We start from the raw sequence: 72,089 nt of genomic DNA on the forward strand, positions 1-72,089 counted from the left end.
CTCCATGAAGCAATGTCTCCTAGCACCCTTCCATCTGTGTTAACTGCCTTTCACACTCCCCCAACACACACACACACACACACACACACACACACACACACACACACACACACACACACACACACACACACACACACACACACACACACACACACACACACTTGTGCATGCACACAATTTCCAATGAATGCTGACAGAATTCTGTAATGCTCCAGAGGTTTCTCTCTGGTTATGGTAGTACTGCTAACACCCCGAGGAAAGTCAAGTGCTTCCAGTTACCTGTCTTCTCCTATTTCACCAATAAATATTTCATTCTCTGGTAGTCAGCTGAAGCAGTCTTAAAGATGTGTGCCCTACACTTTGTTACCTCACATTGTAGATAATAACTAGCCTCTTCTCAGTTAAACAGCAGTGCATAAATACACTTGTAATGAAAAAATACTAGCCCATGAGTTTAAAGTCAAATACGTGTTAATTGTGCAAATGCAGAATAAAATATTTTAGTACACAAGGCATATTAAAAGAAAATGAAGAAAACATAGACAGAATGCATACAGAAAAATCTAACATCAGATGTGTACATCCTCTCTGACTACCTTACAACAGGAAGAAAGCATCTTAACATAAAGAAAAAGTTTTCACAATTAAGATAATTCAACAGGTAAATCAGTAGCTACATTTCTTTTCTAGCAATAGTGCAGTAAAATACAATTATGTAGCAAAAGTCCTTTGCCAGTTTCCGTTCCAGTGTCTTCTGACCTCATCATTGCTGTAGAGACAGGTCATAAACCAGCTTCCCCAAAGCAACACAGCAGTCATTATAGTTTGCAAAAACACCTCTGTATCTGTTTCTTCTTGATCTAAATCCCAGTCATGTCTCAAAAAAGTTCCAATAACCATTACATTCCAGTACTGTTTTATCCTTGCTTTCTATATTAGAAGAAAATGCAATTCTGTCCTGAGAACCAACCAATCTCCCTATACTTTGCCTTCTGGACAAACAAAAGTGTCTCCCTTTTTGCCATGAAAACACATAAACATGAGAACAACAGTTAAAACACATTAAAAGGAATGCATTTTGCTTTATTCAGCCTGTCTTCAGCTCATTTCATAGACATTCATGTTAGTCTGACATTACCCCTTGCTTCACAGATTCCCCAGAAAATTTCATGCTGAAATATTCCTTTAAAATTACAAAGGCTTATAAAGGCATGAAGTAAAATAGGCCGTTTGGTAAATGAAATAATTTCTTCCATTCTGGATTGGCCATGAGACTTAGAAATAATGAACCTTAATTTTCCCTGTTATGCAATAAAAATGACGATATGTGTTGTTGTTGTTGTTGTTGTGTCTTTTGGCTTTTCCCGGTTAGGGGTTGCCACAGTGGAACTCCGGTCCGCTAATGATTGGCAGTAGACTTTTATGTGCCGAATTGCCAGCTCTGATGCACAACCTTCAACAAAGGTATGCCTATTCATGCATGTCTCCACACAGAAGATGCTTTAGCTGAGAATCGAACAGGACAACGTCTTACTGTGAGGTGACAATGCTACCGTAGCACCACCATGATATGTGTGCTGATAGAAAATGGGATCAAAATCATGTCACATAATGTTGTGCTGGCTGAATGAATCTTTTCTATGTTTTTGAATCTAACTTTAAGTAGCACATAGTGTTCATCTAACTTTTACACTTTCAAAAGAAAACTAAAAAAAGCATGACCAGCAATAATTTAGTTAAAATAGGTGGAGAAACTCATTTCTATTAAAATGTACCATAAAACATACAATCATAAAACTTGAACTACAAAGCAATAAATTCAACCTGGAAAATCAGACAACCAGTTTGTAAGTGCAGTAAGGTACATGATGGTGTACATTTGTAGACCTATTACCACACGTTGAAGCATTTTAATGTACTCACCCTTCGTGCCCACTGAGTGGCGCAGAGCTACAGTTATCCCATTCCACAAGGGGGGATGCACCTTGGATCCCAGAAACTACCATCCCATCAGTCTGATGAGCCTTATCTGCAAGGCCATGGAGCGTATTATCATGGAACTTATAAACAAAGACATTGGCAACCTTCAAACACTGGACCCAACCCAGTTTGGGTCCATGAAGGGCCGATCTTGTCTCCTGAACCTGATTGACTTCTTTGAATCAGTCTCCAGAGCCATGGACAAGGGTAAGGTGGTCGACACAGCCTATCTAGACCTTGCCAAGGCCTTTGACACCATCCCCCACTCTGGAATCATAGATAAATTTACTAAGCTGGGCATTAATCCCTACGTCACCCAATTGGTTGCTCACTGGCTTACTGATAGAACCCACACTGTAAAAGTAGCTGACTCCAAATCCAGCTCCAGACGAGTGACAAGTGGAGTACCTCAGGGTTCAGTCCTGGGACCGCTCTTGTTTGGCATCTACATCTCTGAAGTACAGGTCAATACTAAGGGACTCTGGCTAACAAAGTTCGCAGATGACTGCAAACTGGGAGCCATTATTGAATCCACAAATGATGTTGATACTCTTCAAAAGGGCCTTACAGAAACAAATGCTTGGTGCCAGAGCCATGGGCTCAAGCTCAATGCCAAGATATGTATAGTTATCCCCTTTAGGAAAAAACATGTACCCGTGAATTACCATATAGGTGGCAGTACACTAAACACCGAAAGTGTGATAAGAGACTTAGGTACACAGGTGGACAGTGGCCTCACCTTCGATAACCACATCGCCACAACAGTCAGGAAATCCTTCTATGTGGCACACCTCATCACTAAGGGCTTTTCATCCAGAAAAAAGGAGGTAATTGTCCCAATGTACTCATCCCTCATTAGACCCATTATAGAATACAATGCCCCATTTGGTATGTACCTCTCAAGACATCTGCAACAACTGGAAAGGCCGCAGAAATACCTCACTAAAAGAATCACAGGCCTAAAGCAGATGCTCTACGCTGACTGTCTTAAAAATCTCCAGCTATAATCTGTCACATACCGTTTACTCAGAGGCGATCTCTGCTTAACATAAAAGGTCATGTCAAACCCAGTGCTTTTGGACATGCTACACTTAAAGAAATCCCAATCCCTCAGAGCCACACGCTCCAGGGATCTAAACCTTGTCATCACAATAAACAAAACATGCTGGAGGGATAGGTTCCTGACCCAGAGAATCCCCAGACTCTGGAATAGATTGCCCATACATGTCAAGCAGAGTGCCTCTTTGGTCCTCTTCAAAAGGAACCTTGATGATTGGATGGGAGAAAGGAAATTCACCCCGGGGATCACGACAGTCACCTTGCTAAACAGGGGTCCAGGGAAGGAAATAGTGTGGGAAGAAATAGCCAGGGAATTGTTATGGCTAGGCTTGTATAGGCCCTAGGGCTGATAGCCTAGTACCAACTTATGAACCTATGAACCTATGGCTTGTGCCTCACAGCACCTAGTTGTGTGACAATATCTGAACAATGCACATATCCCTTTGTCCTTTTGTCTTATTGCTCACATAAGCCCACCCAGTAAGAAATTCCATCTCAGATCTAGAAAACTAAAATTAATTTAAATGATTCTACTCAGTTTCTGCAGCACACATAACAAATGGATAATTCTCTAAGCTTGGCTGCCCCAAGAAATTCAGATATACTGACTCGCAGTTGAAAGACAGTTTGTATATTACAGTATTTATGCATTCATTCTAATAACTGGCTTCATTTTACTGGTAAACAGGACAGGATAGGCTATTGTTTTTCTAGTAAAACAAATCCCTGACATTAACTGGTTAATTGTAGGGTAAAAATGTCTATACATGAGCTTATTTTAATATATAAAATTATGTAAATAAGCTCATGTATAGATGTTTTTACCCTGCAATTGCAAATGTACATCATGTCATTTGTAACTTAAATGTGAAGATTTTCTCCTCAGGCCTCCATTGAAAATGGGTTTTGCCCAGTTGGACTTTTCCCGGTCAACAAAGACAAATAATAATAATAGCATGAAATGAATACTCAGAAATGATTCTATTCATGAGGATACCACAGACTAGTTTATCAGTAAAGTAACAGTAGGAACCCACACCAATTTTCCTTAAGGTCAGTGTATTTACCTCACCCATCCACAGCAAGCCTGTTTTATTATATCATGCTAGAGATTGCTTGTCACATTGTGTGATGTGGTGGGATGCACACTGTGGGGCAGATAAAGAAATCATGACATCAGAGCAGAAGCCATAGTAGCTCCAGTTGGAGAGAAGGTCAAAGAGAGCAGATTACATTGATTCAGATATATTTGCAGGAAAACAGAAGTCACATGCCTCTCAACCTCTTGGTACAAAAAATCTGGACAAATCCAAAAATAATGGGGGGAGGGGACAAAGACCCAAAAATACGGACAGCTTTTAATTATTGCTCTTACAGACTTAAAAAGTTGCAAGAATCACAGGTTTTCCATTAGCATGCCTTTTCTGAAAGATATGAAGTCTGAAATTAAAATATTTGTCATCATTAAATGACTTCAATTCTCTGTGATTTGCCAGAAAGCCACAGATTTTATGATGGACAGACTAAAAATATGATGCAGAAATCTGGAAATCCTGTGAAAATCCTGACAGTTGAGAGGTATCACAGAAGTTAATCTGGTGAAGATGATTTGGTAGAGTCAGGAAGAAAGTGTCCAGCAAAGTGATGATGGATTTTGTGAGACAAGGCCTGCGACAGTCAGACATGACAATCAAAGAAGGTAAGAGAGTGGCACTGAACTAAGAGACATGATGATGTGACACCCTGACCCCACACAGTAAATCAAGAAAAGGGAGCTATTGATGAAGATGATGATGGTGATGATGATGGAGATTACTTCTCATTGCTGCTCTAAGAAAGCTATAATCCTAGCTGATTATGACCATAGAGTTTTTGACTGGCAATGTAAACATTTTCTTTTTTTTTAAATTCTTTTTATTGATTTTTAACAAATCATATCCAACAACAAGACAAAAAGATATGTACAAACAGAAATTCCTGTACATACACTAACTATATACAAAGCCCATCTAAGCAGAGCCCCCAAGCAGGAGGTTTGAATGCTGTGTGATTATGTTAGTATAAATTCATACACCATTTTCCATGCATCCCTCTGTGACGGATTTAGCCTCATGGAATACCACAAATATTTGTGAGCAGAAAAATGCTTCCCAGCTATCTGTTTGAGTCCTTCCCAAGAAAGAGCCAATCTATCTTTCCAATTTAGGGTGATATAGTATTTTATCAGCATAAAAGACGTTATTAGAAAATGAATATTCTTAATGTCTATGCCTACCGGGGTATGAAGGAGTGCCATGAAAGCGTAGATTTTTCATAACCCATTTTTTCTAATTTGACTCTGAGGGCACACCGAAGCCTATATGAGCATTTGCAACTCCAAAAGATGTGAATGATATCTGATTCCATCATAGGGCAAAATTGGCAAAAGGGTGAGACTTCATTGTACATCTTGTTTAGTAAAGCAGGGGTGTAGTATGCGTTATTTACTATCATAAGTTGGGTATACCTGAACTTTAGCAGAGGAATAGCTTTAGAAAATTTTTGAGTGGCTTGGGCAATGGACTTAGAGGAAATCGAGGGGTCTTGTTTTGTCCAAAAATCAGAATGGATAGCTTCTTTCGAGCATCTAATTGCTGAGATTAATTTATAGGAGTGAGAGACCATTTTTTTTTACGAGTCAGTAGATTTCATAATACCTTACACATCTCTATTTGGGGTTCAAGAATATCAGTATCCCTCCAGAATTTGTTGCAAATGTCATTTAGTTGTCTAATCATGATGGTGTACTTGATCGGAAGCTTAAACTTGTTTCTGATGGAAGAAATATGCTCCATCCTGCATGAGAAGAAGTCCAGAACCGTTTTATTTTTGATCAGTGGGAATGTATTCAAATTAACCAAATTCTCGTTTAGTTTAATGTTAGGATTAAGGTGTAAAGGTTGGAGAAGGTGAAAAGCAATATGTAGATCTAGAGATTTAAACAAGTTTTGTGTACATTTAATTTGGGACCATAAATCATTTTGAATTTTGTACTTTCTTTTGGCAGATATGTCTAAGAATGGTAGGGCCATGGGATTAATGGAAAGAGTTTTGATATAATTGTGATAGAGTTTGACCCAAGATGGACACCAGGCATTTAATTCCTCTCTGAAAGTTGCAACATTAATTATTCTACTGCTTCTATTTATTTCATACATTAGTCTAAAATCTGGAAGGCCTAGACCCCCCTTATCTTTAGGGTAAACAAGTTTTTTATAGCTTATCCTGATGGGTCTTGGGTACCATATAAACTTCGAGAGAGATGAGTGTATATTATTAAAGACTTTATTATGAATCAGGGTGTTGGTAGCATTTAGAACATACCGTAGTCTTGGTAGAATATTCATTTTAATAATGGCTACTCTCGAGAGAACCGGGAGTTTTAGTTGAGTCCATCTTTCCATATCCTTTTGTATCAAGCCCCAACATCTAGATAAGTCCCCTTGGTGTTGTATATTTCTATCTGTTTGGAAGGATACTCCTAGGTATTGGAGATGGTCATTAACTTTTATGCTAGGTAAAGATGTTTCACTAGGTAATTGCGAGTAAATGTTAATTGGGAAGATCGTTGTCTTATCTATATTCACCTTATAATTCGAGAATTTGGAGAAAGTTTGTAAAGCATTATTAATTTTGTTAATATCAGAGTTGGGAAGGGAGTAGTAAATATTCAAATCATCTGCATAAGCTGATAGGGGTATTTTGGTATTAAATAATCTTGGAATATGATGAAATGTTCTCTGTTTAATTAGTAAAAGTAAAGGTTCGATATAAAGGTTAAATAAAAGTGGTGATAAAGGGCATCCCTGCCTGATACCATTATTAATCATTATCCTTTTGGAGCTATGCTTGTTTATTTGTAAAGTAGTATAAGCATTTTTATAAAGGGTATTAAGAATGCGTATAAACTGTGCAGGGAAATTAAATTTTTGTAGAACCGAGATCAAGAATTCTTTGTTTATTCTGTCAAATGCTTTGGATGCGTCAATTGCAAGGGCGTAGATAGGGGTATGTTTGATCAATGATAAAGAGGTCATAGCATTTAGGGTAAGAGTCTGGTCGAAGGTTTGTCTCTGGTTTATAAACCCTGAGTGTTCAGGAGAGATGATTTTATTAATCACAGATTTCAATCTACATGCTAAAATTGCTGCCAACATTTTAATGTCTATATTAATGATAGAGATGGGTCTATAATTATTAGGATTGGTACTGTCTTTATTTGGTTTGGGGATTAGAATAGTTCGGGATGCATTTAGGTGAAGGTCGCAGACATCCTTCTGAATAATGAAGTAAATAGGTGACATAGAATGGTTGTTAGTTTATGACTAAAGGCTTTATAAAATTCCGCAGTGAACCCATCTGGTCCTGGCGCTTTATTATTTTTAAGGTTATTGATCGCAGATATAGTATCTCTTTGAGTGATATCGGCTGCTAATAAAGATTGATGATGTTCATCTATATTTGGTGTTGTTAGATTGTCAAGGAATATGTTTAGTTCATGCATGTCTATAGTACTAGAGATAGGATTGTATACTTCTTCATATATTTCTTCAAATATCTTTATTATGTCTTGTGTGTTACATATATAATTTTGATGGACCTTAATTCTTGAAATAGGGGGAGTATTACTATGTTGATTAATTAATCTCGCCAGAAACCTAGAGGGGAGTTGATCCCAGTGTGAATAATTAGCCAAGGTTTTTATCTCATAGAATGATAGGTTATCAGCCTGTAGTGAAGTTAATTTTAACTGTAGTTGGTTAATCTCTTTTTCTAAATCTGATGAGTAGTTTTGTTGAATACGTTTTTCCAGGGATTTTAATTCTTCCTGTATACTCCTCTCTTTAGAGATATACTCATTCCTATAATAGGCGGCTTTATTGATTAATAACCCTCTGATCAAAACCTTAGTGGTAGCCCATGATATATCAAAAGGGGTATTGGAATCTTTAATGGCAAGTATACATTGGTCCAATAAGGTATTAATTTCTTTCTTAATATCGGACTTTCCTAGTAAACTAGGGTTAAGTTTCCAGCCTCTCAACATATTATTTGGAGGTCTATAGTTAATGTAATCTTTGAGTGATCAGAAATTGATCTCGGTTCGGTGCAGATAGTAGTTGAAAAAAGTCCAGCCTGGACCAGGACTTATGACACTGAGAGAAAAAGGTATAACCTCTGTTCTTCAGGTTGTCAGAATTAATACAATAGGGGTCGAATAGATTAAAGTCACTTTTAAGATCTGAAATAGCGGAGGAGGCCTGTGAATTAATTGCGGACAACTTATTAGACCTGTCTACAATTGGATCCTGGATAGAATTCCAATCTCCCCCTACTATAAAGTAGTGACCTGGGAATTTGTGAAGGATGTTATACAAGTTCATTATGAAATTGTGTTGGAGGCATATATGTTTAAAATCAGAATAGGTTTATCCAAGTTGTCTATTTTAGCTACAAAGTAACACCATCTACCCTCAGAGTCAAAGTCTTGTTTTACGATAGTGTGATTAAAGGAGTTTTTAATAATGATAGCTACCCCCACTTTATTAGTTCTATTCCCCGCTGCTATAATTTCCTTAATCCGTCTTTTATTATTTATGGAGCTCCATTGTTTTTTTAATAAGTGTGTTTCTTGTAACAAGATGCAGTCTAGATTGGTTTTGAACAACAGATGAAGGATACGTTTTCTTTTGCTTTCAGATTGTAAGCCTTTGACATTCCATGAGGCTATCTTCCACATAACAATCCTAACATTTGTAGGTAACAAAAAAGGTTAATCCTTTCTAGGGTATAAAAGTTTAAAACAGAGGGCCTAAAAAAGTACAATACATCATAAAGCCATAGATGGGCGACTCCTCCAGCATACCTCCAGTGCATAACCACTTACTCCTTTAGCCTGGAAGAGGCTGGAATACATATATTATTTGAACACGTTGCAAACAATTGAAACACAGTATTTTCTACCTACTAAGCTAAAACACAAGTACAGACTAAGAAAAATGTATCCCAGATTACAGACCTCAATTATACAACAGCTAGAGAGCTACGCTGTCTCAAAATACAACACTGCCTAACTCAATCAGAGCAGAACTTAAGTGTAAAAAAAAACACAATACAGATACATATTTATAATGGTTAGTAAGACTTCATAGTTATATTTAGCATGACCAGAAATCTGTTAGTAATAATTTAAGTTCTATTTCCCCTAGGGGAAGGTGTTTTTGAACACACCAATCTTGTCAACATAGGTCTATGTAAAGTGTATTTCACTGTAGACCTCTATTCTAGTTCATAGGTTCATAGGTTTATACTAGGCTATCTGCCCTAAGGCATTTATAAGCCTAGCCCAAAGTTATGTGGCTTACGCCACCCCTTATTTAGATCTTAGTTTAAATCCCCTAGTTTAAATCTTCATTCCTTTTAGTGTGTATTCGACATATAATATTCATATAACTCCATTCCATTCCAGATATGATATATGTAATGGGAATCTTGCACACAACTGGTGTTACATTCTGTGTCAATATGTTATTAAAGGGAACACATGTTTTCCAGAACCCAGAAGCATAGTGGGCTTTAAGAAAACACTCATAGCCCTCTTCATTAACTTTTTCATTTAACATGCAATGGGTTAGCTCTACTAAGTTATGTTCAGTTTTACTATTTTACATAAAAATCTCACATAATAACCAATAAAAACTGTACCAGGGTTACACAACATAAATATTATAGATAGTCTGTATCCTAGAGCTTCCAATAAATGATCCTCTTCAGTTGATTACAGACTGCTTACTTCAAAAGAACAGTTTTTTTTTTTTTTTTTTTTTTTTACCCACATTACATACCACGTTCTCTTACAGTAACAGAAAGATAGTAAATGAAAGGAAAATACTAAATTATTCTGTCATGTTAGCAGTCATATTGTAAATATCACACTGCATCTTTTCACTGCTGCAATGCTGACTGTAATATGATATTGTAAAATTGCTCACCTTCTGTATCATTTAGGTATTATGCTGACTAGAAACAGCCTATTTCCAACAGAACAATCAATGTATCACTTAAACTATATGATCCCAAAGTTTACATGAAGTATCCTTTCTTTTAAGAATGATGTATTAAGTGCAGTAATCAGTTAAGGTAATCAAGTGCCACTCATCTGCAATGATCTGGGCATCGTATCAGGTTATCTGTTGCCTTGCCACTATCTTGATAGTACAAGTGTTTTCTAAGTGTACATTTTCTAAAAATCATTACTGCAATTAACCCAACACAAGCTGTGACAGATCCTACTAGGCCACATTCTAATAACAACCTAAACTCCCTGCTATATGCAGTCATTACCAGCTTCCACCATAAATGTTAAAAGGTCATCATGCTGCAGTACTTAAACTAATGTATAGATTACTGCATTTCATGCTAAATGCATCAGTAAGAGTTTCTTACTTCCAGTAAAGGCAAGTTACCAACTAGGTCTTGCAGGTGAAAGACCTTACACTGAAAATTCTCAAATATGATAATGTAGTAGTTAAAAATACAATGTAATAAGACGATGCACTTCTAAAGAAGTAAGTTGTTTTAGCTGATCCAGAATGCTTTGCAGGCATATATAAATCATTGCCTTAAACTTACCGTGACATAATTTTTTGGTGTGGTTACAGAAGAAAAACTGAGTAAACAGTGAAATTGAAAAATGAAGCAGCACACTATAATCTTCATTCTTTGCAAAATCACTTACAACTTAAACATGATGATAACTAGGAATAAAATAAGTTATAAAACAAGTAGAAATTATGAAAACCTAGTATCTGTCCTTTCCTTGATTTATCAAAGGCCTTTGACATGGTCTTTCACTCTGTTCTTCTACACAAACTTTATAAGCTAGAACTCGGCACCACTACTGTATCATGGTTTTGTAACTACCTCCAAAATAAAGCTTGATCTATCACGTGGCAAAAAGACATCTCATACTTCCTCCCCATCCTAGTGGGTGTAGCATAAGGATCAATCTCGCAACCCATTCTCTCTAACATCTTCATCAATGACCTACATAAAGCCTGTAAAACTGCATCCCTAGTGCGGTATGCAGATTTTGCCATCGTTATCTGTATGCAAAAAACATCAGCAAACTACAAGAACTTAACCCAGGAGTCCTTTGCCTCTATTGAAACCTGGCTGACATCTGCTCAGCTATTCCTAATCCCAAGTAAACTCAGACTAATCCTATTAACTCCCAAACAACCATTAATCAACACCTAATTCTCAGTTGCCTCATCTAGCAAAACAAAAATTGAACCTGTCACACATAGTAACATTGCTAGGCATCTGTGCAGATGAGAACCTAAAATTTGGCACACACACATCCAAACAACAGTGAACAAAATGTCACTAAAAATGACATTCTCTCTATACAGCCAAACCCTTCATCTCAGTAATATAAAACACATTGCCTTTTCTCTCATTTTACATGCTCATAAGTATTCTGCAGCCATCCTTAACAACATCCACGTTGAGCAATGTTACTGCAAAATAGCATGAATCGCTGCCAAGTTTCCATATAGAACCCACCACTGTGCTGCCCTAAGGGAATTATAGTGGCTTGGATTCCCACATTATTTAACCTACTCACAGTATTCACAAATCCATAACATTGTGTGTAAACCTAAGAACTGTCTACCTATTTCTAACCTTATACAAATATATAACCCCTCCAGGCTACTACATTCATCAGACAAATATCTATTACATGTATCCAAACACAAAAATTCTGCTGGCAAATCACTACTCTCCCACCACCTCAATGAATCCTGGAGCTCCATGCCACTAGCAATACTACAAGGACTCTCCCTAAAATCATTTAAAATTCAACTAAAGTTCTACTTCTCAGTTGCCAGCTCTGTACACGTGATGTTCCTGAATAACCTCCAAACCCTTACCACTGTCACCACTCTTTTATGCAACTGGCCATTATGCAGTGACCTCTTCACAATCTCTAACTATTGGACTATCATTAACCCTTCTCCACTACTCTCTCTCTATCTCCCCATTAACTGAACCTCCTAATACTCCTTCAAAATTTGTAACCATCTTCATCCTATAATTACTTCACTGACTCCTACTCAATATCCATTTACAGCTTATTCCATATGAAATTAACTAGACTCTTATAAACTTGATAATAGCTAATATTTTACTGTATTCTTATTTTAACTGTGTTGTCTTCATTAATTGTCATATTTATGTGTGTTCATTTGCTATTCTACATTTGAACCTTTACTACTCTATGTATGCACATGCATTATTTATTTGATTAACTGTCATATCATCGCTAATTTATGTGTATGTATGCCATTTATTATGTAAATCTTATATAACTGCCTTCTACTCATTCTGTAAAACAGAACATTTCTCCACTGGGCCTTCACTGAAAATGGGACTTGTGCCCAGTCAGACTTTCCCTGTAAATAAAACCAATACATAAATAAACTAAATAAATAAAGTAAGTAACTAACTAAATAAATAAAATGAATAAAGATGCTTCAGAACATGACTAGACTGTAAATTGCAATATCTCAGTGGCAACAAGTGCCCTGGGCTCAGTTCAGAACTAAGCTACTGAAAATGGTCTAAGCCCATAAATTATGGTAACCATAGCCCCCAGATCCTCAAAAATATGGCCAATACACAGGGATGAAAGGACTAGCTATGGCAGCCATAAACTGTGTTAAATCAGCTTTCCAGGTAACATCCTCAAATACTCTTGGAAATCCATTAAATACATGGTTGAACCACAAATTCCTAAGAATCATTCACCGGATTCACCCAATAGCCCTTTCCTAAATGAAACAAAATACGATATCATAGAAACAGGAAATCAAGCCATTAAGTCACGTAATCTTATGTTTCAAACTCCAATCTTCCAATCTTATAATAAGAGGCTTAATTTATCCTTTCACTTCAGACCTCTGCAAAACAGACAAAAGCTTAAAGAAACTAGAAGAAAAAACAATAAAGAGAGTAACCCTAGGACTGCTTCTGTACAAACGTATTTCCTTAAAAATGACAGTACCAATCATTGCCTGATATATAACAAATACCTTACATATGGATAAGATTGTGCATTGTTGCTCTGTCCTTTAAACACCCATGTATTTATCACTCTTCCAAAAGTAGTCTCAACTAATTCAACTAAGGATTTCAGACCAATAGACAACCTCTGTCTAGCAACTAAAATTTTTGAATGAATTGTCTGCAATTGTGTTTTTGGATCAGATTAATAAGTGCAGCACACTTTCATCAGTGTGGAATGTATTTTGGAATGGAGTTAATGCTTAAAAATGTGGTATTTTTAACAAATGTAATACTAAGCTATGTGGATGAGGGCATTCTAACAGGAGCCATATTTTCTAACATGGGAAGGGCCTTCAAAGCAACCAATCAGCAAATGCTTTTAAGTAAAATAATGCAACTCAGTTTTCAGAAAGGTCCCATTTCATGGCTTCTAAACTATTAGAGCCTTTCTTACAATGTCTGGTAATTTTTTTGCAGGCGTAGCGAACCAGTTGTGTTATCTCACAAGCTTCTGAATTCAGACTCATTCTGTTTTCAGTTTTAATAAATGATCTGCTATCATACCTACTTGATGCCAGATTCACTGTGTACAGTGATGGCATTCTGCTTCTTAAAGTAGGCAGATGTACCCCTGGATTCTCAAAAGCTTGTACAGAGTGCAAGATTGGTGCAGGAACTCAAGCAGGCAATATGTCTGCCGTGCAATCCAGGAACAGCCTGCAGGGGCGTACATGAGCACTCCTGCACTAATCCTGCACGAACTAAGCCCTGGTATGCAAATCACCCCATGAAATCCATGCAAATGAGGTGATAGTGGAATCCAGGAAGCTTGCAACAGTCTGTGCAAGACTAGTGCTATCCGCAGAAATGTACTTGGTTAGTAACCGAGCACATTTCTGCAAAATCCAAAACAGAGCTATGACAGCTCCAAATAAAGGCTGCATATCATGTAGTAAGCATGCCAATGGCCAAGTATAAGGCCATTAGCATTGCAAACATAAAAAAAAATACAAAAATCAACTTTTTTTAGCCAATCTTGGCTGTCTATGCATGGGGCAGTGGCGAGCAAATGGGATTGGGGGGGGGGGCATAATAAAATAAATCCAAAATAAGCAGTCTAACAAAAATCAATATCCTGCCATGCAAGTCAATGGTAGGCAGAAGACAACTTGGCCAGTGAGTAGTGGTTGCTAAGGGGGGAGGCTCAGTGTGAGACATGTGACTATGCATTAACAGGCAATTCTATGCAAATGAGGAGAAAGATAGTGAATCCCAGTTTTCCCCAACATGTGAGTCAGGTCCAAACAGTGTAAGAGTAGGAATAGCTTGGTGCAAGCCTAGAAGTTAGGTGACATCATGGGTGTGTGTGTCAGGTATACTGTAAGTGGATTGGAGCCCTGTGGCTCGGGTTTGCTCCTAGCTTAGCACAGCTAAGCTAGAAGTGTGTGTCTAAACTTGCTTAGCACACTTTACAAAGCCTAAGCAGGTGTGCGCACTGTGCACCGGATTTTACAGGAAGAAAACAGAGCTTAAACCAGGAAATAGCAGCAGTGTGCACATTTGAGCTCTCTGTTTGCGTGGTGTGCACAAAGGCTTCAACACGAAGGCAATGGGAAGGGTAAACAGCAGTATGAAGGTAACCAAGGAGAACTAGCTTGCTGGCAGGTGAAATGTATCAGAATCAGCCAATTACACAGGCAGCAGACCAGCCCTGCCCAGAACACTACTATAAACTAGGCAAACACCTTCCCCTATGGTTTTTCCCACACTCTACACCACCGATGTAAACAAGCGGGGAACATTTTAACACTCACAACAGCAAAATGATAGGGGCTGCAATAGCTATCATACAACTTGTGGAAGAGGCTGATGGAGGTGAGGATGTGAATGCTGTCAATCAACCCACAGTGAGGAGATGGAGAAGAGTGTAAAGACCCAGGGTAACCTACCAGGGGCTACATGAGCTGGAGATAGTGGAGCACTATAGGGTGGACAGGGACCTCCTACAGCAAGTTGTTGAGCTGTGCCGGCCATGCCTGACACACAAAACTAACAGAGGGGAACCCATCCCAGTGGATACCAAGGTATGTGTAGGCCTAAAAATACTAGTTACATATACCTTCCAAAGGCCAACTGGGGATATAATGGGGATTTCACAGGCATCAGCATCCAGGCTACTCCACCAGTTCCTGGATGCCATGTCAGCACATGTCAGTGAACACGTATATTTTCCCAACACCCATGAGGCATTGGCCAGCAATATGCAACTGTTCCACCAAATAGAAGAATACCCTGAGGTAGTGGGTGCTATAGACTGCATGCAAATACACATCAAACCACCATCCGGTGACCAGGGTAGGGTCTACATCAACCGCAAGGGTTTCCCCTCCATCAACTGCGAGGTTGTGTGCGATGCCCAGGGCATAATAATGAATGTGTGTGCTGGTTGCCCTAGAAGATATCACGATTCCCGCATCTGGCATCTGATGCAGCTGTACCAGAGATTTGCCAATGGGGACATCCCTCACGGTCATCTAGTGGGGGATGCTGGATATGCACTGGAGCTGTGGCTGATGACACCCATCAGAAATGCGCACACACCCAAACAAGAACTCCATAATGAGGCACATGCACAGATCAGAATTATAGTAGAACGTTTGTTTGGGATGCTCAAATCATGGTTCCGGTGCCTGGACACATCCGGTGGAGTCTTGCAGTACTCACCAGCTACATGTACCCAAATTGTCGTTGCATGTGCCATGCCACACAATATGATTCTGTGGAAACAGCTGCAGCAGGAACAGCACTGGGCAGGGCCACACAGTCCCCCACCATTGCCCAGGCCTGCACAGGTACAGAGTGACTCAGAGGAGGAACAACCTGAGTCTGCCCCAGTAGGAAGAAGGAGGTGTGCCCAGCATGCCCTGGCCTTGGCAAAGAGGCAATGCATAGCACATACACTGACACAGGAGACACCCAGGGAATAACACCTTTCTCCGACTCTCACATACAGTAAAAGGGATGTCAAATGGTACACTACCTGTGCCTAACCATGTGTAGGGAGTGTAGTATGTGCATCCGACATAGGCAGCCCTGCAGCACCACCCTCATTACTTGGACACCCACAAGGTAAGTGACTCACACATGCCAGTCAGGGAGATCACATACCCAACAACTGTCACAGCCAGCAGGACAAGTGTAGACAAAAAAAACAAAATCTGTGCTATGGCCTCTGAATGAGGCCTATGGGTACCCCCCCCAGGCCTACACAGACAGACTACAACAGGTTAAGCAGTGGGATGTCAGTTCTGAAGGGTAGGAAGTCAGAAACCAATATGTAGATAATTAAAAGCTAAGATCTGTAGTACACTGGTATGCCTCTAGCCAGCATGATAGGTAAGACTACAGACTGAAATGGCGTACCCGACATACTAGTACAGTCCTAGCAAATGTGTACAAGTGTCAGCTGTGCCTCCCCCATCCGACACAGAAATGTAGTCACAGTCAGGTGTGACCCCCCCAATCCTGTGTAGAAATGTAGAAATAGTCAGGTGTGCCCCCCCATCCTACATAGAAATATAGTAACAGTCAGGTGTACCCCCCACAATCCTGTGTAGAAATGTAGAAATAGTCAGGTGTGCCCCCCATCCTATGCAGAAATGTAGTAACAGTTCACGCCAAATGATCAATGGATACCCTGCAGAGACAGCATGCTACCTGTAGGTGTACAACACAAAGGTCAGCACTGCAGTACAAACTACCTTGACTCGATCCACACATTCAAGACAGTCGGCCATACTGGGCATGCCCATGAAGGCCTTGTCTGCAAACACCAGTGGACCAGTCATATGTGGTAGCTGCAGATGTTAGTGCAGACACTCCTCAGTATGCACTGCACATGCTTTGCACACACAGTGGATAGGAATACAGGCATATATGTAAGGACAACACACTGTAATAAGCCAAAGGTAGACATACATAGATGTGTGGAAGAGGGTGACTGTGGCAAGGAGTCATTCAGGTCTCTCCCACCCAGCACACAGCCAAAGGGCCACAACCACATGAGGGTCTGATGTCACACACTGTAGATACTAGCCACTGATATCTGTCAGCATTACAGAGTATGTGGTGCACGTGCCCACTGTGCAACATGACTGTTCAAGGAAGTAGTCATCTAGCAGCTGTATACACATACCTGTGGGATATGACCCAGGTTGTGCCCACATGTGGCGTGTCAACCCCTAGATGAATGGGTTATGGCCCATGCACACACACTGCCCTCCCCATAGACCAAGTATGACAAGCCTGCTGAAGTCATCTACTGTGAAATACACCTTTGGGAGAACTGTATCCCAGGAATGTCTGTGGTGCATCCCATAATTGTGCACTGCTGTAGTGTGTTAAACTAGCTAGGTAGGAGTTTAATTCCCAGGCATGGCAACTGTGTGTCTGCCTGTGTGGAGGGCAATGCTTTTTAGGGTAGTCACACTCCCTACAATTCAAATGTTTATCTTTGGCAAGGCTGCTGATGTCATCCACCTAGAAATATACCTCTGGGTAGCTGTAGCCCAGTAATCTCCATCGCGTGTCCTGTAACTGTGACTTGCTGTAGTGTTATAAATTAGTTAGGTAGCTGTTCTAATCTCAGACACGGCAGGTTTGTGTGTCTGTCTGGGTAGAGAGCAATGCTTTTTAGGGTAGTCACACTCCATGCAATTCAAATGCTTATCTTTAGCAAGGCTGCTGATGTCATCCACCTAGAAATATACCTCTGGGAAGCTGGAACCCACTAATCTCCATAGTGTGTCTTGTAACTGAGTACTGCTAAAGTGTGATAAGTTAGGTCAGTAGCTGTTCTAATCCCAGACGTGGCAAGTGTTTGTGTGTGTGTCTGTCTGACTCTCTCTCTGTGTAGAGAGCAATGCTTTTTAGGGTAGTCACACTCCATACAATTCAAATGCTCATCTTTAGCAAGGCTGCTGATGTCATCCACCTAGAAATACATCTCTGGGAAACAGTAGCCAAGTAATCTCCATAGCATGTCCTGTAAGTGCATACTGCTGTAATGTGTTCATAGTTCATAAATTAGATAAGTAGCTGTTCTATTCCCTGACATGGCAAGTTGGTGTGTGTGTCTGTCTGGTTAGAGAGCAATGCTTTTTAGGGTAGTCACACTCCCTACAATTCAAATGCTCATCTTTGGCAAGGCTGCTGATGTCATCCACCTAGAATACACCTCTGGGAATCTATAGCCCAGTCATCTCCATAGCACATCCTGTAACTGCGTACTGATGTAATTTGATAGATAGCTGTTCTAATCACAGATATAGCAAGTGTTCATGTGTGTGTCTGTCTGATGCTGTCTGTTTAGAGAGCAATGCTTTTTAGGGTAGTCACACTCCCTACAATTCAAATGCTCATATTTGGCAAGGCTGCTGATGTCATCCACCTAGAAATACACCTCTGGGTAGCTGTAGCCTAGTAATCTCCATAGTGCATCTTGTAACTGTGACCTTCTGTACTGTGATAAATTAATTTGATAGTTGTTCTAATCCCAGACATGGCAGGTGTTTGTTTGCCTGACTCTTTCTGTATAGAGAGCAATGCTTTTTAGGGTAGTCACACTCCATACAATTTGTATGCTCTACTTTGGCAAGGCTGCTGATGTCAACCACCTAGAAATACACCTCTGGGAAAGATATAGTCCAGTAGTCTCTGTAGTGCATGCCATAACTGCGTCGTGTGATATAGATCTTTGTTAGGGGTTCTATACCCATGCATGTGTTTCAATGTCTGTGTAGGCAGCAATGCATTTTAGGCTAGTCACACTCAGTACATGTCCAATGGCCTACTTTGGCAGTCCTGCTGATGTTATCCAATGTGAAATACACCTTTGGGGAAAGAGGTCTTCAGTAATCTTTGTGGTGTGTCCTATAACAGATCTATGCTGTAGTGTGATATAGACCTCTGTTAGGGGTTTTATCCCCACATGTGTTGGTTGTGGATGTTTTGTGTGTGTTTCAATGTCTGTGTTGGGAGCAATACATTTTAGGCTAGTCACACTCAGTACATGTCCAATAGCCTACTTTGGCAGTCCTGCTGATGTCATCCAATGTGAAATACACCTTTGGGGAAGGCATACTCCAATAATCTCCATGGTGCGTACTATGACTGTGTAGTGCTGTAGTGTAAAAAAACAGCTAGGAAAGAGTTCAACTACCAGACATGATAGGTATGTAACTTGTATCCTGTGGGTGTGAGTGTGTGACACCTGCTCTCAATGTGTGGTGGGTTTTGCAAATGTCTTTTATGGTGGCCCTATATCACAATGTCCACTGTACAGGGATAACAGATGTGAAATAGCCGAGAGGCTGGGGTACAAATCCATACCCATACATGCGACATCACGGCCAGGCAGTCACAGATAGCAACCCCAGTATTACCCAGAGCACACTCTCAACCCATGTCACATACACATACACATATGCTAAGGCAACAGCCAATATGTGTGTAGTACACTGCATATTGGTGACTGATAGTAACTATGGAGTGATTTCAGTGACCTACAGAGGGCATGGCTCCCTGTCCATCTGTCCAATAGGCACATACATGCAGACAGTGCACCTTCCCCATGTTCCCCACTGGACACCTGCAACACCTGTGGTGCCAGCACATGTGACCCACAAAGGACATACTGTGCCTGAAAATATGCCCTGTATGGACAGATGCCTCTGATGTCAAGGAATGCCATTATGCATGCTATCAATGTAGGTGCAGGGTTAACCTGCTGTCCATTACCATTTCCTGCCACAGGTGGCCAAGACTGGCACATATGATGATAATATGTGTACACAACATGGGCCCAACACCCCAGGTACAGTTCCACATGTCACTGTACATACATGTGGGAGGTGTGCACATCCCAGACACTGTCCATGTCATGGACTAGGGAACACATACATGGCAAGTGATGCACAGCATTGGCCACACGCAATAGCCACCCAGGTGACTGGATGGTGGATACAATACCCACTTGTGTGGGCAAATGCAGAAACCACAGGCCTGAGCCACAGTGCAGACCATTGTCATGTGACCTGATGCCAAGGTATACCCATCACCTAGCCTTGAATAGCTGTCTGGCACAGTCGACCACCACATACCCGTGCAGAAATGCACCCATGCATGTCAGTACTGGCACCGTGTGTTCGTGTATATGTTGTATGCTGTGTATGATCACATCCACACTCACTATAACCCCCAGTGGCATACTGAAGCATGCTGTCTGATGTCAGATACCTACCCATACCCTTTGCCCATATAGCCTCCGTATGACCCATGTAGTGCATGTGATACCTGCACAATAATGTGTTGTGGCAATCTCACTAGGAAGGAGCTGTATCCCTGGTCCTGCCAAGTGTATCAATGTGTGTACATCCCTGTGAGAGTGTGGCTGTGTTGACACTGGCACCTGTTCATGCAGACAGGTACGTGTACATCACCTACCATATAGCTACCATATCCCTGTTGCAGATGTCACTCACCATCACATATATATTCTGCAGACTCCACAGCAAGTAACCTATGTGGCACATCCAACAACTGCATAGGACTGTGATAGCACTACATAGTCATCAGGGGTTTGATACCCTGTGCTGGTACGTGTATGACACAAACATGCTTAGGTTTTACTCTCCCACCCCTCGCTGACTTATCGATGCCTCTGTCTGCCTGTCTCACTCCCTCACTGGTGGATGTGGAGACTTATACCTACTTTTCTTAGGCAGTAGCATGTGTATTTTAGGTAATGCTCATGATCAGCTGATGGCCTCTGCACAAATTGCAGCCCTCCCCTAGCTGATTGCTTGTGGAACAGCTGTGGTAACATTCCCATAGCCAATTGCATGGAAACACACTCTAGTATCTAGGAACATCATGTTTGTGTTGGTCCTTTTCATTCACTGTGAGCAGGAACTCGTTCTGTTGCTTGGCAAACAGCATCTCAGATGGAGTGGGGATTTACCTTTGACAAAATCACTGTGGAAACAGGCCAACACACAGGAGGGGGAAGTGCCTGATCTGATTACAGACTGTAAGTGCTGCTATACTGCATTCAGAGTAATGTTGGTTTAACAGGGTGTATGCGGATATGGCTGTCCTACATGTATGAATACCTGCCATGTCAGTTGTATATTTATGAGGACTTCCCATCTGTAGGGTCATCTGCAGACTGGGCAGTATGTGGTGCCTTTGGTGTTATGTGTTACCCACAGAACATGTATCTGTGAACTGCAGAAGGTAGTGTGAGGATTGCAGTCAGTAGATGGTGAAAGCCATGACAGTTACTGACTTCATATCCCTCATAGGACATATGTTGCAACAAACCCTGTTACAACAGTAAATGTATGATGTTATCACAGCAACATTTCAATATTCCAAACCACAAAATAAATATAACTTGTGAAAACAAACCACGAACTGAAGCTGAAAGGAACGCCTTTTAATAAAATTAAATTTTAAACGTTAAATAATACACATACGTTTTTTGTTCTTTGCATTCAAAGAACTTCTTCAGAAATGACAACCATTAAAACTTCTAAGTGTCTCATTTATACTAAATAAGTTTAAAAATTGCGCCAAAATATTTAAGGAGACAGCTACTAAAAGATTATTTTTTTGATTTCATGATATTATAAAAATTAGTGATCAATAAGTACATGAATAAGTAGATAACGGATGATAAAAATGACCGCAATAATGCAATCTTAATATTCATAATAACAAACAAATCGCAGCTATACATAACTGGATATATGTATATACTTATAAAACTATATTATGCATAAAACATTACTTTGAATTCATGCATAAATATTATATGCAACAATATATACATATCTAAACTAAAAAATGTATAAAAAATTATGTATAAAAAATTCAAAAATATCAAAAATATCAAAATCTGGACATATTATATATATCTATGACATTTGTACATATTCATATGCATCAAAAATATGTAAAACATGCCTATGAATAATACCTGTGCAAGTCATTTGTATACATGTATGATCATGAGCCCATGAACCGATACCACACCTATAAGGGCATGCATGCCTACAATATGAAAACTGTCCCATACATTCAGAATGTTTAAAAATAAAATGTTTTAAAATGAATATTTTATTTAAATGTTTTCATAATCGTTCAGTAAGCACTGTACAAACTGAATATTATAAATTTACTATCTAAATTTATTACTAATTTATATTTTACTATACAAATTTCTAATAACGAATACTCGAAATAAATTTGATCTTTTAACATTTGTTATTCAAATAAATAAAATTAAAATATTTACTAAATCATGTTGATTTACATTATATTGAATCATTTAGAATTTATATATTATATTTTATTATTATTTTTCACTATTATTATTATATTATTAGATTCTTTTATCTTGTATTCCTTACTCAGTATCTTTTATCTTTCAAGGCTTTTCAATTTCAATAAGCACATAATAGAACATTTATCATTTAATCCTGGTTTTGTGAATGCATTGAGTCTTAATTGTCACATTAATTCCATCTTCTCTAATTCTAGATTCTGTGGTCCCTCTCTTCCATCTTGTAAAACTTGTTGAATCACATTGAATTTAAACCTATGCTGTGGGAACATCCCTATGTGTATTGCCAAAGCATTGTCCTCTCTTTTGTTTTTAATACTTCTGAGATGCTCTACTATTCTATCTCTTAATCTCCTCTCAGTTTTTCCTATATAAAAAGAGTGGCATGCTTGACATTTCGCCACATAAACTACTCCCCGAGTATTGCAGTTAAACCTACCCTTTATTGTTATAGGTATGTTATTTAATGTTATCTTACTACCTTCTTGAATTATGTAGCAATGTGAACATGAGCCACATTGTCTCATCCCTGGATTCCAATATGCAATTGTGTTTCTATGGTTGAACAAGTCTTTATAGCTCCTACCCTTCCTCCATATTATTGTAGGTCCAATGGGACTACTCAAATCCACACCCATTTCATCACACAATAGTGACCAATTCTTATAAATGATATCCTTTATGCCTACATGATGGGATGAGAAACTCATGATACATGCCATTTCTAGATGATTAGGCAACATTTTTGTTGTATTTTGGTTCAAATTAAGAACCACTGTATCTTCACCATTAATTGGTTTAAAACCTAAAATAGGTTTATATATACCATTTCTTCTCTTTATAGAAACCTCTTGTATTAATTCTTCTATCATCGTTGTCGGGTATGTTCTATTTAAAAACATCCCTTTTAATACTAAACATTCATCATTGAATTTTTCATCTATAGAAATCATTCTTGCTGCCCTAACTAACTGGCCTTTTAGGACCGATCGTTTTTGATGCAAAGGGTGGGCGCTTGAGAAGTGTAAAAATTTGTTAGAATAAGTAGGTTTTCTATAAAGGGAAGCTTCATATCGCCATTTTTCCACATTTTTTGTTATTAGTACATCCAGAAATACCATAAAATTTACATCAAAAGAGTAAGTTAACTGCAAAAAACTAGTTGTTTTATTCATATTGTCAACCATATCTCTTGCCATGTTGGATGATCCGTCGATGATCATAAAAATGTCATCAATAAATCTCCCATAATATTTAACAACATTTTTGAATTGGTCATCTATAAAAATATATGTACTTTCCCAATGGGATAAAACCAGATTGGCATCACAGGGTGATCCCATGGCTACTCCCTCATTTTGTTTGTAATATTGATTATTAAACAAAATAAAATTATATGACAAAATTATGTCTAACATTTCTTGTACTAATGTTATCTCTGCTGTGGATGCATGTAAGTTTCTCATTCTGGCTATTACCCATTCTATTCCTGTTTGTTGAGGAATACAAGTATATAAGTCTTTGATGTCTACGGTAACAAAATTAAATTGTTCCTCATAAGTTAAGGAATTTAATCTAGAAAGAAATGCCCATGAATCCTTCAGGATCCAATTCTCTTGCGATACATATTTCTTTAAAATAGAATCAACAAATTTTGCACATGCATAAATGGACGAATTTCTTCCATCCACTATTGGTCTTAATGGTGGATCCTGAAGGTTCTTATGTGCTTGGCGCTCCGAACATATATGGTGTTCGAGGGGCTGGTATAATTAAAAAATTATATGTGTGCAGATCAATCCTTGATTCTATAAATAACTCATTCAAGAAACTTTTTATGAAATTATTGGCCATATTATATTCATTTAAAGATGCTAAAGTATATGCCTGTCCGTTTAAAATAGTACTTATACGGTTTTCATAATCAGGCACATCCATGAAGACCAAACCTCCTCCCTTATCGGGATTCATGATTCTTATATTAACAGACAACAAAGATTCCAAATCTTCTTTTTCTTCAGGATCTAAATTCTGCATATAATTAATTGTTGTTTTACTTAATCTTCTAAGATCCAATTCACAAAACTTTTCGAACATGGCCAGAGAATTATGTAAAGGGGGATTATAACAGCTAGAAACTCTAAACTCTGTATGATGCGATGGTTGGTTCCCCAGTAAAAACTTCAAATTGAGTTTCCTAGTTTACATTTTCAAATCACATATGGTTTTAGCAATGTCCATCTTACATGCTGGTACAAAAGTTAAACCTTTCGACAAAGTGTCAGCCATATGTTGAGAAACTTGGAAGGAGGAGAAATTATAAATGGTAAAATCACCCTTCCTATTTTTAATCAATCTCAGACCGATCGTATTGTTTGGGTTAGTGTTCATCTCCTGTTGTTCTGATTTTTCTTCTTGTTGTTCCATTGGCCCCTCTGATTCCTCTTGGGTAAAATCTGATTTATGGTATTCGATCCTTCATTACTAAAGGACCCTCCATTGGATACATTATTCCTTTCTTTTATTCTCTCGCTTCTTCTCACCTGATTATTATCAGCTGTATCGTATGGATCACTTACAGAAGAAATCGAAACTGACTCATGATTGATTATCTTGTTGTGCTATTTCATATCGATTATGATTACTTTGGTAGTTACTTCCATTATTTACATCCTGCACATTCATATTTGATTGCGATCGAGGAGGTAATGGAAATGCTATACCTTCTTTATAATGCTTTCTATCCCTATCCAATTTCTTCAATTTAATTGATCTCATTTTATCGATATGTCTCTCTATGCTCTGAAAGCATCTCAAATAATCAAATGTATATCTAGAATAATCCTTATGTTGTTTAATAGTTTCATCAAGTTTTTCTATATTATCCTTCAAATCTTTGGCCAAAATAGAATAATGCTTGATCATTACTTGCATCAGCTGGAGCCCCTGTTGGTTAAAAAGCTTAACCAAATCTTTATGAAAATCAGAGTTAGCTGCTAAACCCGTAGGATAACGCCAAGTTCTCAAGCCCTTAGGTACAATTTCTGCCCCAATACATTCTTCAAAATATTCAATTTCAAGATTTAATTTTTTATACTTCAACATTTTACTGTCAAGTTCATTTAGTAATTGGGACAATTCCAGCGTATTATCATGTTCACTTGGTGTATCCGTATGTGATGGTTCAGATCTTTTTAAACCCGTGGGCATTGTTAACCAGTTTTTTAAATCTGGAATCTGATCTTGTAACCTTAACATGGAAGTCGGATCAGTGGTGGAAGGTGGCAACCCGTTAACATTATTGACATTGTTAACGTTATTCACAATGTCCCTTGCTCTGCATTCTGTGATTAAAACATCACTGTTCTGATTCGATCCTATTGTGCGAACTGTACTAGTGACACCATTAATACGAGTAAAACATTCCTGCTGCTTAGAATTAAAAGCCGAAACAGCTTGCACAGTACCTGTAAGAGCATCCTGTTCACGAACTGCCGCATCTGATTGATGCGGCTGGTGCATCATTCGATTCGGTTCCTGGGCGTTCAAAATGACTATGCGGTCTTGCGGCTTCGTTTGTGGACTCTGTCCCTGCCCTTGTCGGCGGTTATTCTCTACCTGCCGTATTTCTTGTCCAGGTTGTAAAGAAACAGTGGCTACCACATTACTCTGCAGCTGTGTCTGTGCTTCAAAAAGTAAATCCAGTCGAGTATTCATTGTCTCAACCTTTTGAGACAAAAGAGCTATAAGCTGCGTTAAATTGTGTGAACTATCATCCGTTGAATTAGTCTCCTGTAAAACTTCAGGCGTTCCGATAAACGAATCTTCAGCTATGGTAAACACCAAAACTCCAAACCACAAAATAAATATAACTTGTGAAAACAAACCACGAACTGAAGCTGAAAGGAACGCCTTTTAATAAAATAAAATTTTAAACGTTAAATAATACACATACGTTTTTCGTTCTTTGCATTCAAAGAATTTCTTCAGAAATGACAACCATTAAAACTTCTAAGTGTCTCATTTATACTAAATAAGTTTAAAAATTGCGCCAAAATATTTAAGGAGACAGCTACTAAAAGATTATTTTTGGTGTTATGTGTTACCCACAGAACATGTATCTGTGAACTGCAGAAGGTAGTGTGAGGATTGCAGTCAGTAGATGGTGAAAGCCATGACAGTTACTGACTTCATATCCCTCATAGGACATATGTTGCAACAAACCCTGTTACAACAGTAAATGTATGATGTTATCACAGCAACATTTCAATATTGTCCCTGTGTATGTGCTTCCAGCCAGAACTCAGTCAACCTTTGGACATATGTTCATAGGTTCATAGGTAGGTACTAGGCTATCTGCCCGAAGGCATTTATAAGCCTAGCCAGAGTGTGTCGGCTTTCGCCACCCCATTGATTAATTAACTGATCCTCTGTCAAGCAGAGCCAATGAAGTGATCCCAGGGGTGTATTTTCTGTTTCTCATCCACTCATCAAGGTTTCTCTTGAAGAGTGTTAGTGAGGGGCTCTGCCTGATGTAATTTGGAATTTTGTTCCAAAGCATGGGGAGTCTCTGTGACAGGAATCTATCCCTTCAGCATGTTATATTTATTGTTGTGGCGAGGTTTAGCTCACTAGAGCACGTGGCTCGCAGTGACTTGGATTTCTTTAGGTGGAGCATGTCCATCAATTCTGAGTTGGACATGGATTTGTAAGTCAGGCAGAGATCACCTCTGAGTAAGCAATATGTCATGCATTGAGGTGCATATATGCTGTACACCATAATTAGTGTCATCATATCTGATAATAAGCCAGTGAGATATCAGACTGCTACACATGTTATGTACAGTAGGGGTTGTATTTGATGACATAACCTGGACGTACTGTGGTTGTTTGTACAGTACTGAAGTCTGTGTATAACCTGGACGTACTGTGGTAGTTTGTACAGTACTGAAGTCTGTGTACTTATGGTGAATGTCGACAGTGTGTGTATTGTTAATATGTACCTTGGCCTGTGTACAGACTGTGGTAGTTGTCATTGTCCTAAGTCCTGTCCTATCTGATGTTACATGCTGCTGTACTGTATGTTACCATATTGGCTTACATGTTCGTAAGGCCATACACACACATGTCCCATACCACAGTCAGCCATCAGACCAAACTGTGTAGTGGGCCAGTATATGTTGGGTTAGTGTGTGAGTGGCACATATGAGGATGGTGTCAAACAGATAGTCCATATACTGTAATATCATGCTAGCTTGCCATTTGTGGCTGTGGCTGTGTTCTCATTGGTTGTGGTTATGCACTTTCACACAGGTGTATCTTACCATGTGCTGTGACATGTCTGTACAGCTTGCTATATATGCAGGTACATGTACATTCCCCCAAAGGAGATGTAGCCCAGTGCTGAGCCAGTCTGCCTGTAGCCTACACAGTGCATTGTTGCATGCTTAGCAGCTTAGTGTACTTACCCAGTGAGATGTCATGTGCAGATACTTGCCAGATGTACTGCTGCCGGGCCTCCCTTAACAGTCATGTATGTCAGACAGAGCAGTGGGATGCTGTACAGATGTATGTCAATATCTAGTGGGTAGTATGTGACCATGGCAGCCCTGTACCAGCAGTTATTACATGTCAGGCCAGACAGGGGTGTGTGAAGGATAACCTATGGTGGCATATGTATACCAGTTGTTATGTGCTATACCCATCTACATGGCTGTTAACATCCATATTGTCAGGCATGGTAGACATGTTTTGCACTAAGGGGTTCTGTGTATACCTCTGGACTGTACAGAGTGTGTCAGAATGTCCATACATATTGGGCAATATCTCTGCTGCAGTCAACAGAGGCAGTACGTGCTAGCAGTGGTACTTTACTATGATGTCCTCAGGATGTCTGTCAGTAGCAAATGGCACACATGTGGAAAGCAGATGTGACCTCCCACACACATGTCTGTGAAGACAATCCCAATTACAGTAGCAATAGTATATAGAACTGTAATAGTACACAAATAAAGGTTTACCATTTCTGAAAACTGATGTGTGTTTTTTTTGTCCAATGACCTCTCAGTGGGTATAAATATATATATATATATATATATATATATATATATATATATATATATATATATATATATATATCTGTATATCTGTATCTGCATATATGTGTCTGTGTATATGTATCCTGTAAAGCTTCCACATTTTACATTTCTATGGGAGCCAGACTGTACTGCATGATATGTTACCAATACCAGCCTGACATCATACAGGTGGGATGTAGTACTGTTAACATATTGTGCCCATGTCATGTCAGGTCCTGGTTATGGGATCTGCAAAACTTTGTAGTGTATTGCAGGGCAGACGTGTTTGGTTGTGGAGGGGTATGCCTATTTGTACAAGGCGTATATTGTTTTCGGCCTCTTAAACCCATTAATGGTGCATGTGGACATATTTGTTAATCTACCATTGCTATCTACAGAATTATGGCCACATATACATATATATATGTATATATATATATATATATATATATATATATATATATATATATATATATATATATATCTGCATACATATATATGACTGTGTCCGTATATACCCACATAGATATATATCTGTATACATATATGTACCTTGCTGTGTATCATCATCTTCTTTCAGCTGTTCCCATTAGGGGTCGCCACAGCAGATCATCTGTTTCCATTTCTTTCTGTCCTCTGCATCTTGCTCTGTCACACCAACCACCTGCATGTCCTCTCTCACCATATCCATAAACCTTACCTTAAGCCTTCCTCTTTTTCTGTTACCTGGTAGCTTCATCCTTATCATCTTTTTCCCAATATACTCAGCATCCCTCCTCAGAACATGTCCAAACCAACGTAATCTTTCCTCTTTGGCTTTGTCTCCAAGCTTTCCAACCTGGGCTGACCCTCTAATATATTTATTCCTAATCCTGTCCACCCTCTTCACACCTAGTGCAAATCTTAACATCTTTAACTCTGCCACATCCAGCTCTAACTCCTACCTTTTTCTCAATGCCACTGTCTCCAAACCATATAACATAGCTGGTCTCAATACCCTCTTGTAGACCTTTCCTTTCACTCTTACTGGTACTCGTCTGTCACAAATCACTCCTGACACTCTTCTCCACTCACTCCATCCTGCCTGTACACTCTTCTTAACCTCCCTTCTACACTCACCATTACTCTAAACTATTGATCCCAAGTATTTAAACTCATACACCTTTGCCACCTCTACTCCTTGCATCCTCACCATTCCTCTATCCTCCTCATTCACACACATATATTCTGTCTTAGTCCTGCTGACCTTCATTCCTCTTCTCTCTAGAGCATATCTCCATCTCTCCAGGGTCCCCTCCACCTGTTCCCTACTCTCACTACAGATCACAATGACATCTGTAAACATCATAGTCCACGGGGACTACTGTCTGATCTCGTCTGTCAACCTGTCCATCACCATTACAAATAAGAAAAGTCTCAGAGCTGATCCTTGATGTAATCCCACCTCCACCTTAAATGCATCCATCACTCCCACCGCAGACATCACCGCTGTCACACTACCCTTATACATATCCTGTACCACTCTTACATACTTCTCTGACACTCCCGACTTCCTCATACAATACCACAACTCCTCTCTAGGCACCATGTCATATGCTTTCTCTAAGTCTACAAAAACACAATATAACTCCTTCTGACCTTCTCTGTACTTCTCCATCAACAATCACAGAGCAAACATTGCATCTATAGTGCTCTTTCCTGGCATGAAACCATACTGCTGATCACTAATTATCACGTCCCTTCTTAACCTTGGCTTCCACTCCTCTTTCCCATAACTTCATGCTGTGACTGATCAATTTAATCCCTCTGTAGTTACTACAGCTCTGCACATCACCCTTATTCTTAAAGATCGGTACCAAAACACTTTTTCTCCATTCCTCAGGCATCCTCTCACTTTCCAAAATTTCATTAAACAATCTGGTTAAAAACACAACTGCCATTTCACCTAAACACCTCTATGCTTACACAAGTATGTCATCTGGACCAGCAGCCTATCCATTCTTCATCCTATTCATAGCTATCCTTACTTTCTCCTTGCTAATCCATTGCACTTCATTATTCACTATCCCCACATCATCCAACCTTCTTTCCCTCTCATTCTCTTCATTCATCAACCCCTCAAAGTGCTCTTTCCATCTGCTCAACACACTCTCCTTGCTTGTAAGTATGTTTCCCTCATTATCCTTTATCACCTTTACCTGCTGCACATCTTTCCTAGCTTGGTGTCTCTGTCTAGCCAATCAGTACAGGTCCTTTTCTCTCTCCTTAGTGTCCCAACATTTCATACAACTCTTCATATGCCTTATCCTTAGCCTTCGCCACCTCTCTCTTTGCCATGCACCTCATCTCCTTATACTCCTGTCTACTTTCTTCATCTCTCTGACAATCCCACTTCTTCTTTGCCAACCACTTTCTTTGTATACTCTCTTGTATTCCTCATTCCACCACCATATCTCCTTGTTGTCTTTCCTCTGTCCAGATGTCATACCAAGCATCTTTCTAGCCACCTCCCTTACTAGCTCTGCTGGAGTTACCCAGCTTTTTGGAAACTCTTCACTGCCACCCGGTGCCTGTCCTAACTCTTACCTGAACTCCACCTCACAATTACCCTTTTTCAATATCCACCATTTGATCCTTGGTGCTGCCCTCACACTCCTCCTCCTCCTCTTCTTGATCACCAACATCATCTTACAAACCACCATCCTATGCTGCCTAACTACACTTTCCCCGGTCACCACTTTAAAGTCTCCAATCTCCTTCAAACTGGCCCTCCTACATAGATATACTCCACCTGTGTGCATCTTCCTCCACTCCTGTATGTCACCCTATGCTCCTCACTCTTGTTAAAATACGTATTCACCACAGCCATGTCCATCCTTTTCACAAAATCCACTACCATCTGACCTTCTGCATTCCTTTGTTTAACACCATACCTACCCATCACTTCCTCATCCCCTCTGTTCCTTTCACCAACATGCCCATTGAAATCCACTCCAATCACCACTCTCTCACCCTTGGGTACAGGCATCATGACTTCATCGAACTCACTCCAACATTTTTCATTCTCGTCCATTGCACACCCAACTTGTGGAGCATATGCAGTAACAACATTCACCATTACACCATCAATTTCCAGCTTCATAAGCATCACTCTATCTGACACTCTTTTCACCTCCAAAACACTCTTAGCATACTGTTTCTTCAGGATAACTCCTACACCATTTCTCCTCCCATCCACACCATGATAAAACAATTTGAACCCACCTCCGATATACCTAGCCTTACTCACCTTCCATCTGGTCTCTTGCGCACACAATAAACCAGCCTTCCTTCTGTCCATCATATCGGCTAGCTCTCTCCCTATACCAGTCATACTACCAACATTCAAAGTTCCGACCCTCACTCCCACAGTCCTAGCCTTTCTCCTCTCTTACTGCCTTCGGCCATGCCTTCCACCTCCTCTCCTTCTTCGTCCAACAGTAGCCCAATTTCTGCCAGCACCCTGTTGGCTAACAGTACTGGTGGCGGTCGTTATTAACCCGGGCCTTGACCGATCCAGTATGTAAATATTTACTGGTGTCTGAATGAAAAATTTGGCCAAGTTTTACATCGGATGCCCTTCCTGACACAACCCTCCCCATTTATCCAGGCTTGGGACCAGCACAAAGCTAGGCACTGGCTTGTGCATCCTCAGTGGCTGGGTTATGTACCTTGCTGTATATATGTAGACATATAGGTGTAGACATATATATGTGTCAATGTAGGCATTTGCATGTATATATGTTCATAGATATTTATATATATGTATATATTTCTAAATATACACACACACACACACACACACACACATATATATATATATATATATATATATATATATCGACATGTATAGATATGTTGAATCTGTTTAGATATTAATATATTTACACAAACATACATCTAGATGTTGGTATACATTCTCTGTACTGTTGCATGACTGGGCTGGATGATATGTTTCTGAAAACATCAGGTATCTGGCATGGTTTAGTAATAAATCATGTTGTCTATGGTGTGCATGGTCCTGGGTTCGAGCCTTGCAGAGGTTATTTATTTTGTTGCTGGGCAGAGCACAGGCCATTGGATACAGAGTGAGTAAGGAACTTTAAAACAGTTGTAAGTGGGTTTGCGTGGATTTACACAGAGCTTAGCACTGCTAACTACCTGTTATAGTTTCTTATACTCTGTTAGCATCTGACTTGCTTAATCTGTGTAGGCAGTGCTTACTCCCATGCAAACAGGCTTAAGTCTGCTTACTGCTGCTTAAAAGTGCTTACTCTTGCTTAGCCCTGTGCTAATTTCTTTAAAAGAAAAGAAAAAGGGGTTGATAGGAAAGTAGTGAAAAAAGGGGCACACAGAGGAAAAGACAGTAGGGAAAATAGCCAGGAATGTTCAGGAAGGGCTTAGGGAAGGTCCATAGCTGCCCATTTCTTCTACAGCATCAGCTGTGTTTATGCACTGAATTTGGAGGTAGATTTGGACACTCAAACCCCTGGGTGAGGGTGAGGACAACAATAATTTATTGTGATGCCAATTAGACCGGATTACTTGTGTCCAGTGGACATGTGTGCAAAATGGACAGCTATGTATGGGGCGATATTTCTTGTGGGAACAGATTGCCCTTTTTTTTCAGGTGAGTGTGGGATGTTGGGGAGGGGTAGTAGGTATATTTGTGGAGCTATTTTGGATAGGTAGAGACAAAACAAACAAGACGCATACAAAGGTGGTATATGACACATGTGGGGGTAAACACCTTGGACAGGGAGGGGTGTTTGGTAGTCAAAAGTACATGAGTCCCCAAATGGAAACAGTGGGACTCAGGTCCCCACCCATGGGCAGTCACCACTGCACCTTCATGGCCCCAAAGGTGGCTGTGCTGGGTAGGAGGGGCAGGGTCACCCTCTAATTGTGCCACGTGGCCCTCAAGCTGGCCTCAAATCTCCCTGTCGAGCTCCCTATGCACCATGGCCTGGACCTGATGGCAGCTGACAAGTACCTCTCCAGCCCAGCTCCCGGGGGGGGGCGAGCCCCATCCCCTGAGGCTATTTCACCCAAAGGTTGTGCAGGGCCAACAGAGGAGGAGGTCCTAGGCTGGGCCCCAGACATGCTGGGGCCCAGGTCCATGGCCAGCTGAAGTGGGGCAGGTGGGTCTGCTGGGGCCTGCCTTCCCATACGAGCTATGATGTTGCTGTTTTAGGACAGATATCAGTTAGTAATTGTCAACAGCATTCAGGATTAGTTCTAACAGCATGCATAGGTATTCCCATTAACCCAAGACACCAGATTTACAACAGTTTCAGGGTGAGCAGAATGCATGCATATATGGGACAACAGTGGCCATTACAACAGCATGCAGGTTTCATTGATGGTAACAGGCCACCAATATGGGAGTATATTAACATGGCATATGCACAGAACCAAATGTGAATATTTATAAACCAATAGGACATATGTCCCAACAAAAGATTGGAGTGTACATGTACCCATTTAGGTGTGTAATTAGGTTATTGTTGCACATATGGTGGGAATGAGAGAGAGAGTTCAATTAACAACTAATATGTCCCTGTAGTTTTCACAACTTTCTTAATCACTGCAGTGATCTGTCCCTTACATGTATTATTACACTACCCAATGGCCTTACTTGTACAATGGTATGTTTGTAGATTAGCATATATGTGGACTGTGTCTTACGTATCATCTACACCTCTTACCTGTTATAGCTGTTGAGAAAATATTTTAACACTACCTAACAAATTCTACACATACTCCCAGATTCCATGCTTGTAGGCAAGTATATGAGTGAACTGTGTTGTAACTACAGTCTACACCTCTTATCTGTTATAGCTGTGGAGGGAACTTTGTTAACATGACCTGACATATTCTACACATACTCCCAGATTCCATGCTTGTAGACAAGTATATGAGTGAACTGTGTTGTAACTACAGTCTACACCTCTTACCTATTATAGCTGTGGAGGGAACATTGTTAACACTACCTGACAAATTCTACACATATTCCCAGATTCCATGCTTGTAGACAAGAATATAAGTGGACTGTGTTGCACCTACAGTCTACACCTCTTACCTGTTATAGCTGTGGAGAAATATTTGTTAACACTACTTGACGAATACTACACATACTCCCAGATTCCATGTTGATGTTATACACATACCTAACAATCCATTATTCCACACAGGCTGGTCAAGGCTTGACAGGATGCAGATGTTAATGTGACATATTTTGGAATAGCTGTCATACACTTTGGGTGAGATGCTATAATGACAGGTTTGCTTTCATATGCATTCTCTTTTTATGTTCAGGTCTCACTATCCATTATATGTCAGTATAAGCTGCCTACATTTCCTGAATCATCTCACTGATTTGTCAGGGGAGCAGGTTACCGGGCAGCAGATATGGGCCATTTGCTGGACATGCTGGACAGATCAGAACAGGTGAGGGGTATGACTATGCATACAGCTTACTACCTGAACATTCTGCCACAGTCTGTACAGTTGATGGTTATGATTATGCTTACAGCGTACTGTCTGAACATTCTAGCAAATTATGTACAGTTGTTGGGTCTAATTATGCATACAGCTTTCTATCTAAACATTCTCACAATCTCTGTACAGTTGTGGGTTATGATTATGCATACAACTTACTAACACTCCCAGGATTCAAACCCTGCTGTGTGTGGTAAAAGTATTACAGTTGATAGCACAGTACACTGTGCTATCAGGGAAATGGTGTGAAGTATTCCAATGGTTTCTAAGTCTCCTCAGTTGTTCTATACGACTGACCTCTTGGGACTTCCAACATTGTTATACTGAACTTCCTACACATTTTAACTGCATTCAGCAGTGTGGGTAACACTGCTTAATACAACAGTACTATTTATAAAATGCAACACTACAACAACATATGAAAGCAGAATGTACACAAGCACTCGAGGGGTTATACTTTTATTCACAAGATATTACACCTTTATTTCCACACAACATATATGACAGTCTTCTTGCCATATTCTCTGGTTTATTCAGTACTTCCCATACACAATACATTTTTATACTGGTACAACACTTTCTAGAATTGTTGTATTTTTTTCTTATGACAGTACATGCAAGATTATTACTAATCTGCCTCGCTATGCAGGCTTTGCAGCCTAGCAACATGGGCTTGCTGGTTCACAGCCCATTCATCTGCAGCTGTCAGGAAATACAGTATTTAGCCATTACCTATCCATAGTATACACAAGCTAGGCAATCATTATCTACGTAGTAGAATGGTTACTTAGTGCTGGGGCATCAGCCATATGCCTTGATTCTTGGATCCACTGCACCAAGAGATCACCCCTCCACCGCTTCAGGTCAGTGTGGTGATGCCTGACCTGCTCACTAGTCCGGGGGATACTAGTGGCACTGGTGAGGTCATGTGCAAGACTGTCCCAGGCCTCCACTTTATACTGAGAGCCCTGGTACTGGCCCTGCAGTAGTCTTTTCTCATGGTGTTTTACCAGGAGCCATACCATGAATCTGGACTCCTGGGTGTCCCAGCACTGTGCTCTAAATTGAGTGCCTTCCCCAACTCCAGGCATTCTGCCTACAGTAGGGAGCTGCAACCAGTTATGGGAATTATTGGTGCCTGTGGGGTTTAAATACACCCAATTTCCCACACTTTCCTGTGATTGGACAGTTTTGAAAAGGCTAAGCTATGGGCACACCTGCTTACATAATGTTGGCATTGCTTAAAGGGGTATACCACTGGGCAGATTGAGTTATCCGGCCTACACATTGCTTACACCATGTAAGCTGACCTGTGCAATGCTTAGCATTTTAATATCTAATTAGCATTATATTTTCCTTTTGACACTGACTTATTATTTGTTATATGTTATATCTGTGTCTGGTATCTGTGATTCATGTGTACGTACACTGTATGGGGTCCTGGGGACTTCAACACTTTATTACAATAACACCTCACATCTGGCCTTACTGCAGTACTCCAGTTCACATATTTATGTTATGTAGCAGGTTATACAACATCACACTGTACATGGATTAATTTCACATGTTCAGTTTGATTTTCCTATGGTGAGGATTTATTTGTTGAAACCTCAGTTTTAGGTACTGTTATGGTGGCTTAGTAGTTAATTACTGTGACTGTAGTATGCAGGGTTCTGGGTTTGAGCCTTGCAGAGACTGTTTATTTTGTTTCTGGGCAGAACACAGGCCATTGGATAGAGGGTGATTAAGACACTTTTAAGCAGTTGTAAGCGGGTTTGCATGGGTTTGCACAGAGCTAAGCACTGCTAACTTCTGGTTACAGTTTCTTACACTCAGTTATCTTCTAAATTTCTTAGTCTTACCCCCATGCAAAAGCACTTAAACACACTTACTTTTGCTTACATATGCTTATTATGGCTTATTTGTGCTTAAACCTGCTTACTAGTGCCTTATTCATTATGACACTGACACTTCACATGTGCATTTCCTGCAGTACTCCAGTTCATAAATATATGTTATTTAGTGGGTTTTGCAACAAAAATATTGGTTGTAATGCACTTTGCCATGTAAAATATACTGTGCTGCTGTGGGACTTGAACTGGGAATGCCTGTTCATTAGGTGAGTATTCTGCCCACTACACTATTGCTGTGCTGTTTCATTTGCATATAGGTTCATAGATTAGTATTAGGCTAACTGCCCTTGTGAGCCATTTTAAGCCTAGCCAATTATCCCCTGTGAGATTCAAACCCTGTACCTTGTGTTTGTAAGGCAAACACCTTAACCATTAGTAGGCCACCCTCCCAATCCCAGAATACAGCTTTCTTGTTATCCTCTTCAGCCTTTTAAGCTGCTTTTTACCATAGCTAAGTGATGGGCACACCCACGCACCTATGGTTAGCTGTATTCGGATTTAAAAAAAAATAAAGGGGTTCCTTCATTTGATTTTTATGTACTGTTGCTGTTGTACACTTGGGGACCCGTTGGTGGGGATATGCGGTCACCTATGAGCGATCTCACTCATTTCTTACCACTTTCTGCTGCTCTACATTGCAGGGGTGTGTTTATACTGAGAGCTCTGCTCTCAGACATGCCCCCTGCACTCATACACACTCTGTGTAAGCCTAGGAGCTCGGACAGCATGGCTTCATTAATATGCATGGCGTGCTGCCGTCCTGCTCCTGAATGGGCACCTCCGTGCAGGACTAAGCTAGTCCTGCATGGAAGATTAGTGAATCCAGGGGGTAGTCTTGCATATGCTACAAATAGTTAAGTTTACATTTACAATCTGTTGCATTTAATAAAAGGATATTATCATGTGCATTGGAGCTAAACGAAGAAAATCCCCTAAAACTGTGTATTAGATCAACATCACAGTTTATTAGATCAACATACACAGACAACACCCGCCTCCTACCACCAAACACTAATACATATGAGAGATGCAGTTATACAGCCAAACTAGAGGCTATAAGCTCTCTCAACCCAAGACTGGATCAGACAGTCAAGAGGAGAAGGGAAATACTTGCATCACACCACCAGTCTTACATAGACTCATTAAACCAGCACCGGCAAAAAACACACATAAATACATGAAAACATACTCGAAGGCTCTAAATAAAAATCTGCAAAATCAACAGAGATCTCTAAAGCAAACATCCAAGCAACCTCCACCCCAATACAAACCATAAAACACATACTTCACAAAACCTGTGTGCCATGCAATCACAGCACTTAAGGCAAAATAACATACCCAACATACTAGTAATAGGTGACTCTAAAGTCAGGCACACTGACGTTCCACTCACTAGGCTGAATAAGGAGAGGGTTACTGTTAGCTGCCTGTCATGTTTCAGGATCTGTCACATAACACAAGCACTCAGGTCACTCCAGAACAAGTACAAATATGACTTTGATATTGTCCATGTTGGTGTGAATGACCTGAGCCGTACCTCCCTGGACTACATGAAGAGAGACATGGAAGAGCTCTCTGATCATGTAGCCCAGGCCGGTATGACTCTAACCCTGAGTAGCATCCTGCCCTTTACCAAAAATGATACTACGGTATAAAGAAAAAAATCTCAATTTCAACAATTGGCTAAGTTTCTGGTGTCATTCAAAGGGGATCCAGTGTCTGTTCACCTGGGATGACATGCTCGACAAGCCACGCTGCTTCACTAGATATGGCTTGCACCTGCCACTCTTAGGCTTTTGAATACTGGCCAAGGCTCTTGCCACCCCCATAGTGCCTTTTTTAGGCAAGGATCAAAAGAGAAATCCACCACCGTAAATAGCACAAGTAACAAAAAACTGAGGGTAATGCTGCTTAATGCCAGAAGTCTAAACCTCAAAATGCACACACTCGAGGAACTCCTCAGTATGGAGAAAATCTATATATGTGCAGTGACAGAAACCTGGTTTAAGGCTCCAGAGAGCACCCCAGCTCTATCAGGCTACAACGCATACCATACATTTCGGCCACAGAACCCAAACCAAAATACAAAAGTTGGGGGCGTATCCATATTCATCAAGGATACCCACACCTCCTGGTTAGTGGCAGAGCATGATGCTTCAGAGATCATCCACGTGCAACTAACAATGGGCAAAACTGCAATTCAAATTGTAGCTTGCTACAGATCACCCACCATGTCCCAGGACCCCAATTCTGCATTTCTGGAAACACTGGGAAACATAAAGGCCCTACCAAACACCCTAATATTGGGTGATTTAAATTACCCAAACATTAACTGGGAGAACTACTCAAGTACTAAGTTCCTTGCCCAACGTTTCCTAAAATTTATAAACTCAAACACCCTGGTTCAACTGGTCAACACTCCCACCAGAGGTGGCAACATATTGGACCTGGTCATCACCAACATGGGCGACCGGTGTTCTACACCAGAGATCAACCCCTCGCTGGTTAGATATGACCATAAACAAATCACTTTGGATATCCATATTCTGCTCTGACTCCCGGACAAAAAAATCACAGTGAAAAACTTTTCAAAAGCAAACTTCACACTACTTAAGACCGAGGTGGAAAGTTTCAAAGCCTCCATGCTGAAGGATAATACTGTCCAAGCTGCAAAATCCTTTACTAATGCATTCTATGGGCAGCTACAAGAATGCATGGATCGTGCCATCCCAAGCAAAACCAAGACTCACTCCTCCAAGAAAAGGAAACCAGTTTGGTGGACTCCTGCCATAAACAAGTTATACAATAGAAGGAGGAAACTAGTTCAGAAAAGAGTAAAATCCCAAGAAGGGAAGACATCCCTGATCAGTATCAGTAAGAAACTACGATCCCTCATAAAGTCATCCAAGGCAAGCTTTGAAAGAAAAATTGCCAAGGACTCCAAAGATAACCACAAGGCATTCATTAGCTATGTCAAGAATCTAAGTGGCAATGCTCAGCTCTGCTCGAAGTTAGTGCAGAATGGCACAAAATACACTGAACCGACCGATATCACCAACATCCTGGCAGACAGGTTCAGTGCAAACTTCACGCCCCTCTCACCCCAAAAGTGCCCATAACCATACCAGAAGAATGTAGAGTCCCTGAAATCACAGACACACAGTTTTAAAACAGCCCTCTCCAAAGCCAAAAACACAGCATCAGTGGGACTGGACAGTGTCCCAGGCTGCGTCCTTCACGAGCTCAAAGATGAACTAACCCTTCACCTACACACATTGTTCAAGCTCAGCCTCTCCACAGGCTACATACCCATAAAGTGGTGCACAGCAACAGTTATTCTGCTCCACAAAGGTGGAGCCACAACGGACCCCGGGAACTATCGCCCTATAAGCCTGACTAGCTTGGTCTGCAAGGCTATGGAGTGCATCATCATGGAACTCATTAACAGAGACATTGGGAACCTCCAAGCACTGGACCCTACCTAGTTTGGCTTTGTTAAGGGCAGATCATGCCTCCTAAACCAGGTGGACTTCTTTGAGACAGTTACTAAGGCTATAGATGAGGGAAAGGTGGTACACACAGCCTACCTAGACCTCACTAAGGCCTTCAACACCATTCCCCATTCTGGTATTATAGACAAGCTCACCAGCCTGAACATAAACCCTACATCACAAGATGGGTTGCAAACTGGCTCACGGACAGAACCCACATAGTGAGAGTTGCAGGAGCTAGGTCCGACTCTAAACCTGTTACAGGTGGTGTTTCCCAGGGCTCAGTCCTACCACCCCTCCTGTTCGGCATATACCTCTCAGAGGTACAGGCAAGCACAGGAGGACTATGGTTGATCAGGTTCGCAGACGATTGCAAACTAGGGGCTATAATTGACTCTCTGGCTGACACAGACATCCTCCAAAAGGATCTCACTGAGACGGATACCTGGTGTCAAAATCATGGCCTCAAGCTAAATGCCAAAAAGTGCATAGTCATCCCCTTTGTAAAAAAACAAAGTATCCACAAACTACCACATAGGTGGTAGTCCCCTAAATACGGAAGGCATAATAAGGGATCTGGGGACGCAAGTAGATAGTAATATCACCTTTGATAATCACATTGCCAAAGTTGTTAGAAAATCCTTCTACGTGGCCCACCTAATCACAAAAGGGTTCACATCCAGATCAAAAGGGGTCATTGTGCCCCTCTACTCATCACTCATCAGACCCATCATAGAATACAACGCCCCATTTGGAATGTACCTTTCAAGACACCTGCAACAGCTGGAAAGACCACAGAAGTACCTCACCAAGAGGATCACTGGCCTCAAACAGATGCCCTATGCAGCTCGACTGAAGAAACTCCAGTTGTACTCAGTTGCAAACTGCCTACTCAGAGGTGATCTCTTGCTGACATACAAGGCCACGTCCAACCCAGAATTGATGGACATGCTCCACCTAAAGAAAACCTTATTTCCTCGAGCCACACGCTCTAGGGATCTAAACCTCACCACAACAATAAATAGGATGTGCTGGAGGGATAGATTCCTATCCCAGAGACTTCCCATGCTTTGGAACAAGATCCCAATCTACATTAGGCAGAGCTCCTTGCTAACACTCTTCAAAAGAAACCTTGATGAGTGGATGGGAAACAGAAAGTTTACCTTGGGGATCACTTCAGTGGCTCTGCTGGACAGAGGCACAGGGAACTAATCTAAGGGGGCAGTGAAAGACAACACATTCTGGCTAAGTTTATAAATGCCTTCGGACAGATAGCCTAGTACCAACCTATGAACCTATGAGCCTATCAAGGAATCTGGTCAACAATTAAACACTACTCTCCCACTTGGATCCCAAATATCACAGACAAAGTAATGAAACAAGTAAAATGTTCTAACAACCTTACTAGTTTTCTAACCTTTAATCATAGAAAGGTCATTGCATAAACACACTGTTCAAGCTCAGCCTCTCCACAGGCTACATACCCATAAAGTGGTGCACAGCAACAGTTATTCTGCTCCACAAAGGTAGAGCCACAACAGACCCCGGGAACTATCGCCCTATAAGCCTGACTAGCTTGGTCTGCAAGGCTATGGAGCGCATCATCATGGAACACGTTAACAGAGACATTGGGAACCTCCAAACACTGGACCCTACCCAGTTTGGCTTTGTTAAGGGCAGATCATGCCTTCTAAAACAGGTGGACTTCTTTGAGACAGTTACCAAGGCTATAGATGAGGGAAAGGTGGTACACGCAGCCTACCTAGACCTCGCTAATTTCACAATTAGAGTATGTGCTTCATCTTGCAGGCATACACTAACAGAATAACACCCATTTCCTGCAGACCACAGTTAATACAACCTACTGCTTTATTTCCTTGAACTCCATAAGTGAGTACCACATTTTCTAACAGTGCAAAATTTTGAATTGCTTGGTCTTCATTGGTTTTTAATTTCAAACAATCAACTTTTTCACATGGATCATTATCCAAAAAATGACAAGTAATTAGAAATTACAAATGTTCCTTAGACTTTAAAAGAACATTGCTAATGGGGCATTCTCTCTCATTGGTCTTTTCTTTGTTGTGTCATCATCACAAAAGGCCTTTTCCAAAATTGTGGCCTGGAATTTATTCCATAAGAAAATAAATCTTATTCAGTTGCTTACTGGCAAAACAATTTAAAGGCTTCAAGGATATTATGTAGTAAGTCCACAAAGTAACACAAAAAAACTCTGACAGGGAGAACTTAGCATATTCCACTTTCCACTGTAACTGGGATAATAAGAAGATAATCTGCTGTGCACTAGATTGGTATGGATTACTTATTGCCTAGGAAATAAATTGCTCATTAAATGTAAATTACTTATTCCCCCGGATTCTCTAAAGCTTGCACGGCATGCAAGATCAGTGCAGGAGCTCCAGCAGGAAATATGTCTGTCGTGCGAGCCAGGAACAGCCTGCAGGATGTGCATGAGCACTCCTGCACCAATCCTGCATGGACTAAGCCCTTGTATGCAAATCATCCCATTTGCAGGAGAAATCTATGCAAATGAGGTGAATTTGCAGTCCAGGAAGCTTGCAAATCCATGCAGGACTAGTGCTCTCTGCAGAAATGTACTCGGTTAGTAACCGAGTACATTTCTGCAAAATCCAAAATGGAGCTGTGACAGCTCCAAATAAAGGCTGCATATCATGTAGTAAGTGTGCCACTGGCCAAGTATAAGACATTGGCATGGCAAACAGTAAAATAAATAAAAAAATCAACTTTTATTTTTTTAGCCAGTCTCGGCTGTTTAAGCGTAGGGCAGCGGTATGCAAATGGGATCAGGGGAAAATAACAAAATGAACCTAAATTAAGCATTCTAAATAAAATCAGTATTCTGCCATGCAAGTCAATGGCAGGCAGAAGACAACATGACAAGTGAGTAGTGGTTTCTAAGCGGGAAGGCTCAGTGCGAGACATGTAACTATGCAGTAGCAGGCAATCCTATGCAAATGAGGGGAAGTATAGTGAATCCCAGTTATCCCCAGCATGTTAGTCAGGTCCCAACAGTGTAAGAGTAGGAATAGCTTGGTGCAAGCCTAGGAGTTAGGTGACATCATGGGAGGTGCGTCAGGCATACTGTAAGCGGATTGGAGCCCTGTGGCTCAGGTTTGCTCTTAGCTAAGCTAGGGAGTGTGTCTAAACCTGCCTAGCACTCTTTACAATGCCTAAGTGGGTGTGCGCACCGCATACCGGGTTTTAAAGGCAGAAAACAAAAGTTAAACCAGGAAACAGCAGCACTGTGCACATTTGAGCACTTTGTTTGTGTGGTGTGCACAAGGGCTTAAACAGGAAGGTAGTTAGGGTTGCCACCTTTTCATAGGTTCATAGGTTCATACTAGGCTATCTGCCCGAGGGCATTTATAAGCCTAGCCCATAGTTTTGTGGCTTACGCCACCCCTTTAGTTTGGAGAAACTATGCCCATTATTTTGCTGTGCCTCTGTCGAGCAGTGACACTGAGGTAACTGGGTGTATCTGGGCTCTCCCATCCGTTGGTCAAGATTCCTCTTGAACAAGGCCAGCGAGGTGCTCTGCCTCACATAAACCGTGATTTTGTTCCACAGCATAGGGAGTCTTTGGGTGATGAATCTATCCCTCCAGCACGTCCTATTAATAACCGTGTCGGTTTAAGTCTCCGCCCTTGTGGCTCTGAGGATCTAGATTTTTGAGATGAATCAAGTTCATCAAATCTGGGTTTGACATGGCCTTGTATGTCAGGCATAGGTCACCTCTGAGCAAGCGGTAAGCAACTGAATATAACTGGAGTTCTTTCAGTCGGGCAGCATAAGACAGATTTTTGAGACCCTTTATCCTTTTGGTGAGGAACTTTGTGGCCTCTCCAGCTGCTGCAAGTGTCGGGTCAGATACATCCGAATGGGGCATTGTACTCGATCATTGGTCTGATGAGTGATGAGTATAGGGAGACTATGACTTCCCTTGATCTAGATGTGAATCCCTTCATGATAAGGTGGGCAATGTAGAAGGTCTTCCTAACTAATTTAGCAATATGAGTGTCGAATGAAAGGCTACTGTCAACCTGGGTTCCCAGGTCCCTAATAACTTCTTCTGTGTTCAGGGGATTGCCACCTATATGGTAGCTAGGGGTAACCTTATTTTTCCCGAAGGGTATGACTATGCATTTCTTGGCATTTAACTTTAGGCCATGGCTCTGGCATCAGTTATCCGTTTCTGTGAGACCCTTCTGAAGGATATCTGTATTGGATGTGTTTTCAACTACGGCGCCCAGATTGCAGTCATCTGCAAACTTTGTCAGCCATAACCCTCCTGTGTTTGCTTGTACTTCAGAAAAGTAGATGCCAAACAAGAGTGGGCCCAGGACTGAGCCCTGTGGGACACCACTTGTGACAGGCTTTGAGTCTGACATGGCGCCAGCAACTCTGACCCTGTGGGTTCTGTCACTCAGCCAGTTTGCAACCCATCTTGTAATGTATGGGTTTACATTTAAGTTGATAAGTTTTTCAATGATACCCGAGTGAGGTATTGTATCAAAAGCCTTCGCCAGGTCTAGGTAGGCTGTATGGACTGCCTTTCCTCGTCAGTGGCCTTGGTGACTGTTTGAAAAAGTCAACCAAGTTTAAAGGCATGATCTGCCTTTGACAAAGCCAAACTGGGTTGGATCCAAAGTCTGCAAGTTCCCTATGTCTTTATTTATGAGATCCATTATGATCCTCTCCATGGCTTTGCAGATAAGGCTTGTCAAGCTAATGGGACGGTAATTTCCAGGGTCGGTGGAGGCACCGCCTTTGTGGAGTGGGACCACAGTCGCTGTCGCCACTCCTGGGTATGTATCCGGAGGTGAGACTAAGATTAAACAGCTGTCCTAACTGTGGGTTTAATTGTTGAGTTCATGGAGCACACAGCCGGGACACCATCAGGTCCCATGGATGCTGTGTTCTTTGCCTTGGAGAGAGCAGTTCTCACCTGGGCGTTAGAGATGTTTGGGGGGCTACAATCATTTGGTATAGATATCTCTCCTTTAGGGGGGAGGGGGGGGGGAGAAGTTTGCACTGGACCTGTCAGCCAGTATGTTGGCAATGTCTGTAGGATCAGTAATCTTCACATCATTTTGAACTAATTCTGAGCATATCTGGGAGTTTCCTCCTAGGTTTCTGACATAGCTAAAGAATGCCTTATGGTTGTCTTTAGAGTCCTTAGCTATTTTTTTCTCAAAATTAGCTTTTTAATGATTTTATGAGAGCTCTTAGCTTTTTACTTATAGTGATCAGTGGTGTCTTACCTTTCAAGGATTTTGCTCTATCTTGTAGTAGCTTTCTCCTTTTGTTGTAGAGTTTGTTTATGGCTGGGGTCCGCCAGACTGGACGCTTGCCTTTGGTACAAAGAGTCTTTGTTTTGCTTGGGATTGCCTGATCCATGCAGCCCTGCAGGTGCTGGTAGAAGGCATTTGTAAGTGATTCAGCGGTTTGAGTAATGTTAACCGCCAGCTCAGGGGCCTTAAAGGAGACCACACTAGTCTTTAGAAGTGTGAAGTCGGCTTTCGAGAAGTTCTTTACTGTGGTCTTTTTCATTTCGGTGGGGCGGGATGAGGACCTCCAGCGAGATTAGTTTGTGATCAGATCTCACCAGTGAGGGGTATACTTCCGGCGTTGAACATTGTGCTCCCATGTTCGTGATGATGAGATCAAGTATGTTTTCTCCTCTTGTGGGATGGTGACTAGTTGTTCCATGGCATTTGAGTTTATGAATTCCAGGAACTTTTGGGCTAGAGTGTTTGGGCTTGAGTAGTGTTCCCAGTCTATATTAGGGTAGTTGAAGTCACCTAGTATGATGGTGTTTGGAGATACATTTATCCCCTCCAGTGTTTTCAGGAAGGCCATATGAGGTTCCTGAGTTTGCGAGGGTGGCCTGTAACATGCTACAAATTGCAGAGCAATCTTGCCTATGGTTAATTGCACCTGGATGGTTTCCGATGCATCATGTGATGCCACCAATCTTGAGGTGTGGGTGTCCTTGATGAATATGGATACCCCTTCTCCTTTCTTGGTATTGTCCGGGTTTTGGGGCCGGAACGCATGATATGAGGTAAAACCTGATAGTGCTGGGGTGCTCTCAGGAGCCTTGAACCAGGTTTCTGTCACAGCACAGACATCGATGTTCTCCATACTGAGAAGGGCCTCGAGTGCGTGCATCTTGAGGTTGAGACTTCTGGCATTGAGCAGCATTACCCTTAGTTTTTTTTGTTTTGTTCTAGGGTGGTAGGTTTAGAATTTGAGCCTTGCCTAAAAAGGCACTATGGGGTGGCAAGAGCCTTTGCCAAAATCCGAATCCCAGGGTGACAAGTGCAAGCCATCCCAGCGTGGCTTGTCCAGCATGTCATCCCAGGCAGACAGACATTGGATCCCCTTTGAATGACACCAGAGTTTAAGCCAATTGTTAAAGCTGATCATCTTATCTCTGTATTGTGGCATCATTCTTGGTGAAGGTAGGATACTGCTCAAGGTCAGGGTCATACCTGCTTGGGCTACATAATCAGAGAGCTCCTCTATGTCTCTTTTCATGTAGTCCAAGGAGGCCCTCAGGTCGTTAACACCAGCGTGGACAATGATTGAGTACTTGTACCTGCTGTTGAGAGACCTGAGTGCATGCGTTATGTGGCGGATTCTAGCACCGACAGGCAGCTTACTGTGACCTTCTCCTTACTCAGTCTGGTGAGCGGACGTCAGTGTGTCTGACTATGGAGTCACCAATGACTAGTGTGTCTGGCATTGTGTTTGGCATTAAGGGCTGTGACTGCTTGACACTCTGACTGTGTGGTCTATGTGTTGCAGGTGTTGTGTTCTGAGGTGGTAGTTGTTTGGGTGTCTGCTTTGGTGGCCTCTGCTGTTTTGGTAGATTTTTGATCAGAGCCTCCAAGTATGTCTTTGTGTGTTTATGTGTATGATTTGAGGTTGTGATGGTATTATGTGAGACTGGGTCTATAGTGTGTGTGGTTACCTTCTCCTCCTGTCTGGTCATGCCAGTCCTATGTTGAGAGAGCTCAGCCTCCAGTTTGGCCGTATAGTTGCATCTCTCGCATGTATTTGTGTTTTGTGGGAGGAGGAGAGGGTTGTCTGTGTACATGAGGCAATTGTAACATTGCCTCAATATAGGTTCACCAGCTGAGCAGGAGAGGACATTAGCAACTGATCCCTCGACATGCTAGAAGGAATAGACAGAAAAACTTAAGAAAAGGTTCTGGGGGATGTGGGTGACCGAGAAATGGGGTTTGCTTTTTTGGGGTACTTTCTATAACAAGAGTGCTGTATCGAGGTGATAAGTACTGTAGGAGCAAGTGCTTCGCTATACAGATAGAGAATAGTCTACTTGGGAGTCAAGTAGAGATAATTTATATGACAAAAATAACAAGATTTGCACTGGGGCACCACGTTCCAAAAACAGCAAATAAAGATAATGTAAGTCCCATAAAATGGAACGTGGAGGCTTGAACAAAAAGGCATACACTTTGAAGCACCAAAACACCTGCAGCCTATATGGCAAGTCTTGATTCCATACCAAAAGTAAAATTCACCACAAAAGATCGATATCACACAACTCCAGAGTGCCAGGAACGTTCTTTATTCAAATGCAGTAAATGCAGTAAGCGCTTTCACCAAACACGGCTTCTTCAGACTGATATCGATCTTTTGTGGTGAATTTTACTTTTGGTATGGACTCAAGACTTGCCGTATAGGCTGCAGGTGTTTTGGTGCTTCAGAGATAATTTATAGTTGTAGGATACACTAAATAGAACAGTAGTATACTTTGAGGAAGGTAGTTTTAAGGGAAAATTTGAAGAGTGGACTTTAGGTAGCCCTAATAGTTTAAATCTGATTAACCGGCGCTGCCCTAGTGTGCAATGGTAGCAGCTCCGCTCTAAATCAAGCTTAACGTGCTTTATAGCAGGGGGCTGGAAAAAACAGGAAATGACCCAAAATGGCCGACAAATTACTAGTTGAGGAACACAGAAACCAAATACAAAGCCCAGGGATCAGCAAAATCTGATCACTGGAACAACTAGCTAGGAAAGTTTAGGAAAGGAGAAATATTTTTTTTGTTTTTTTTGCAAACAGACAGAAAAAATGCAGTAAATGCTTTGTTTTCGACTAAAATGCTATCAAAGGCTGGTACACTTGAGTGTATTAGCCTGTTTGTTACTACAATACTTTTGCCCACAAGTGCAATCAACAATATAAGCTCACAAAAACAGGAAAATAAGGTAATAAAACAAAGTGGGACAATTGTGGTACAAACACCAGATTTTGCAGGCCAAAACATACTTGTGGCCAGTACAAGGGACAGAACTTCACTTTTTATGCCTAAATAAAGACTTATTATTGTAGCATTTTAGTTGCTTATTCTGTTTTTTTATAACATTCAGGTGTTTCACATACAGAATAACTGTTTTATGCAACTATTACATAAAATTTAGGAAATAATTTTGCCCTAATATCTCAGGACATTTGCCATTTTTACAATTTTTTTGCAGGACACAACTGCCCAAAGAGGGACTGTCCCTCACACAGTGGGACAGGTGATAACCTTAAAGGCAATGGGAAGGGAAAACAGCAGTAGGAAGCTAATCAAGGAGAATTAGCATAGCTGGAAGGAGAAATGTATCAGAATCAGCCAATTACACAGGCAGCAGACCAGCCCAGCCCAGAACACTACTATAAACTATGCAAACACCTTCCCCTCTGGTTTTTCCCACACTCTACACCACTGGTGTAAACAAGCAGGGAACTTTTAACACTCACAACAGCAAAATGATAGGGGCTGCAATAGCTATCATACAACGACTTGTGGAAGAGGCTGAGGGTGGTGAGGATGTGAATGCTGCTGACCAACCCACAGTGAGGAGACGAAGAAGAGTGTACAGACCCAGGGTAGCCTACCAGGGGCTACATAAGCTGGAGATAGTGGAGTGCTACAGGGTGGACAGCGACCTCCTACAGCAGATTGTTGAGCTGTGCCGGCCATGCCTCACACACAGAACTAACAGAGGGGAACCCATCCCAGTGGATACCAAGGTATGCGTATGCCTAAGAATACTAGCTACAGGTACCTTCCAAAGGCCAACTGGGGATATGATGGGGATCTCACAGGCATCAGCATCCAGGGTATTCCACCAGTTCCTGGATGCCATATCAGCACATGTCGCTGAGCACGTATATTTCCCCAACACCCGTTCCACCAAATAGCAGAATACCCTGAGGTAGTGGGTGCTATAGACTGCACGCACATATACATCAAAGCACTACCAGGTGAGCGGGGTAGGGTCTACATCAACCACAAGGGCTTCCCCTCTATCAGCTGCCAGGTCGTGTGCGATGCCCAGGGCATAATAATGAATGTGTGTGCTGGCTGCCCTGGAAGCTATCACGATTCCCACATCTCCCATCTGACACAGCTGTACCAGAGATTTGCCAATGGGGACATCCCTGATGGTCACCTAGTAGGGGATGCTGGATATGCACTGGAGCCGTGGCTGATGACACCTATCAGGAATGCACACACACCCAAACAAGAACTCCATAATGAGGCACATGCACATACCAAAATTATAGTAGAGCATGTGTTTGGGATGCTCAAGTCATGGTTCCGGTGCCTGGACACATCCAGTGGAACCTTGCTGTACTCACCAGCTACATGTACCCAAATTGTCCTCGTATGTGCCATGCTACACAATATGATCCTGCAGAAACAGCTGCAGCAGGAACAGCATGTGGCAGGGCCACACAGCTCCCCACCATTGCCAAGGCCTGCACAGGCACAGAGTGACTCGGAGGAGGAGCAACCTGAGCCTGCCCCAGTAGGCAGAAGAAGGTGTGTCCAGTATGCCCTGGCCTTGGCAAAGTGGCAATGCATAGCACATATACTGACACAGGAGGGACCCAGGGAATGTCAGCTCTCTCTGACTCTCACATACAGTAAAAGAGATGCCAAACATTACACTACCTGTGCTCAACCATGTAAAGGGAGTGTACTTTGTGTATCCGACATACGAAGCACTGCAGGACCACCCTCAATACTGGGCCACCACAAGGTAAGTGACTCACACATGCCAGTCAGGGGGGGGTTCACATACCCAACAACAGTCACAGCCAGCAGGACAGGTGTAGACAAACACAAACAAAGGCTGTACTATGGCCTCTGAATGATGCCTATGGGTAACCTCCCCCCTAGGCCTACACAGACAGATGACAGCAGGTCAGGAGGTGGGATGTCAGTTCTGAAGGGTAGGAAGTCTGAAACTAATATGTAGGTAAATAAAAGCTAAGATCTGTAGTACACTGATATGCCTCTAGGCAGCATGTTAGGTAAGACTACAGAATGAAATGGAGTACCTGACATACCAGTATAGTCATAACCAATGTGTACAAGTGTCAGGTGTGCCCCCCATCCTACATAGATATGTAGTCACAGGCAGGTGTGCCCCCCTAATCCTGGGTAGACATGTAGAAATAGTCAGGTGTGCCCCCATCCTATGTAAAAATGTAATAACAGTCAGGTGTTCCCCCCCAAAGCCTGTGTAGAAATGTAGAAATAGGTGTGCCCCACCCCATCCTAAGTAGAAATGTAATAACAGTCAATGCCATGTGATCGATGGACACCCTGCAGAAATGGTATGCTACCTGTAGGTGTAGAATACATAGGTCAGCACTGCAGTACAGACCACCTGAACTTGAGCCACACATTCAATACAGACGGGCATACTGGGCATGCTCACACACTTAGAGAAATGAAGGCAATGTCAGTCAACACACTGAAAGGTCATACTGGGCATGCTCACACACTTAAACACATGAAGACCCTGTCTGCAAACACCAGTGGACCAGACATAATTGTCAGTCGCAGATGTTAGTGCAGACACTCCTCAGTATGTACAACACATGCTTTGCACACACAGTGGACAGGAATACAGGCATATATCTAAGGACAACACACTATAATAAGCCAAAGGTAGACATACATAGATGTGTAGAAGAGGGTGACTGTGACAAGGAGCCATCCAGGCCTGACCCATTCAGCACACAGCCAAAGGGCCACAACCACATGAGGTTCAGATGTCATGCACTGTAGATACTAGCCACCGGTATCTGTCAGCATTACAGACTATGTGGTGCACGTGCTTGCTGTGCAACATGACTGTACAAGAAAGGTGTCATTTAGCATCTGTATACGTGTACCTTGTGAAATATGACCCTGTGTGTGCCTGAATGTGGTGCATCAACCTCTAGATGAATGGGTTATGGCCCATGCACACACACTGCCCTCCTCATAGCTCTACTATGACAAGCCTGCTAAGGTCATCCACTGTGAAATGCACCTTTGGAAGAGTTGTAGCTCAATAATCTCCATGACGCATCCCATAACTGCATACTGCCATAGTGTAATAAACTAGTTAGGTAGGAGTTCTAATCCCAGACCTGACAAGTGTGTGTGTGTCTGCTGTGTAGAGAGCAATACTTTTTAGGGTAGTCACAATCCCCACAATTCAAATGCTCAACTTCGGCAAGGCTGCTGATGTCACCCACCTAGAAATACACCTCTGTGAAGGCTGCCGCCCAATAATCTCTGTAGCGCGTCCTGTAACTGCATATTGGTGTAGTGTGATAAACTAGTTAGGTAGGTGTTCTAATCCCAGACCTGGCAAGTTTTGGTGTGTGTCTGTCTGACTTTCTCTGTGTAGAGAGCAATGCTTTTTAAGGTAGTCACACTCCCTACAATTCAAATGCTCAACTTTGGCAAGGCTGCTGATGTCATCCACCTAGAAGTACACCTCTGTGAAGGTGGCAGCCCAGTAAAATTTGAGCGCATGCCATAACTCTGTGCTGCTGTAGTGTGATATAGAACTCTGGTAGGGTTCTATTCCCACCCATTGTAGTTCTGGATGCTTTGTGTGTGTTTCAATGCCTGTGTAGAGAGCAGTGTATTTTAGGCCAGTCACACCCAGTACATTTCAAATGCCTTACTTTGGCAATCCAGCTGATGTCATTCATTGTAAAATACACCTTTGGGGAAATAGTTCTCCAGTAATCCCTGTGGTGCTCCCTATAACAGCTCCATGCTGCAGTGTAATATAGACAACTGTGAGGGGTTCTATACCCATACATGTTGGTTGTGGATGCTTTGTGTGTGTGTCACTATCTGTGTAGGGAGCAATGTATTTTAGCCTAGCCACATGCACTACAATTCATATGCCCTTATTTGGCAATCCTGCTGTCATCTAATGTGATATACACCTTTGGGGAAGGAATACTCCAGTAATCTCTGTGGCGTGCGCTATAGCTGCATAGTGCTGTAGTGTAATAAACTAGTTAGGTAGGAGTTCTACTCCCAGACATGACATGTGTGTGTGTGTTTGCAACTTGTGTCCTGTGTGGAGGTGAGTGTATGACACCTGGGCCCAATGTGGAGTGGATTTTGCAAATTCCTTATATGGTGGCCCTAGCATATATCCCTGTACGGGGATAACAGATGTGGAATAGCCGAGAGGCTGGGGTCCAAATCCATACCCATACACGTGGCATCAAGGCCAGGCAATCACAGTTAGCAACTCCAGTATTACCCAGAGCACACTCTCAACCCATGTATCATATACATACACATTCCTAGGCAACAGCCAATATGTGGTTAGTACACTGAATATTGACCACTGATGGTAACTATGGAGTGATTATACTGGGCTACAGAGGGCATGGAGGGCATGGCACCCTGCCCATCAGTGCAGAAAGTGTACCTTCCCCATGTTCCGCACTGAACACCTGTGGTGCCATCACATGTGACCCACAAAGGGCATACCATGCCTGAAAACATGGCTTGTATCACATGTGACCCACAAAGGACATACCATGCTTGAAAACATGCCCTGTATGAACAGATGCCACTAACACCAGGGAATGCCATTAGCGTGCTATCAATAACCAATTCCCGCCACAGGTGACCAAGACTGGCACATCTGATGCTAATCTGTGTACACAACATGGGCCAGACACCCCAAGTACAGTTCCACATGTCACTGTACATGCATGTGGGAGGTGTGCACATCCCAGACACTGTCCATGTCATAGACTAAGGAACACATACATGGCAAGCGATGCTCAGCATTGGCCACACACAATAGTCACCCAGATGACTGGATGGGGGATACAATACCCACCTGTGTGGGCAAATGTAGAAACTACAGCCCTAAGCCACAATGCAGACCATTGTCATGTGGCCTGATGCCAAGGTATACCCATCACCTAGCCTTTTATAGCCGTCTGGCACAGTCGACCACCACACACCAGTGCAGAAATGTACCCATGCATGTCAGTATTGGCACCCTGTTTATTTGTCTGTGTGTTGCATGATGCATATGATCACATCCACACTCACTACAACCTCCATTGGCATACTGAAGCATGCTGTCTCATGTCAGACACCTCCCCATACCCTTTGCTCATATAACCTCCATATGTCCCATGTGGTGTATGTCATACCTGCACAGTAATGTGCTGTGGCAATCTCACTAGTGATGAGATGTAATCCTGGCCCTGCCAAGTGTGTCAATGTGTGTGCATCCCTGTCAGAGTGTGGCTGTGTTGACGCTGGCACCTGTTCATGCAGACAGGCACATGTACTTCACCTACTATATAGCTACCATATCCCTGTTGCAGATGTCACTCACCATCACATATCTGTTCTGAGTGCTCCACAGCAGGTAACCTATGTGGCATATCCAATAACTGCATAGAACTGTAATAGCACTACATAGTCATCAGGGGTTTGAGATCTGGTGCTGGTAGATGTGTCACACAAGCATGCTTAAGTTTTACTTTCCCACCCCTCCCTGACTTGTTTAGGAACATCATGTTAGTGTTGGGCCTTTTTATTCACTGTGAGCATGTTGTTCGGCAAACAGCATCTCAAATGGATTGGGGATTTACCTCTGACAACATACACTGTGGAAACAAGCCAACACACAGGAGGGGGATGTGCCTGACCTGACTACAAACTGTAAGTGCTGCTATACTGCATTCAGAGTAATGTTGGTTTAACAGGGTGTGTGTGGATATGACTCTCCTACATGTATTAATAGCTGCCATGTCAGCTCTATGTTTATGAGGGGTCACCACAGCAGATCACCATCCACTCATAATTGGCAGTGTAGTTTTACTGTGTCGAGTTGCCAGCCTGGTGCCTAACCTTCAATAGAAGGCACACACATGCACGCACTCACGCCTATGGCCAATTTAGTGTATCCAATCCACCTACAGCATGTCTTTGGGTTGTGGGAGGAAATCGGAGCACCCGGAGGAAACCCACGCGACCACAGGGAGGACATGCAGACTCCACACAGAAGGCACCCCAGCCGAGGACTGAATCATAGAACTTCTTGCTGTGAGACAACAATGCTAACCGCTGCACTACCGTGGCTGCCCTGCATGATGTTATCACAGCAACATGTCAATATTGGCCCTGTGTATGTGCTTCTAGCCACAACTCTGTCAACCTTTGTACATATGTCATGCATTAAGAGGTGCATATGTGCTGTACACCTTAATTAGTGACATCATATCTGATAACAAGCCAGTGAGATATCAGACAGCTACACATGTTATGTACAGTAGGGGTTATATTTGATGACATAACCTGGACATTCTGTGGTTGTTTGTACAGTACTGAGGTCTGTGTACTTTTGGTGAATGTTGACGGTGTGTGTATTGTTAATATGTACCTTGGCCTGTGTACAGACTGTGGTAGATGTCATAGTTCTAGGTTCTGTACTATCTGATGTTACATGCTGCTCCACTGCATGTTACCATATTGGCTTACATGTTTGTAGGGTCATGCGCACACATGTCCCATACCACAGAAAGGCATTAGGCCACATTGTGTAGTGGCCCAGTATATGTAGGGTCAGTGTGTGAGTGGCACATATGAGAATAGTGTTGGACAGATAGTCCATATATATATGTAATATTATGCTAGCTTAACATATATGGCTGTGGCTGTGTTTACATTGGTTGTGGTTATGCACTTTCACACAGGTGTATCTTACCATGTGCTGTGACATGCCTGTAGAGTTTGCCATATATGCAGGTACATGTGCATTCCCCCATAGGAGATGTAGGCCAGTGTTGAGACAGTCTGCCTGTAGCCTGCACAGTGCTTTGTTACATGCCTAGCAGCTTAGTGTACTTACCCAGTGAGATGTCATGTCCAGATACTTGCCAGATGTACTGCTGCCAGGCCTGGCTTAACAGCCATGCATGTCAGGCAGAGCGGTGGGATGCTGTACAGATGTATGTCAATATCTAGTGGGTAGTATGTGGCCATGGCACCTCTGTACTAGCAGTTATTATGTGTCAGGACAGACAGGGGTGTGTGAATGCATAAACTCTGGGAGTAAATGTATACCAGTCACTATGTGTTATACCAATCTACATGGCTGTTAACATCCATATTGTCAGGCTTGGTCCACATGTTCTGCAATAAGGGGTTCTGTGTATACCTCTGGACTGTACAGAGTATGTCAGAATGTCCACATCTATTGGCCAATATCTCTGCTGTAGTCCACAGGAGCATAACGTGCTTGCAGCGGTACTGTACTATGATGTTCTTTGGATGTCTGTCAGTAGCCAATGGCGCACATGTGAAAAGCAGATGTGACCTCCCACACACACCATGTCTGTGAAGACAATCCCTGTTACAGTAGCAATAGTCTACTAATATACCTGCTATACATACCTGACATCCCCTTGCACTACGAAGTTTAGACTATAGGGGCTGAGGTAAGGCTACACCCCATGTTCAGGACATATGGTGAATATATATGTACACATGATTATCCAGATATCTATACAGATTACACATGTACATATCGACATATATAGATGGGTGTGTATATGTACATAGATATACATATACATATACACACCCAAATATATACATATACAGAGCATTATATGTCTACACATATACAGATAGTGATACATATGCACATCTACGTATACCACACTGCCATTCCTGCCAGCAGTCCACTGCTGTTGTATCCCCCACACATACGGTGGGGCTGGATCCATAAATGTGTGGGCTTCACCTACACAATACATGCCATATGCACTCCAGAGGCCAGTGTATGTAACAGTGGTATATGGCCCTGTATTATTGAGTCAGGGGGGGGTGCACCGTACATAACTTAGGCTGTTACAAAATGTGGGGCTATCAGGGATGAGCTGCCTTAAGGTATCTGGATGTACAGTACCATAAATTTCACCTATCTTGACATTACTTACATAAAGTGGGTTACTGCAGGCCTACTGCTTCCTGCCATACAGACTGTTCTGTTTGCTAGTGTGCCTGTGATGGTGTCATTTATGCCTTGTTATGTAACAGTTACATCCCATTTGGTCAACTGAAATGTTTACCACCTAGTGATTGTGTACAGAGTGTAGATAGTGGCTGCTGGACTATACATCTGCAACACTTACTGTTGATTGTGTGGTATCCTGTGACCCAGTTTGTCTTCACTATTGTACAGTTTGGAGAGCTTGGCCTGGACAGCAACAGTTGTGGACCTTTCTAGATTACTGTATTAGTATAACTGTTTCACAGTTGCATTACTCTGTTGATATGGATGTCAATGCCTGAACAGCTATGTGACATGGCATATACATGTGTAATAGTACACAAATAAAGGTATTCCATTTTTGCAAACCTGTGTGTGGTGCCTTATCCTATGGCCTCTCTGTAGGTATATGTTGGAGGCACCAAATGTCATTTGTATGGGTGGGTCATCCAGTGTCCAGTTGTTAGGGTGTAAACTGTAGGCATAGTGGCTGTTCCATATTTTGTGCGCCTACTACATAAGTATCTTACTGTGCATATCTCTGTGACTGTATGTGTAGTCACATGTATATCTATATATTTGTGTGTATATATATATATATATATATATATATATATATATATATATATATATGTATATCTGTATCTGCATATATGTGTCTGTGTATATGTATCCTGGGGATTTTGATAGCTTCCACATTTTACATTTCCTATGGGAGCCAGATTGTACTGCATGATATGTTACCAATACCAGCCTGACATCATACAGGTTGGATGTAGTACTGTTAACATATTGTGCCCATGTCATGTCAGGACCTGGTTATGGGATCTGCAACACATGGTAGTGTATTGCAGGGCGACGTGTTTGGTTGTGGGGGGTGGGTATACCTATTCGTACAAGAAGTATATCATTTGGGGCCTCTCAACCCCATTAACGGTGCATGTGAACATATATGATTTAATCTCCCATTGATATTTACACATGTATGCCCATATATACCTATATGGATATATATATCTGCTTACATATTTATAACTATGTCCGTATATACCTACATAGATATATATCTGCTTACATATATGTAAATTGCTGTGTATATGTAGACATATAGGTGAAGACATATATATGTGTTGATGTAGGCATTCGCATGAATATATGTTCATATATATATATATATATATATATATATATATATATATATATATATATATATATGTATATGTATTTATATATGTGTGTGTGTGTGTATATATTTATATATATATATATATATATATATATATATATATATATATATATATATATATATATATACATATATAGATATGTTGTATCTGTTTAGATGTTAATATATTTACACACACACATCTACATGTTGGACTACATTCTCTGTACTGTTTAATGACTGGGCTGGATGATATGTTTTTGAAATCATCAGGGTTATGTATATCTGGCATGGCTTAGTGGTAAATCAGTTTGTCTATGGTGTGCAGGGTCCTGGGCTCGATCCTTGGAGAGGCTGTTTATTTTGTTGCTGGGCAGAACACAGGTCGTTGGATACAGAGTGATTAAGGCACTTTAAACCATTTGTAAGTGGGTTTGCGTGGAGGTAAGCACTGCTAACATCTGGTTACAGTTTCTTATACTCAGCTTCTAAATTGCTTAACCAGTGTAGGCATTGCTTACCCCCCCCGCAAACTGGCTTAGACCCACTTACTGCTGCTTAAAAGTGATTACTCCCACTTACTCCCGTGCTAATTTCTTTAAAAGAAAAGAAAAAAGGGTTGATAGGAAAGTGGTGAAAAAGGGGCACAAAGAGGGAAAGACAGTAGGGAAACTAGCTAGGGATGTGCAGGAGGGGTGTAGGGAAGGTCCATAGCTGCCCATTTCTTCTACAGCAACAGCTGTATGTCTACACTGACTTTGGAGGTAGATTTGGACACTCAAACCCCTGGGAGAGGGGAGAGGACAACAATAATAAGTTGTGATGCCAATTAGACCAGATTACATGTGTCCAGTGGACATGTGTGTGAAATGGACAGCTATGTATGGGGCAAGATTTTTTTGTGGGAACAGATCGTCCTTTTTTTCTTTTTTTCAGGTGAGAGTGGGATGTTGGGGAGGGGTAGTAGGTATATTTGGGGAGGTAAGTTGGGTAGGTTAACAGACAATACACACGACACTCATACAGGGGTGGTATATGACACATGTGGGGAGTAAACACCATAATGGGGAGGGGTGTTGGGATATCGGAAGCCCACAAGCCCCCTTGTGGTAACAGTGGGACTGAGATCCCCACCCATGGGCAGTCACCACTGCACCTTCACAGCCCCAAAGGTGGCTGTGCTGGGGGCTGAGCCGCAGAGCCAGGCTGACTCTGTATCATGACATGTGGCCCTCGAGCTGGAGTAGAAGATCACTGAACTGCTCGTTGATAGCTCTACAAACCACGACCCTGACCTGGTGACGGGTGACAGGTGCCTGTCCACGCCCCTATCCCGGAGGGACCAGCCCCATCCCCTGAGTCATTTCCTCCTGAAGGTGGTGCAGGACCAACAGACAGGGAGGTCCGTGGCTGGGCCCTAGACATGCTGGTGCCTGGTGCCACGTCCAGCTGAGGTGGGACAGGTGGGTCTACTGGGACCGGCCTTCCCAAGCATGCTATAGTGTTTAGATTTCATCATTATATAGGGGTTAGTAATAGTCAACACATTCCAGGGTTAGGTATAACAGCATGCATAGATATTCCCAATAACCCAGACACCAGATATGGAACAGTTGCATAGCAAACAAAACACATGCATATATGGGACCACAGTGGTAATAAGAATAGCATGCAGGTACGTTAATGGCACCATGCCAACAATGTTGGAATAATTCAATATGGCACATGCATGGGAACCATTAGAATATTTATCAAACAATTGGACATTATCCAATTATCATTACATACCAGTTGGGGTGGGTATGTTAATTATTGTTGGAGGTAAGGTGGAGAGGAGAGAAAGATGTCAATTAACAAGTCATATATTCCTGTAGTCCACATTACTTTCTGAGTCAGTGCTGTTATCTGGACCTTACAAGTCTTAATACACTACTCTATACCCTTATTTTGCACAGTGATATGGCTGTCACCATCATTACACATGAACCGGTTTTACCTGCTTCACCTCTTACCTGGAATACCAGTGGCGGGAATGTTTGTTAACACTGACTAACTGTTTGTACACATATCTCCGGATTCCAGGTTGATGTTTTGCACTATGCTATCCAACTCTTTCTGCACAGCTTCTGGCCATGTGTCAACCACATGCTGGTGTGCCTGGACATATCTAGAATATTGCCCTTTTCCACCTTTAGTGACCTGAGACACACATATACATGCTTTCCTACACAGTTATATTATGCAGCACAGTGTGGGTGACAATGACCAGTGATACTTTATTATTCAGAGAAACTGAAACACCCACAATCGCCTACAATACCGAGGTGGACAGTACCAGTACAAGTTATATTGGTCTATATTTCTCAGCACAGTGTTCGTATCCAACATACCTGTGGTAGCAATGTTTGTTAACACTACCTGGACCCCTACTCTTCTCTGTTTTCACCAATAATCTAGCCTCTACCACCAAACATGGCATACTCATACAATACGCAGATGACTCAGCCATCATCTGCTCAGACCAGTCCCTACCCAAACTGCAAAATGTCACACAGGAAGCCTTTTCCTCTGTTGAAACTTGGTTATCCGATGCCCAATTAATACTCAACCCAAACAAAACTAAACTACTCATCTTCCAACCCACCAAACATACTCAAAACAACTCTCACTTTAACATCACAGCAAAAGACAACACCATTATATACCCAACTGAACACACCAAATTGCTAGGAGTGGAAATAGACAATAAACTAAAATTTGACATTCACATATCTATGACCATAAAAAAGTCCACAAAAAACTAGGAGCGTTATACAGAAATAAGCAACTTCTCACCAAAGCAGCAAAGATTTCAATAGCAAATTCCCACCTTATCTCCACCCTATTTTAAGCCTCTCCAATATATACCAACCTAAGGCAATGCGATCTAAACAAGCTCGAGACCTGCTACAACAAAATCGCCAAATTCGCCACAGGGGCATCCTACCGTAGTCACCACTGTCTCTCACTTGCTGAACTGGGCTGGCTTGAACTCCCTCACCTCCTTCACTGGTATCAACTCTCACTTGCCCACAAACTAGTAAACTACCCACTAAATGTCCCATCCCTCCAGAATCTACTCCAACCCTATCGCACCACCAGACCACTAAGATCCAGCAGCAAAAATCATTTGCAGATCATTAAAGCCAATAACTCTGCTTGTGAAGCACTATTCTCTTGCACCATAGCCAAATTATGGAACTCCCTCCCACCCACACTTACCTCCCTACCATCATGCACCCACTTCAAAACTTTACTAAAAGCGCACCTAAAAATATGCTGGCTATGCCCTTGCAACTCCCACTCTAATATCACCCACCCCATCCAACCACTACCTTTCTTTCCACTCAACTAACTACCTTGATTATAGCAAGCTCAGATGCTCATAAGCCTAGTACTTATTATACAGCAGGAACTTCTTATTGTAACATTTGTTAATGTCTATTATGTACTTCACAGATAAAGATTCTAGTTGTCTACTGAAGTACTATGTTCTTCATCTGTAAATATGTTGTAAGTAATTGCTACATTAAATTGTTAATCGCTATGTAATCCAATGTAACTACTGTCTGCTTATTTTAGCTGTGGAGCTTTTCTCCCCGGGCCTCCGCTGAAAATGGACCTACATCCTTTCGGACACTCCCGGTCAATAAATGTAAATAAATAAATAAATAAATAAATAATAAACACTACCTGACTGTTACCACACAAAGTTCCAGATTACACATTAGTATTATGCACATACATCTCACTCTGTTACTGTACACACTCTGGTCACAGCTTGACAATATGGGGTGTGGATAGGACATACTTGGAATATTACTCTCCTAATAGTTTCGGGGGTTGCTACAGTGACAGGTGTGTTCTCATGATGGTTGACAATCACTTGTATTCCCTGTATGCTGGCTACACATCTGGGATCATCCCACAGACTTACCAGGGGTACAGGGGGACAGGCAGCAGATATGGGCACATATACTGGACATTCCAGCCTCATGTGTACAGTTGTGGGGTATGAATCTGTATGCTGTCTAATTCCACTCCCAGGATTCAGATCATGGCTGTGTCTGCTACAACTTAAACACTGTCCATCACAGTTGTGTCTGCTATATTGATATTGCTGTATATCTCCAATCTGCTTTCTGTCTTATTAATCCCCTGTGCTTATGCCTTCTGACCTTGTATAACAACACTCTTATACAGATTTCCTAGACAGTTATATATTGTAGGACAGTGTGGGTGACAGTGATGTGTAATACCTCATTATTCAGAGCAACTGCATATCATTCTTGTATTTCTGGGCATAGTGTTGGTATCTGACAGACCTGTTGGAAGAATGTTTATTAGCACTACCTGAATGTTCCCAAACACAGTACCAGGTTCCGCATTACTATTATGTACATACATCTCACTCTGTTACTGTATACACTCTGACCACAGCTTAACAAGTTGAGATGTAAATGGGACATACGTGGCTTCTTAGTCACATAAGGTACTGGGGAGTTGCTAGTGTGCCAGGTTTGTTGTCATATATGTGTGTCAATCAGTTGTATTTCCTGTTTGCTGTCTATACATCTGGGATCATCCCATTGATTTCCCAGGGGGACAGGTTGATAGGCAATAGATATGGGCCACTTTCATAGACATTACAGACATATCTGTACAGTTATGGGGTAGGATTCTGTATGCAGACTGCTACCACTGGCAGGATTCGAACTGTGGCTGTGTGTGCTAAAACAACAACAGTTCACATCTCAGTTGCACATGCTATTCATTTTTTGTTGTCTGCATTTTCCCTCTTTACTGTCTATGTATCTCTCAGATGTACTAAATGGCCTCTGGGGATTACACCTGTCATATACAGGCATTCCTACACATTCAATTTATGGTGCATGGTGTGGGTAGCAGTGCTTAATACCACAGTACTATTACATGATTGTAAATCTACATTACCATATGATACCAGAATATACACATGCAGTCCAGCAGTTATACCTGTTTTGTCAGGTAATTACACTTTTCTTAACATACAAACAATATGAGACTCTTTCTGCCATATTCTCTAGTATATGCAGTGCTTGCCTTGAACCATAGCTCTCAACCTTCCATCGCAAAAATGAGGAACACTTGCCTTCATAATGTGGAACAAATGAGCAAAATGTGGAACACATACTAATGGCTTATTAACAACTTCAACTAGGAAGGTCATATGATGGTTAAAATATGCTGGTTATACTTCTAAAGAAGATCATTTAATGAATTAATATGATTAATTTCAATTTACCATGGATTTCACTTAAAAAAATTCCTAACACTGAATGTGTGACAGACTCTTTCAATGTGGAACTTTGAGGAGTTTCGAGGAACATGAACTTTTTAAGACCCCAAATGAGGTACGTTCCTCATAATGAGGTACCCCTGAGATGTATGCCTTGAACAATACAAGTTTTATACTAGCAATTAATTTACTACTACTTTTATTTTTATTTCCTATGACAGTAAAAGCATAAGTATTACTGACCTGCCTCACGTCGCAACCGAGCCAGGCGGCTGATGTGGGCCTCCTGGTTCAGGGCCAGCTCCATTGCAGCTGTGGGAGACATAAGAGGAATATTTAGTCATACCAATCCATGATATACCTGAGCTGGCAATTATTACACACATACTGGGGTGATACTTACACACGTCTGAAACATCCCATGACGTTCTAGCCTTTTGGAGCCACTCCTCCAAGAGGTCCCCCTTCCGCCGCTTCAGGTTGGCATAGTGGTGCCTGACCTGCTCACCAGTTCGGGGTATGCCAATGGCACTGGTGAGGTCATGGGTGAGATGGTCCCAGGCCTCCGCCTTATATTGGGAGCCCTGGTACTGGCCCTGCAGCAGTCTCTGTGCATGGTCTTTAACTAGGAGTCCTGCCATGACCTTGGACTCCTGGATGCACCAGTGCTGCACCCAGAAGTGCACTCCTTCTCCCCTTACTGCCATAGTGCCTGCAAGGGGAAGCTACAACCAGTTATGAGATGTATTCCTGCCTCTTGGGTTTAAGTAGGGCCGATTTCCCACACCTTTCCATGACTGACCAGTTCTGAAAAAGCTAAGCTATGGGCAAACCTGCTTGCGTAAGGTTGGCATTGTTTAAAGGGGCATACCACTGGGCACAATGAGTTAGCTGGTCTACACATTGCTCACAACTCCTAAGCTGGCCTGTGCAATGCTTAGCATTGCTTACATTAGGCTTTCATTATAATGCCTTTTTGCATTGTGTTATTATTCATTACACCTTGTATGTATGCCTGGTATCCATGATTAATGTGTACATACACTCTGTGGGGTCCTTGTATTTTACTGGGGACTTCAACACTCTATTACAATTACACCTCACTTCTGGGCTTACTGCTGTACTCCAGTTCACATATTTATGTTATGTAGTGGGTTATGGTACATATGACTGTATACTGATTCCTTTCACAGGTTCAGTTTGGTTATACTGTGGTGAGGACTTGTTTGCTACTACCTCATGCTTTTGTACTTCTGTAATGGCTTGGTGGATAAATACTGGGACTTTGGTGTATATGGTCCTGGGTTAGAGACCTGCATGGCTGTTTATTTTGTTGATGGGCAGAACAAGGGCCGTTGGATACTGTCAAAGGAAAAATATACTTTAAAAATGATCAAAACACAGTAGGTTCAGGTTAAGGCACTTTAATCTTGCAGCAAGGAGACAAAAACGTGCTAATACAGAGTTTGTCTAACCAGAAACAGGAAATGCATTCATTTTTATAGGTTATCAAATGAATCCTGTCCTACCATGCTGACGTAACGAATTACCACCTTTTGGTCATCATCTGCTGACCATCTTTCCCATGATTTTCTGCTGATTTAAACATTTTTTATGTGAAACATCCTGAGGAAAACAACATGGCCTTGGTTACTTTCAGTTAGATACTTGTTATGTTACATTCAAGATACTATAGCTAAAGCGAACACAATGCTAGCAGTTCATTTCTCTAATAAGCCTTTGTCTAACTTATCTCTAAACTACTGCAGCTGCAGAGGTTCCCATCCTCTGAACAAGGCTGTCTGTCTGGAATCATTACATTTATTAAATGATATATTGTCTATTCATATGCTTCTGACCTAGCAGATTAACACCTGCTTCTCAAGTACATTTCCACAAGGCATAAACAAGAATATTGCTGTGCTAGCAGTTACTAGGTCAGAGGGCAACTTGCAAGTTTCAGTAAGCATGCTGCAGTTTCAATAAGGCATATTTTTAGTCTCATATGAAACTCAATTTATATAAATCACAGTGCATAAGAAATAGAATGAAAAGCATATTAAAAACACTTGATTATTAATTTGGTATTAAGCATACACATATTAATACGTATTTTTCTAACATCTCCCTCCTATTAATACTTTTTATTCTATTTTCAAAAAAGGATAAACAGCTTGCTTCTTTTTCTAACCTCTTCCATTTAGGATTTACAGTTAAGAAAGTCATTCAGTTTAAACTTTTATGAAAGTGTCTCACATTCTAGCAGCTCTTCAAATTCAGTACTTTGATACATAGTTTTAGATACAGATATATCTATGAATTCCTTAATTAATTTTTTCATGCAGGGGGATTTCGCAACAAATACAAGCTCCTATTAGGAGTAAACCTACCCCAATAGCAATCAATATGTTTATAAAGATGGAGCCCCACCTCCCAAAGGCATTTTGAAAAAACTCTGTCAGAGGGTTTGGGCCTGGTTTGGTCATGGCCGGCACTTGCTGAATCACCTCGAGATGGTCGTTGATCTCATGCTGATGGTCAGGAATGAACACACAGCACTCTTCTTTGATTAAAGCGCAAGTTCCGCCTCTCGCCGCTAGGGTGAAGTCAAGAGCCATTCGGTTTTGAAGCACTACAGTTCTCATGGCATTCAGTTCATCAGTTATCAGCTCAAGGGCAGAAAAAGTTGCATTACTCATTATTTCAAGAAGTTTAGACAGTTTTTGCAGTTCCCATATTGATTTGACTCCACCATACATGGGTGATATACTTGCCCAGGATATAACAGCATCGCTCAAGTCCATGTGCACAAGTTTGGTTCCCACATTACGATGGTCTTTCCACCCTGCTTTGATTCGTCCCACTGGATTCTCCAGTTTCTTAACAGTCTTTTTGGTTATGTCTCGAGTATTTCGAATATTCCCTTGAGGCAAAGCTGCAGTGTGCCGGATGGCTGGAACCAGGTATCCCAAAAAACAACTGCCAGACCAATTCTCAGGTAACCATTTATATGCCTTTTTCCCACATACAAAATAACAGTCCTCTACTTTTGTCATTACTTTGTTACGAAATGACTGCCCTGCATGAAACATTTTCCTATCTATCACTGATAACTGTTTGAAAAGTACAGGATTGTGCTGTACCTGATCAAGAGTTTTATGCATAGATTTCAAAAATGAGTCATAATCTGTACTACAAGATCCACTCAAATCATTTGGTTTTCTATAACATTTGTACTGTACAGTAACATTACATTTGCTCCATCCAACTTGGATGGAATCATTTTTATAAAAACATACAATTCCTTTTTGTGTCACAGGCAAATACAGTGCTACTTTATCTTGTGCTTTAATAGCGACTGTGTCAAAAACCAGATTTTCCCAGGTCTCATTGACCCCTAGGGGGATAGCAGTCATTAACAAACCCCCATATGCTGTTGGTATGGCCGTACAGATCCAGCAGTTCGAAACATTGAAAGTCTCTGCGTATACACATGTAATTGCCTGATAAGTGTTAAAGTTTGGATGCCAGTCTATGTTTGGTTCATTACGTCTAATCAGTTCAACCTTTTGTGGCAGGAAAAAAGTATGGCCACAGCAAAAAGAACAGTGTGATCAATATTGCAACAAAAACAATCATACAAGTTTTTTGAAATTGCTCAGTGTCTCTACTCACTCTGTATCTGGCCATTTTGTTCTTGTTGTGCAACAGTAACAAAGTTTTTGTCCAGTTCAAAGTTTTTAATCAGTTTACAGTGTATCAAATGGATCCAGGAAGCTCGTTCCGTGATTTTGACTGCGGTGGGTGTTGACAGCAGTGCCTGGTATGGACCTTCCCACTTCGGAGAGCTCCAATTCTTCCGTTTCATAATCTTCACCCAGACCCAGGTGCCTGGGGCTACTGGTGCTTCCGATTTCAGTTGCTCTTTATCTGAAACAATTTAACTGCAAAAGTTTGTTATTCAAAAATCTCCTCATATATCCTGCAAGTGAACTGTCAGCCTCCTGCTCTGTAGACATGAGAGGTTTCCACTGAGGTGTATAATATGCCCTCCCAAACAAAGTTTCAAAAGGAGTTAATCCCTTTACATTTGGAACAGTTCTTATACTCAACAGTGCTAAAGGCAAACAGTGCACACAATTTTTCTGTGTTTCTTCTATCAATTTCCTAAGCCTGTTCTTCAGTACCCCATTATGTCGCTCTACTAGCCCTGCAGATTGAGGGTGATATGCACAGTGGTTCTTTAACGATATTCTGAAGTAACGACTAAGTTGTTGAGTTGTTTGGTTCACGAAATGTGTCCCGTTATCACTATAAATCTTTTCCGGTATCCCAAATCTGGGTATAATTTCTTTAACAAGGACCTTTGCAACAGTAGCTGCATCTGGATTTTTAGTTGGAAATGCTTCTACCCATTTGGAAAACATGTCTATAATAACTAGGCAGTATTTCTTATTCTCACATTTATTCATTTCTATGAAGTCCATACAGATAGTATGGAACGGATATGGTGGTGTAGGAAAATTCCCTCGCTTAGGCTTCAGTGCCCCTTGTGCATGATGCTTGTTACATACATAGCATGCTGCAGAAAATTTTTTTGTATAGTTTGTAAACCCATAGGTTGTAAACACTTGATTCACTAACTGTACCATCGCCCCTGTTGAGACATGGCTCTGCCCATGGCTCAACAATGCTGCATATCTAAATAAATTAGATGGCAAAATCGGTTTCTTTTCCTTGGAGATGTACAGTCCCTTTTCGAGGATTGCTCCTCGTTTTATCCACTTTTGTTTCTCACGATTTGTAGTAAGTGTCTGCATTGTTTTTAACATTTCTAAATCTAAAGTCTCTGAGGGTTGTAATTCCTCACTCAAAAGAAAAGTTTCTGTGGCTGAAGCTGCCTGCTTTGCAGCTGTATCAGCCCGCATTACCTTTTGAAATTCTATCCTGTTGTTTTGTATGAGCTACGCATTTGCAAATAGCTACTTTCTTAGGTAACTGAATTGAATCTAACAAGTCTAAAATAAGTTGCATGATTAATCGGTTTACCAGTAGATGTTATCATTCCTCTATTTTTCCACTGTTGCAAAAACATGTACAGTAGAAAAGCATACTGACTGTCAGTATAAATGTTCACTTTCTTACCTTTTGCTAAGGTACATGCCCTCGTTAAGGCAATCAATTCTGCTGCTTGTGCAGATAAGTTATGTGGTAAAGATTTTGCTTCTAAAGTTTCAGTATCAGAAACGACTGCATACCCCACTAGGTTCTGTCCTGTAGGACCCCTCCTGCACGAGCCATCCATATAGCATGTCACCTCGGCATCATCCAAGGGAACATCCGTAAGGTCTTGTCTAGGTAATGTCTTTTGCTCAATCTCCTGCAGGCAGCAGTGCGGTTTGCCATCTACAGGGGTTGGAAGCAAAGTTGACGGATTCAAAGTTGTGCATCATTCAATTGTCATATGAGGTTGGCCCAACAGAATGGTCATACAGGAAAGATGCCTAGCTGGAGAAAGATATGCTACTTTTTCTTGCAGTAAAATAATTGCGACTGCATGAGGCACTCTCAATGTGAGAGGGTGGAATAATACTACTGAGGCTGAAGCCTGTACTGCCATTGCAGATGCAACTACTGCTTGTACACAGTGGGGCAAAGACCGTGCCACTGGATCTAACTGTGATGAATAATAAGCTATGGGGCGTTGTTAGTCCCCATGTTGCTGTGTCAACACTGATGTCATATAACCTTGCTTACAATCTACAGTCTGAATAAACTGCTTGTTATAGTTTGGTAATCCTAAAACTAAGGATGATGCTATCAATTGTTTCAGTTTACAGAAAGCTGCTTCTGCTTCAGGTGTCCATTGTAATAAATCCTGTGCAGCCATCGGCTTTTTAAATATTAAATCAGCCAGTGGAGCAGATTCCAAAGCATAGTTTGGTATCCAACTCCGACAAAAATTAGTAGTTCCCAGGAAGGACATCATTTCCTTCTTGGTAGTTGGTCTGGGTGCTTGTAAAATCGCTGTTTTTCTGTCTTCATCTAATATTCTACCTTCTTTGGATATTACATATCCTAAGTATTTAACTTGTTTTCTCCAAAGCTGTAACTTGTCTTTGTTTACTTTGTGACCTTGAGTAGCTAAAATTGTAACAAAGCTATGGTCTTCTTTGCATTCTTGCTGGGTGGGGCTGCCAGCAGAATGTCGTCTACATAAAGTAGAATCTGACTACCTTCGGTGGGATAAATCCCGCCAGGTTGCTTGCCATTTCTTGTGCAAATATTGTTGGACTTTCACAATATCCCTGTGGTAATCTGGTATATGTGTACCGCTTTCCCTGAAATGTAAATGCAAACCAATATTGGCTGTCAGGGTGTATCGGTATCGAGAAAAATGCATTACTTATGTCTACCACTGAAAAATATTTCTGTTCTGGCTTTAAATCATTCAGTAAGGTGTGTGGATCTGGCACCGTTGGTGCTCTGGGTATAACTGCATTGTTCACTGCTTGTAAGTCTTGGACCATATGCCATTCCCCGTTTGCTTTCTTGACAGGAAATAAAGGTGTGTTACATGGTGAATCAGGGGATTTTATTAAGACTCCTTCCTTAAGTAAGGCTGCCATGATAGGTTTGATTCCTACCTCTGCATCCTTTCTCAAGGGATACTGTCTTTTCTGGGGTCTAAAAGCTGTCTTTGGCATTATGGTAACTGGTCCTGCTGTTCGTATTAGTCCTACATCTGATTTCCCTGCTGACCAGAGAATGTCTGGTATGTCTCGCAAGGCTTTTTCCTCTTCTTCCAATAATAGTAATACTCAGCTATCCTCACTAGCCTGTGAGTGTACAGCTGGGTGTGTCTGTGTGATCCAATTCAATTTCTGTTTCTGTACTCCTTGTTCTGAGAGTTCTAATTCTGTCTGTTTTTCCCACCTTGTGACTTTTTCACCTAAGTCTGCCCATTTTAAAGTTTTATTCTTAGTCAAACTAACATGGGGTAGTCGATTAGATTTGTAGAGTGTTAAAAATTCCTGGGGCAATGAACAGCTTGCTACACTGTTCCCTTCTGCATCCCAGTACAAATTTCGCAATACCAGCCTGTTTGCATGGTTTTGAAACAATTCTTGTTCATAATCTTTATCAGGACCTGGTCTGTTACAGTAATATAGAGTACAATGCAACAAATGCTGTTTGTCAATGTCGAGGGAGGGGAACTTGCTGACAGCTTTGTTCATTAATTCTTTGATTACTGCCCCTGGACCAGTCGTAACCAAGTCCTGGCTGTACCAATAATACATTTCACCCTACGGTCGCACTATAAAAGTGCCCATTTGTCACTGTGCTTCCATACCCTGCATGGTTGGAACTACTGCTATGCCAAATATCTGCATTAAATCTCTACCCAAAAGATTCACTGGGCATTTTGCAGAAACTACAATTTTACTTTTCTGAGTCATCCCTGAAACAGGGTCTATTATTGTAATGTCACGGGAGAGTGGCTGCCGATATAGCTGTCCATTAGCTGCTTTCACTAGTATATAGTCTGGTGATTCTGTATCTTCCGGTAGTTTGGAAGGGTGTATCAGGGTGCGTGAAGCCCCTGAGTCACACAAAATTTAACTTCCTCCCTCCACCAGAAGCGTCACTTCCAGTTTCGTGTCTGCTAAGTAAAGGTCTAAGCTCAAAAGAGCTAGGTCTAAAATTTCATTTTCTTCTACGTCTGTGTATTCATATACATCCTCTACCCCTTGTGTCACATCCTCTTCTCCTGCTATCACATTTACACTTACCTTTTCCTGCTCACTTTCATCCAATGATTCCTGACTATCATATAGTCATTCCTCATCCTCCTTATTTTCTGTAGTTGCCTTCTTATTTAGCCTGCAATCCCTTGCTAAATGTCCTTTTTTCCCGCACTTAAAACACTCACCCTTTTTCTTTCTTTCTTCAAAATCTTCTGATCATTTGTCAGATTGTTTATTTCCCTGGGTATTTTTCTTACCCTTTTTCCCAGTTTGTACTACAAATACTTCTGACCCATCTTCTGCTGAAAATACTTGGGTTTTCTTTTTCTTTTTACTATTAAAATGTCTTTCTGCATGTCTAGCATATTCAAGTAAGGCTTGTAACCTACTTGTTCGATGATCTATCATATGCTTCGTAATGAAGCTACTAATAGGTGCAATGCAACCTTTCAAAAATGCGTTTTTCAATTGTTGTTCATACGGGAATCATTTGCTTGATTTTCAGGAACTGTCATGCCACTATGATTGTTAAAGCATTCTAATAATCTGGCATAGTACCCATCTACTGTCTCTTTTTCCTGCTGTATGCATTGATTAATACAAGTCCAATCAGCCCTAGGCTTCCACTTTTCAGAGATTCAGTCTGTTAGACCCTTTACTCTGCCATCCAGTTCTGCATCAGTATGTGGGAGTGGTCTAAGTTGTGCGTCACGAGGATTTCAGCTGCCACAAATCATGTGCCAATCTGGACCTACAATTTGTCTAACTACTTTTTCTACTTCCTCTCCATTCAAATGGTAACTTAATCTCATACCCTGTAAATCTTCTAAAAACTTTCTAAAATTCACTTTTGGGTGGGGAATACCTTCTGTGGCTTTCCGGATAT

Source organism: Protopterus annectens, chromosome 1.part1 (assembly GCF_019279795.1).
Source record: "Protopterus annectens isolate FY-2018-M chromosome 1.part1, PAN1.0, whole genome shotgun sequence".
Lineage (NCBI taxonomy): Eukaryota > Metazoa > Chordata > Ceratodontiformes > Protopteridae > Protopterus > Protopterus annectens.